Source organism: Diabrotica virgifera, chromosome 2 (genome assembly GCF_917563875.1).
Source record: "Diabrotica virgifera virgifera chromosome 2, PGI_DIABVI_V3a".
Lineage (NCBI taxonomy): Eukaryota > Metazoa > Arthropoda > Insecta > Coleoptera > Chrysomelidae > Diabrotica > Diabrotica virgifera.
Window position 1 is genome coordinate 111,326,226 of NC_065444.1, and position 72,089 is coordinate 111,398,314.

A 72,089-nucleotide genomic window follows, 5' to 3' on the forward strand; every position below is an offset into this window, starting at 1 on the left:
TCTTTTTACTATGCTGTCTTATTCTTTATAAATATTGCTGTAATAATATTGTGGCTAGACAGGTCAATTATTGTCATTGTATACCGGGAGTACCAATCAAACTGTGTTTTTTCTCACTATGTGGAATATTCTAGCATTATTCAAGCATGCAATAGCATATTGAAATTAAAACCCAACTATAGCCTCATATTTTCTTAGCATTATGTTTTTTTATTCATTCACTTATATTGGATAATGAAAAAGTTAGGTACCTACTTTTTTAACTAGTCATGTTTTTCATCAATACAGGATGTTTTTAAATAAGTATGGCAAACTTTAATGGGTAATTCTGCACGAAAAATTAATGACAGTTTCCTTCATAAACGTTTACTTTATAAACGCTTCGTTGCCGAGATAGGAGGTGTTGAAATTTTTCTTACAAACTGACGATTTCTTTATTGCTCTAAAACTGGTTGAGATATGCAAATTAAATTTTGTGGGGTTTAAGAGGTAGTTTTAACTTTAGTTAGTTAGAACATAGTCAGGTATCACTTAGATCGTGGGTTCAAACCCCACCCGGTGTCAGTTGTTGAGATATTTATTAATTTGGCTAGCCTTTAATATGGCTATGAGATTCAAGCTTAAAATGTACCTCTCTGTTACGTTGTTCTAAGATATGCAATAGGCTAATGGGCAACTGCGAGACTTGCAAGACTCTTGCTGCAAGACCAAGACCAAGACCAAGACCGGGAGCACAATGCCAAGACCAAGACCAAGACCAGGTGTACTGGGGCAAGACCCAGACCAAGACTGTCTAAGTCTCGTCTTGGTCTTGCATTTGGGCAACACTATCTCTGATGCATAAGTTAACATTGACCTTGTTACGGTTTCATAGGTTCCTAACTTTGCTCCTCGATATGTATTTTTGCTTTTCAACAGCCTGTTGAGAACATATACGGCACGGTTACCTCACCATTCTTTCACATATTTCTCCTTGGATAGTAGAGTCCCTTGTGAAAATACGTCCAAACCTTTCCACTTCTTCATATTCGATTCCTTGTGTTGTTTTCATCGTTATGTATTGACCTTGATTCAATTGTGTGTTTGACCATTCGATATATTTTGTTTTTTCTTCGTTGATATGTAATTGTTTGGTAACCGCTTTCTCTTCGAGCTTCTTGGCTGTTTCCATCAGTTCCGCTTTGCTCCTAGCCAATATTATCAGGTCGTCAGCAAATGCTAAGTTTCTGGTGCTTCTTATGATATATAAGACCTGCTTTATTAATATTTGCTTCCTGTATAACCTTTTCCAATATTATGTTAAACATTATAGATGATGATGGATTACCTTGCCGCATTCCTTCTTTGACATCAAAGCTTTCTGTTGAACTATCGCCTATTTTAACTTTATTCGCTGTTCGTTCTAGAGTTAATTTTATCATCCCAACAAGTTTTGGACAAACACCCATATCTTGCAATGCTGTGAATAGTTCTTTTCTTCTGACTTAATCGAAAGCCTGCTTAAAATCAATGAAAAGCACCATCGTGGGTTTATTATTGTATTCATGGCTTTCGGCTTGTATTTCCTAAATAAGTTTATGTAGGATGTGAAATTCTAGAAATAAAATTCGGAATATTAAAAAACTTTTCTTAAGATGTATAGTCTAGGCGCCAAATAGAGGTCACCATGTCCTTTTCAATTCTGATGGACAAACTCAACGGTTTCTTATGAATTTTTGGCTGCTGATCACGAATTTCGAGGGTGGATTTCGATCTGATTGGTCAAAAAATTGTTATAAACAATTTAATTGTTTCTAAATTGTTTATAAGGCTCTGGCTCATAAACTAAAAGAGATAAAAAAGAATGTTTCAGATAAAATTTGTTCGATAATAAAAAACAAAGGAAAAAACGTTTACTAAACTTAAATCCAGCAATTCCAAAATAAATACAATTACAAAATAAATATTTTTCGAAGCTTTATCGAACGTAACTCGCTTCTACGCATGAAAATGAGCCTTATAAGGTCTCATTTTAAAGCTTTGTTAATAAGCTTCTAAATAGAGTTTGTTAAATTACTTGATCTTCATTTGTATTACAGTTATACCCATTTGAAGTAATAATTTTCTTAAAAAAATTGTACATTAATTTGTTTATAAGGGGTTCAAGCAAATTTAAGCTATAACCATTTATACTTTAATTAACTAATTAACAATAATGATATAAGAACTTAAAAGGAACATTTTGTGCTTACGAAAATGTTTGTAAGTTAATTTTTGGCCAAGATATCGATATTTTAATAGTGCGCTCTGAGGCGCAAGATCTGCTCACCGCGTAAAGGTTCACGTGCTAACTTCTCGATGCAAATTATAATTTCTATGTATATATGTTACAGTTCAAGTTGATTATCCAGTTGGAGTTGACTCCAACTAGTTGCAGTCAACTCTAACGGCTGGTTTCAGTAAAAGTTGATTATAAATATAAAATGAAGTTTTATATTCAACAGTTACTAGTAAAAGTAGACTCCAACTAGGAAAAGTATACTCTTCCCAATGCCATTTGGTAAAAGTTGATTCTGATTCATACAAACAGCCGATTCTAGAAATTAAATGTTACTGAAAATGTTCAAATTAGTCTAGGCTGTATCGTCGCCCCCGTTAGGTAAATTACTCCGATTCGAATTTTTTGTACAAACTTACTCAAAAAGAGGTCCTTATGACAAATCTACTGGGTGCCAGGCAGTACCTTGATCGATAAATTGTTTAAACAATTTTTTTTAGATAAATTCACAAAAATAATTTTTTCACTTCGAACAATATTTTTTTAGATCATTTGGGTTATTCTGAGCAAAAAAAGGTATTTTGTGATTTTTCTCTAAAATTGATTGTTGTCGAGTTAAAATTTGAAAAATGCGAAAATAGCCATTTTCAAGGCTTAATAACTCGGTTAAAATCCATTATTATGAAAGTCAGAAAGTGACCAAACCAAAGTTTATAGCCCCCTCTACAAGATCCAGCAGAAATTTTTGTCACTATTTTATTACTAAGCTTTATCTTTAATTATTAACAATGAGTGCTAAGTGCGTATTAGGCGGCCGTTAGTGGTGAGTGCTAAAGAGATGCACCATTCCGGCCGTCCAATGGTGAATCTCACTCGCACTCACATTGACGGCCGCCTCAATACACGCTTACCGCTCATTGTTGATAATTAAAAATAATATCTTATTAATGAAATAATGACAAGAATTTCTTCAGGATCTTATAGAGGTAGCTTTAATCTTTGATTTTTTTTAGTTTCTGACTTTCATAATATATAATATCGTATGGCATTTTTGTCTTTCGGACAGTTCCGGCGCCAATTACATCTTTAACCTTGTTTCAAGTAACTAGTGTCGATGTATACTAGCCCAGGGGGACCGAGGCTTAACGTGCTCTCCGAGGCACGGTGAGACGGCTCGTGTCATTATTGGAAATGAAAATGGTTTGTCTTTGGCAGGGCTCGAACCCACGTACACTGGCGTATGAGGCCAGCAATTATGCCGTTACTCCACGGCCGCTCGCTCGATTTTCACAATAATTATCTTTAACCGAGTTATTAAACCTTAAAAATGGTTATTTTGGCGTTTTACAAAATTTAAGTCGCTAATAACTCGACAACAGTCAAATTTGTACGAAGTGAAAAAATTATTTTAACGAATTTGTTTAAAATCATTGTTTATCGCCAAACGTCACTAAAATCATCCATTATTGTACACATTTGCCTTCATTTTCGGCAGTAAAGTAACACTTTGTTGTATTGAAAGAAGAATGTTACTTTACGTGCCGCGATTATTAATCAAATTAACCGAGATTGAATGTAAGTGGTCAATGGCAGCAATCGATTATTTATTTGAGTGAAATTAAAATTTATTTACTTTAAGTATTAAAAATATTGTACAAAATTTATCTTATTATTAATAAATTTTATGTCAAAAAGTACAATTCTGTAGTGTTTCGCAATTATATTCATACAAAATAAATCAAAACTTTACAGATTTAGTAATTAGGTAGGTATACAATATGCAAAAGTCATCTGTCATTATTGTCATTACTGTCATACGAATTTTAACGACCCCCCTACAAGATACTGAAGAAATTTTTTTATTATTTTATTACTAAGCGGTTATTTTTAATTATTAACAATGAGTGCTAGGAGCGTATTGACGCAGCTATCAATGTGAGTGCGAGTGAAATGCACCATTGCACCATTTTGGCATTTAAAATTTCAAACTTCTGTCAAACCACAAAACTGTCAAAACTTTTTTTGTAATTTATTGCTCACATGCCATCACCATGACAAGGCCAAAGTTCTTCTTCTTGTGGTTCTTTCTCCTTTGGTGGAGGTTAGCGACTACACTGGCAAATTTGTCTCTGTCCAATGCGGCTCTAAACAAAGATGTTGAATCAAGGCCCGTCCAGTCTCTGATATTTGTAAGCCATGAAATCTGGCGCCTACCGGGACCCCGTTTTCCTTCAATCTTACCCTGGATGATCAGTTGCGTGAGGCGGTACTTTTTGTTTCTCATTATGTGTCCCAGGTAGCTAACTTTTCTGATTTTAATGATTTTTAGCAGCTCCCTATCTGTACCTATTCTCCTCAGAACATATTCGTTGGTGGTGTGGGTTGTCCAAGGTATTTTCAAGTCTCTTCTATAAAGCCAGAGTTTAAAGGCGTCCAACTTGTTCATCAGTGTTGTGTTGTGTCCAGGCTTCCGTTCCATACAAAAGTATTGACCACACATAGCAATGCAGAAAACGACATCTAAGGCTGATATTAATGCTACTGTTACAAAATAAGCTTTTCATTTTGATAAACCCCTGTCGGGCTACCTCTATTCTCGCTCTTGACTTCTTGTTTATAATCAAGTTGATTGTTGAACCAGCAACCAAGATATTTGTACTGGATTACGTATTCAAGCTGTTGGTGTTTCACATATTTATTGGAAGAGGTAAATTTTTGTTACTTGACATTCTTATAACTTTGGTTTTCGCAGTATTGATCTTCATCCCCATTTTTTCACAACTCTCAGTAACCCTATCCAACAGTATCTGCAGACTATGGTCCGAATCAGTCATTAATACTGTGTCATCTGCATAGCGGATATTATTTACTCTCTGACCGTTTATCCTGATTCCTTCTGAAGAGTGCGATAAAGAGTTCGCAAATATTACCTCAGAGTTGACGTTAAAATTATGGGTGATAGCACACAACCTTGTCTAACACCTCGTTGTATTTCAATTGGCCTTGACGTATTACCATTGGTTTTTATGATTGCTGTCTGATTCCAATAAATAGCCTCTATAATTTTAGAATCTCTTTTGTCGACTCCGATGTCGTTCACTCTTTCTATCAAGGTCTTGTGCTTCACCTTATCGAACGCTTTCTCAAAATCTATGAAACAGATAAAAATGTCTGCTTGCTGATCTTTGTATCTTTGTGCCTTAGTTTGAAGACAGAATATTGTTTCTCGTGTCCCCATACCTTTCCTGAAGCCATATTGTTCTTGATCGGTGACCTCATCACATTTTTTATAATATATTCTATTCTTATAAGGCGGAAGTCATGGCATAATTTGGCATTCTTCTTTTTAGGCAGTGGTATGAAGACTGATTCAAGCCATATTTTAGGGATAGTCCCTGTATTGTAAACATTATTAAATAGTCCAAGAAGGTCTAAGTTTTCCTCGTTGATTAACTTCAATAACTCAGCTGGTATTTCATCTTTTCCTACAGATTTGTTGTTTTTTAGTTGACGTCCATTAAATCCAATATTTCCTCTGTCATCCATCCTTGCTTCCGTGGTCGCTGTTTTGTGAGCATTTCAGTTGCCGTTGCAAGGGCGTGTCTGATTTCCTCCCGAAGGCGAAAGTTAAGGATGTTTAATTATATGAAAGTGTACTAAAAAACAGTGCGAAAAAGTAAAACCGATTTAAAATACATTGTTACTTCAGACACACTTTAAACCCTTCATGTACTGCTATCTATATTTACAATTTTCACACAATAAAACCTTTACATTTTACATAATATGAGATAGAGTAGATAAAAATTATTTTTGTGAATTTGGTTAACAAAAATTGGTTAAACAATTTTTCGACCGCGGTACCGCGTCACACCCTGTGTATTTGTTATAAGGATTGTTATACGGATGTATTTCTTTGAGTAAGTTTGTGCAAAAAATCGAATCAGAATAATTTACCTAACGGGGGCGACGTTACAGACTATACTAATAAGTAGTTGAAACGGTCAAAACAAAGAAACGCACACTCATCAAAAATGCACTTGAGATTCTCGTATAATCAACATTTACTGAATCGATCCAGGAAGAGTCAACTCCAACTAGTAAAAGTTGATTTAAATTTTTAAAATCAACTTTTACTGCTCGTTTCAGTTGGAGTTGACTCCAACTAGTTGGAGTCAACTCTAACTGAGAATCAACTTGAACTGTAACATATGTTAGTTATCTTCGTTTTTCATTTTTGAAGATACTAATAAAATTTTACAGGGTGTCTGCGTAACTTGGAACCATATGGGAAACTTTTTTAATATCAATTTTACGAAAAAAAGTTATTCTTTATAAAGTGTTCTGTATAGTCTAAAACCTAAGATGCAATCATCAGATATCAAATTTTGTCAACAGTATACGAGGTATGTCAAAAAATATGAATTTCGCTCAAGAGCAAACTACCTTTATATTTCAAAATATCAAAAAATTTTATTATGAAAAGTTATTTGTAATTAAAAACCATATTCAAATATGCAATAACAGCCTTCTCTCGAAAAAAAAAAAATTCTGAAGTTTTCCTAAATTACGGATTCCGAACATCATTTTTATTTATTAGACATTTTTAGGAAAAAAAGTTATTCTTCATAAAAATCTGTGCATGGTCTAAACCTTAAGATGCAACCATCAGTTATCAAAGTTTGTTAATTTTATACGAGGTGTGTCAAATAATATGAATTTAGAAAGAATTATTTCTAAATTCTTTCTAAATTCATATTATTTGACATACCTCGTATAAAATTAACAAACTTGGATAACTGATGATTTCATATTGAGGTTTAGACCATGCACAGATTTTTATGAAGAATAACTTTTTTTACTAAAATTATTAATAAAAGAGTTATTACATGGCTAATAAATAAAAATGATGTTCGGAATCGGTAATTTAGGAAAATTTCAGAATTTTTTTTTTCAAGTAGAAGGCTATTATTGCATATTTGAATATGGTTTTTAATTACAAATAACTTTCCATAATACAATTTTTTGATATTTTGAAATATAAAGGTAGTTTGCTCTTGAGCAAAATTCATATTTTTTAACATACCTACCTCGTATACTGTTGACAAAATTTGATGTCTGATGATTGCATATTAGGTTTTAGACTATGCAGAGCACTTTATAAAAAATGACTTTTTTTCGTAAAATTGATATTAAAAAAGTTTCCCATATGGTTCCAAGTTACGCAGACACCTTGTATAATATAATCCTTATAATTAAATCATCATGCTGTACCTCGTATCACCTTTCATTCTATTTACTTTGTCTTCTATTTTTTGTACTAAATGACAAAAAAAAACATTAAAAACTAATATTTCAAAAATAGTACTAAAGTAAGTTGATAATAGGTTTGTTCTAGCAAACAGTCAAACAAGTCAGAAACCGTCAGCAAACAGTTGGTCAGTGAGAGAACATAATACGGTCACCAGTGCTATCCCGCCTACTCGCGCTCGTCCGCTATTCGCTGATGGTTTTAAACCGTTTGAAACTGATGCTAGAACAAACCTATTATTTATTAATACTATTTTTACAAACTTTTTGTTTCATGCATCTGAATCGAGATATACAGGAAATCTCAGCTTTTTTACATCTGCATAAGTTCTTAGAGAGCCATTTTTACAGTTACATGGTGGTACTAAGTCTGTTCTTGTAGGCAGTAAAACTAAAACTTTCTGGGACTTCAGAGTCTAATTATCTATATGGTATAGATATAATCTATATCATATAGATATCCAGTTTTTAGTGGATAGTATCCATATAAAGTGGATCTAGTTCTTTTGCAGCATCATCAATGCACGTCAATTGTGTGTATGTCATCACAACATAAATGCTCGTTTTATACGCAATGATGATGCTGCAAAATAACTAGGTCCATTTTTATATGGATAGCACATATTGGCTCATTTGCATGCGTAGAAGCCGAGTTACGATCGATAAAGTGTCGAAAAATACTTGACTGTGAGCCGATGTTGCGCCTTATAGCGCGCCATTAAAATATCAATATCTTGACCAAAAATAAACTTACGAACATTTTCTTAAGCTCAAATTATTTCTTTTGAGTTCTTCTATCATTATTTGTAATTAAAGTATAAATGTTTACAGCTCAAATTTACTTGAAATCTTTACAAACAAATCAATGTACAATTTTTTTTAAGAAAATCATAACTGCAAACGGATATAACTTTAAAAGAAATAAAGATCAAGTAATCTAACAAACTTTGTTTGGAAGCCTATTAATGATTCTTTAAAATGAGATGCTCTAAGGCTCATTGGCATGCGTAGAAGTCGAGTTACGATCGATAAAGCTTCGAAAAATACTTCTTTTGCAATTTGCAATTTGCACTGTGCACTAATTTTACAATATCTTGAGTTATAATTGTTGGATTTAAGTTTAGTAATCGTTTTTCTTCGTTTTTTATTAACGAACAAATTTTATTTGAAACATTATGTTTTATCGCTTTTAGTTTATGATCCGGAGCCTTATAAACAATTTATAAACAATTAAACTGTTTTAACAATTTTTTGACCACTCGGATCAAAATCCACCCTCGAAATTCGTAATCAGCAGCCAAAAATCCATAAGAAACCGTTGAGTTTGTCCATCAGAATTGAAAAGGACACGGTGACCCTTCTGGCGCCTAGACTAGTAATATTATTGTTAATAAAATAGATTCCTTAAATATGGTACGCATTTAATATAAATAGATATTGAAGAATTTTAGTGAGTAACGATCTTTTAACATAGCTCTGATTAATCGAGTTTCTAACTAAGGTTGGATCGGTACTTTTAATCTTGTTATCGAAAGTTAACATCCGTTATTATACCACATAAAATATTAAATGTTTTATTTGTTTTAGATATTGGGTAGGTTCTACCTATAAAAACCAACCCGATCTATTGTTATCAATTCTTAGTTGTAATAGATCATCAGGTGAAGTGCTGTTATTTAAATTTAGTTTAACAAATATGGGTTCGGCAACAATTGGAGTTTCTGTTTTAATACTGTGCGTATTTGAATTTGGTAAGTTTTGTAGACAAAAAACTATAGCCTCAATCTTAGTTTTCTGATCTTTAGGTTACCGTGAATTTTAATAAACGATTACAAACTTGCTACTCCTAATAGCGATATTTTCCAATAATGACTGTTCTCTAGTGTTTTAAACTGACCTATTTGCCTCTTTATTATATTTCTTCGACGAGGTTATCCTTTTTCTTTAGAAAAAACTGGAAACTATAAAATAAACTCTGTATACCACTTTTGCGCTCAATCTTACATCTAAATAGTCTCTACAGGGTCCCAAAAAATAGTCCCAAAAAGATTGGTCATAAATAATACCGCAAATTCTGGGGTTAAAAATGGGTTGATTGAACCTAACTTACCTTAGTACAAATGTACACATAAAAAAATTACAGCCCTTTGAAGTTACAAAATGAAAATTAATTTTTTCCAACATATCGAAAACTATTAGAGATTTTTTAGTGAAAATGGACATGTGGCATTCTTATGACAGGAACATCTTAAAAAAAATTATAGTGAAATTTGTGCATCCCACAAAAATTTTATGGGGGTCTTTTTCCCTCCAAATTATATCCTACTACATGGATTTTATTGAAATTTTGGGAATAGTCTCTACGTGTCTCCTAATTCAAAGTCTACCCTATATACACCCCTTCTCGGGGGTGGGAAATTTTTTAGTTAAAATATCCACGGAAGTAGCTAGAGAAACTAATTCTAAGCAAAAACTGTTCTATATATATTTTTGAAAAGTCAATACTTTTTGAGTTATTCGTGGTTAAAAATGGGCCATTTTCATTGAAACGTAACATCTTTTCTAAGGTTTTTTGCGAATACCTCAAAAACTATGCATCTGACTAAAAACTATAAAAAACATTTTTGTAGCTTAGAAAAAAACAAAGAGAAAACCTTCTAGTTATAATACAAAAAGAGATATAGTAGCTGAAAAAGTTTGTTTTTTGGTACATGCTCAAATCGATGTATTTATTTAACATGAAATAACAGAGAAACGGTCATTTTAGGTGTATAATGCTACCAATACCTTTTGTAGTGCTTGAAAAGTACTTTATAATTAGCAATATTAAATGTCGATTTCGTTAAAACTAAGTTAGATATGCTGCAAAAATTATTGACGACTATTGTATTTTAAGAAAAAGTGAGAAGTAGGTATATTTAATATTTAACCCCTCATCCACTAGAATTTAAATGCATTGTTTTTCTTCTACAATAGCTTTTATGATAGTGTCATTTCTATGTTCAAAAATTTGAATGGATTAAATGAATGGTTTTGAAAAAAATTAAATTAAATTATGGACCGCTTTTTTAATTTTCTTAAAAATCTTTCTTTTCCTCCATGTAACTCGAAAATGATACCAAATTTTCGCATCTCGAAAATTTTTCGAAAAAAGATACCATACAAATGTAGGGTTTTTAGATAAACATTTTCTTTTTGTTTTTTATTACTGTATCTCTTAACATTTTCGAGTTACATGGAGAAAAAGGAGGATTTTTAAGAAAATTTAAAAATGCTCTCTAAAATTTGATCTTATATTTTTTTTTCAAAAAACATTCATTTTAAACACGTCCAACTTTTTGAACATAGAAGTGATACTATAAGGTATTGTAGAAGGAAAACGATGCATGTAAATTCTGGTGGATGAGTGGTTATAGTTATTTTCCTAACAAGTGCAGAAAGTCATACTTTTCCGCACGCGATTGCAGTTTGCCGAACGAAGCGCAGCGGAGTTCGGCAAGCAGTCGAGTGCGGAAAAGAGACTTTCTGCAAGAGTTAGGAACAATATTTTTTCTACGAGCATTTAAAAATGACCAAATCTTAATCAATTAATTGAATTAATATAAAAATACATACACAAATTAAATCTTTGACAAGGTTGTCAAAACCAAACTTTCTATTTAATTGGTTAGCATGACGACGATCTAATAACACCGAATTAAATTCAATGCGGTGCCTAAATACCTGTTATGTACAGGTTTTAATATTTTAAAGGCATAGCAACGATGTCAAACAAAGCAATTATTGTCAAGAAGCACGTCACACACTTTAAAATTTATCTTTACTTACGAATTAAAAAATAATTCAGTGATTTAGATGGCATCAAGTGACGAAGAACTACCTCCATCTATCCTCGACGTTGTCAATTATCTTAATTTGTTACCGGAAAAATCAGCAAACAGGTACAAGAAAGAATACAATATTTTTATGAGTTGGTGTAAATAAAAAAGTGTAAATAGCTTGAAAGAAGAAGTGTTTTTGGCTTATTTTATTAGTCTATCCAAAATCTGCAAACCAAACACTTTGTGGTCCCGCTATTCCATGCTCAAGTCAGTATTAAAAATTGAAAAAATGTCAATATAGGCGATTATTTTAAGTTAACAGCATATTTGAAGAAAAAAGCGTAGGATTCAGTTGTACGTTCAATATAAACATTGTAAATAATAAATAAATATAATTAAAATTACATATTTTGTATTTGATAATAATAAAATTGTTAAAAAGTTGACTTAATTCTTTGACAATGTTGTCAAAACCAAACTTTCAATATAATTAGTTAGCATGACGACGATCTTGGTTTCCATGACGGTGGATACGCGTGCGGAAAAGTAAAAACCGCGTGCGGAAAAGTAAACCGCGTGCGGAAAAGTAACACGCGTGCGGAAAAGTAAAACTTTCTAAACTAAAATGCGTGCGCGAAAGTAGACATTTTTGCACGCTCGTAGAAAAAATATATTTCTCATTTTCTCTTAAAAAACATTATAAATCAATTTTGTTGCAACATATCTCGCTTAGTTTGAACGTAATCGACATTTAATATTGCTCATTTTAAAGGTCTTTTCAAGCACTATAAAAGGTATTGGTTGCATTATACACCTAAAATTTACCGTTTCTTTATTATTTCAAGTTGAACACAGATACACCAATTTAAGCAAGCACCAAAAAGGACAAACTCTTTTCATCTAGGTACCACATCTCGTTTTGTATTACAACTACAAGATTTATGAAGGAACGAATCTCTTTGTTTTTTATGAGCTACAGAAATGTTTCATACAGTTTTTTAGTTCGATGCATATTTTTTAAGGTATTCTCAAAAAACCGTCCGAAACGGTGTCATTTTTCAGTGAAAATGGACAATTTTCAAGCACGAATAACGAATTCAACACGAAATAAACGAATAACGAAAAAAAGGTATTGAGTTTTCAAAAATAAAATTATAGAACAGTTTTTGCTTAGAATTAGGTACTCTAGCCACTTTTTTGACCACCGTGATTTTGATCAAAAAATTTTCCACCCCCTCGAAGGGGTGGTAACCACCCCCAAGATAAAATCGCCATAGTATATAGGGTAGACTTTGAATTAGGAGATAAGGGGAGGCTATTTCCAAAATTTCATTAAAATTGTATACTACATTTAGCAATGTAATTGGCCTATAATTCTGGCATTTTTTCTAATCTCTTTCTTATACAGGGTGTCCAGAAATTCTACCGACAAACGAAGACAGGAGATTCCTCAGATAAATTTAAGATGTTTTAACCCAATTCACCTAGTCCGAAAATGCTTCCTAATGGAGCTAGAGGCTCTTGGTTTTTCTTAAATAACTCCAGAACGGTTCTATTGAAAAAAACGAAAATTGGTACACCTATTTATCTTCCAGGGGTAAATCGATTCCATGCATTGCGAATATTTCTAATACCGGTCATAGGCGTACGTTTTGGGTAGAGCAACAGTCATTTTATCGCATAAATTTGTTATCTTTAATTTTTAAGCATTTTTGACTCTTTATTATTACTAAATTGTGAGGTATTCTACAACTAAAAGGTACTCTTGCTTTAAGTCGATAGGATACACCGTTTTCTAGAAAAATCGATTTGAAAATTTTTCTTTTTTTGAATTTCCAAAAAAAATTAAAAAAAAACTATTTAGAAATCCGAAAACTGGTACGTTGATTTATATTTCAGAGATGAATCGATTTCATTAATTGCGAATTTCTAGTACGGCTCATATGCATCCGTTTTTGGGTAGGTCAACGGTTATTTTATCGCATAACATTTTTGTCTTTAATTCTTAAGCATTTTTGACTATAGATTATTAAGTTATAAGGTATTTTAGTACTAAAAGTTTATCTTGATTTAAGTTGGTAATATACACAGATTTTTTTTAAAATGTTTTTCAATTTTTTTTCAGATTCAAAAAACGAAAAATTTTCAAATCGATTTTTCTAGAAAACCGTATGTCCTACCGACTTAAAGCAAGAGTACCTTTTAATACTAGAACACCTCACAATTTAATAATCCAGTATCAAAAATGCCTAAAACTTAAAGTCAAAAAAGTTATGTGATAAAATAACCCTTGCCCTACCCAAAACAGACTATGATCCTATGATCGGTACTAGAAAGTCGTAATGAATGGAATCGATTTATCCCTGGAAGATAAATATACCTACCGATTTTCTTTTATCTAAATTAAAGCGTTCTGGAGGTACTTAAGAAAAACTAATTACAAGACGCCATTTTCAAAGAGCTCTAGCTCCTTTAGGACGCACTTCCGTACTGGGTGAATTGATCTAAATTGTCTTAAAATTATCTGAATAATCTCCTGTCTTCGTTTGTCGGTAGAGTTTCTGGACACAAGAGATTTATAGCTGGAACTAAGAGTAAAGTGGGCTAAGTGCTACGTTTTCTCTACATCGTTTTATGGAATGCAAGCTTGGACCTAAAATGCGGCATCAACGAAAAAACTGAAATCCCTCGAGTTGTGGGTGTATCGGTGTATAGAAGAATTCTAAAAATATCATGGACAGAACACGTCACAAACAAAGAGGTTCTGAGAAAGATGAATAAAGAAATGGAAGTCATAAATACAATCAAGACCAGAAAATTGGAATATGTCGGACATATATTAGAAGTAGAGAGAGATACAAATTGCTCCAACTCGTTATGCAGGGAAAGGTCCAAGGAAAAAGAAGTATAGGAGAGCGTAGAATATCATGGCTACGCAACCTGAGATAATGGTACGGATGTACATCAAATATACTTTTCAGAGTGTATTATTCAGTGGCGGAGATGGCACTTGAAGCAGAAGATGTTTTAATAATTCTGTCAAAATTTCATGTGACCCTGGCACTTAATTGTTTTATAGTTTTACAGTTTATTTATTATCTTAACCACTTCTTCATAAATCAGATTTTCAAGGTACTGTTCCGTCGTATATTATATTCCTATTGTTAATTTTTTTTGTGTGCGTTAAGGTTTTTGTCAAAGTATCCTTGCCATCTTCTTATAATGTTTTGTTTCTCTTTTAGTAGTTTTTCGTCAGTGTCTTTGCATATCGTTAATTTTAGTGTAAGCGACTATGTGCTTTATTTTATTCTTTTATAGAATTTTCTTCTTTCGTGTCTATTGTTATGCTCTAGGATTTCTTGTACTTGCTTTTTCGAAAAATCTCTTTTCTTTCTTCTGCATATTCCAGTAGACTGTATTCTCTTTCGTTACAAATTTTCCTGCTATTTGTTGTGTTTCTTTGAAGTTGGTTAAGTTTAGCTTGCCTTTTTTGCTCTCCTAGAGGTCTGCATTTATCATCATACCATTCCGCATGTCGTTGCCTTTTAACATTTCTGATAATTTTCTCTGAATATTCAATTACAGTAAAACCTCCGTTAACCAAAATAACTGGGAGGGGAGGCCGTTTCGGATAACAAGATTTTCGGTTAAAAGTAACACTGTTTTTTGTATTCTTCTTGTATCAAATTAGGCACATAGTATTCTTGGTCAAACTTAGTTTTAAAAAATTCTATGAGGTGATTTCGCAATGTTTTCTTTAATATGTAAGTAAATACAGAACCAAGCAATAAAATTAAGGAAAATGAATATGGTTTTAAAATGTTTCTTTTAATCTTGTATTTTCTTTTGTGTTTTCCTTTGACAACGATGTTTTGTAGCTATATATAGCCATTTCGGTTAAACGATGTTTCGGTTAAATAGGTTTCGGTTAACGGAGGTTTTACTGTATTATTGTTTTTAATTGTCTTCAGTCCTCCCCTGTAGGATCTTTCTTTCTGTTAAGTTGAGTTCTATATGGAGAACATTTTAATATTCTTGTCTGTTTGTTGGGTTTTTGAATCCTTCAACATTCCTTTTTTAATTCGACTATTGATCCTTTTTGCGACTGTCGCGAAGTAAAAAAGAAGAGGAGAATATTAGTAATTACATTTTATAATTTTATATATATTCCTAATTAGTTGTAGTTTTTGACTGTAGTATTCTACTCCAACTATCTGCAATATTCTATAAGTACTAATAATTCACCTGAATAGTTCATTTTAAAAATCCACGAGGAAAATAAAATTCCTGTAGCTGGCTGTATACCATAAATCACAAAAAATACAAGATCCTTTGTAAAAGGTATATTTAAAAATCCACAAGGAAAAAATTTTCCTGTAGTTGGCTGTATACCATGTGATACAAAAACAATAAATGCTGTATAAAAGGTATATTTAAAAAAACCCTCAAAAGGGCCACATCAATTCACATAACTAGTTTTCGACTGGTTTACCAGTCATCATCAGTGCTTACGTGCAATGTACATGTTAGCCACCAAAATGCTATTTTACAAAAATATGTGGGTCAAAGCCCATTTCAAGTAGTCCGTTAAGGAAACATAAGTATTAAAAGCTACCTTAAGCCTTGATGTTTAAAATATAATTTAATTTGCCCTAGGTAACATCTGAAATTTGGGTGTGACTTGTTCACATGTTGGAAGTTTGACGGCAAGTGGATGATGACTGGTAAACCAGTCGAAAACTAGTTATGTGAATTGATGTGGCCCTTTTGAGGGTTTTTTTAAATATACCTTTTATACAGCATTTATTGTTTTTGTATATTTAAAAGACCCCAATAAGGGTGACATCACAAAACAAAACGTTGCAAGATGTTGCAAACATTCCTGGATATAACCCAGAGCAACACAGGACTCTAACCCACGTGGATGTGATATGCAAGGAATGAACCTCACATATTGAAAATTGAGTGTCAACTGTTGACACTAACCCACGTGGATGTGATATGCAAGGAATGAACCTCACATATTGAAAATTGAGTGTCAAAGTTGACACTCAATTTTCAATATGTGAGGTTCATTCCTTGTATATCACATCCACGTGGGTTAGAGTCCTGTGTTGCCCTGGGTTATATCCAGTAATATTTGCAACAACCTTCTGTTTTATTAAAAATATGTAGTATCATTTAAGATCTTGAAACTTTTAAAGGGTTCTTACACATAACTTTTGGTGGCTCACGCATGCATGCTATTGGCTTAACACTGATGATGGATTACTTTTTAATCCGAAAACGTTTTGTTTTGTGATGTAACCCTTATTGGGTTCTTTTAAATATACCTTTTACAAAGGATCTTGTATTTTTTGTAATTCATTCTAATTATTAAAATTCTTTGTTTTATAGCTACAGTTTTCGCTGTATCGAAATGCTGGGCATGCAAGGATCAAAGTTGTAATGATCCTTTCAATTCCAAAAACGCTCTGATCCAAAACTGCACCAATTTTAACAGCTATAGATCAACAGACGTTGAAGGAATTAATGGTGGTGGTGATAGTCTATTCAATAAATATAGTACTCTGTATAGTTCGGACACCGACTTTGTTTGCACCAAATATGTAGTGGATAGTAAGTACCCTTAGATACCTCTTAGGGCCGGTTTCACCAACAACAAATAAATCAATGAATAATTTGTCGAATAAAAATTTTTTTTTGTGTTTTGGTAAAATTTTGATAATTTAAAACTAATTTAAGAAATGTTCTTTGTTATAGACTATAACTTGGGCTTACCACCAAAAGGCACTAAGTAAAAATTTTAAATCTTGAGATAAATGGATTTAAAACTTTGAACACTAATGATAATTCATTACAGACATAATAAGCTATTTGATATACTCTTAAAATAATATTTAAATATTTAATATCTCAAATAGCTTATTAAGTCTGTATGAATTATCATCAGTGTTCAAACTTTCAAATCTATTTACCTCAAAACTTAAAATTTTTGACTTAGTGCCTTTTTTTTGTAAGCACACGATAATATTTAAAGCGAAATTATCTTGTCAATTTATTCGAAGAGTAAATACTTATTTTAAAATAGAATATTATTTGACGTTAGTGAAACGTAGAAGTAGTGTCAGTTTATTGGTCAAATAACTTTATTCATCGAATAAACTACTATTTGTCGTTGGTGAAACCGGCCATTAGATATATATTATATTTTATGGATCGATATTTGAATTAACAATAACAATATGAAACTGATTTTCATCCTATTATTTACTTCAATCACAAGAGCAAAAAATAAGTCAAAAATGAATAACCATTTTCAAAACTTAGTTTTTTCTTAGTTTTTTCAATAAAGTCTTGATAATTACATTGGTAATAATAAAATAATGACAGTTAGTTTTGCCTGGTTTGAAAGTCAAAACAACATAAATCTAAATAATTAATCGACCATCGACAAAAAGTACAAACCCAGGGTTTGTATTAAAAAAAAATGAAAGGACTCCAGGAGATGACAGAATAGTTATAGAGACCATAGAAATTGGGGGAACTTCTCTTCTAAATAAAATCCCAGACCTCTTCAATATCTGCTTATATAGTCAAAAATACCTTTTAAATTACCAATTCTTCTGCATAAAGAGGGTGACCATGAACGTGGCCATGAATTGTAGGCCAATTAAAAACAAAATTTGAACTGTATCAGCCAAGAGAAAAGGCTGGTTTTCGCTCCAACAACGACGGTTCAAGTGACCACTTATAGTCCATAAATGTTTGATTAAAATATCTATGGACTAAATAATACCCCTATTTATAACGTTTTTATACTTCCATAAAGTTTTTGGTACAGTTTGTCTAACCAAGGAACAAGTTTGAAAACCCTACAATCGCCACAATGCCATAATATGGCGATTGCAAGATTTTCAAACTTATTTCTAGATTTAACAAACTGTACCATTGAATTACCCGCACTTCTAAAAAGCACTGCAATAGTATTGAATCAATTATAGGTATAATGTCACCAAAGTTGTTTATCGCCGTACTTGAACATGCTTTAATGTCTGTGGATGGAAAAATAGAGGAATCATAGAAGAATAAAAATATCGATGGCGAGATGCTTCGTCACCTACGAGAATCGTCTGGCGAGGTACGCAGATTATATTGTCCTTATTTCAGATGACCAGAAAATTGCTAGTGATATGTTAAATGAACTCAACGACGCAGCATGTAAGGTTGGTCAGAATATTAATTACCAAAAAAGACAAAAATTATAATGAGTTTGGTTCCGAGCCACCATTTAAAGGCAGAAGATGTCTAAATTGAAGTTTTTGGCAGCTAAATATACCTCGGTCATATAATAAAAGTAAGCAGAGATAATCAAGCTGCCGATCTGATAAGGAGAATAACTCCTGGGACGGGCAGCATATGAAGGACTGGGTGCTTTTTTTAAAAGTGATGTATCTATTAGCTTAAACAGAAGTCAGTGGCTCCTGCCTGTTCCTACATATGGCGCAGATTTACTTACTCTCACAAAGACATCTGCAGGTAAATTACAAGTTATGCAACGTAAAAAGGAATGGTCATTGTTGGCCATAAGCCGGAGAGATAGGGTAAGCAACGAACAGATGCGTAGAAAAGGTAATGTAGAAGACATTGTAACACATCTAGCTACAACTAAATGAAAGTGAGCGGGATACTTCGCTAGAGCAGATAGGCGAACGACAACGACGTAAAGAGGATATTGCAAGAGTACAAGTGTCAGTCCTATCAAACCATTATCAGTGAGTCTAGTATATTAGATTAGTTTTTTTGTTGACTAGTGTAATTATTGACGGTGGCGGCAATAGCTCAGGTCTCAGGAATCAATATGATATTTCTCCCAATTTCTTGAGGAATATTTAAATTGTGAGCAATTTTGTGTCCAGAAATTCCTTTGTGGTGAGCCGCAATAATGAAATTTCGTAAATGGTTAGATAGAAATTTCCCTGGAAACGTTTTAACTAGCAAGTAAATTAAATCACTCGGCTAATTTCATAATATGCAAATTAATTGGACCACACTCTTAAAGAGACCCATAAAATCTCTTGTATAATCTGTCCTGGAAATTATATTTTCAAGTTTGTGTTGAAAAAATAATATATTATATTATTTTTTGTGTTGAAAAAATAATATAATGTATGTATTATATTATTTTTTCAACACAAACTTGAAAATAAAATTTCCAGGACAGATTATAGAAGAGATTTTATGGGTCTCTTTAAGACTGTGGTCCAATTAATTTGCACCAGACATTACTTTTCCTTTTTGTTTATTTTATAACTATTGTAGTTAATAAAATATAATAGATGTTGATTAATTGGAAAACTACATAGTATCAAATAAACTTAATCGTAAAATATTGTTCGTCCGCTATAACTTATTCCATGCGTCACGATTAATTTTCAAACAAATTAAGGGGATGGGTACGTAGATTCTGCTCCAATGCTATTCAAATGGGATTCATTTTTTTTTAATCCTGAGAAAACTGATAAGTACTTTTGAAAAATTTAAACGCAGAATGAAAGATTACGTTATTAGCGAGGGCCGAAAGTCCCTGAGAACTTCTATAGGTAATTTTTATTTTAATAAGTTGCAGGGGTGAAAAACTAAGAGAAAATTTAATGTGATTTTTAATTTCAAATATCTCATTCAAAATAAACTCTTTATTTATTCTAAGGGACTTTCGGCCCTCGGTAATAATTTAGTCTTTCATTCTGCGTTTAAATTTTTCAAAAATATTTATTGGTTTTTTCAGGATTCGAAAAAAATTAACACAAAGTGGGTGATAATATTTTCCAAATCTATCTTTGTCATACAACGCACTCAGTCGAATAAAAAATTGTCAGCATATTGTCAGTCAGACAGTGACAATTTTAAATAGGTATTTGACATGACATCGGGAATATTTTGAGATGTTGATTAAATAATATTGATAGTGTATTTGATAAATAACTGATTTAAGATGTGAACTTAATAAAAAGTTATTTATTGTTTATTATTTATGGAAGATTCAAGCAGAGAATACACCAGGATATATTCAGTGATCTAAGTATTTTGTTGTTAAAGATGTTCAAAATTGTAAGCGTTTTATAGTAACAATATATTATTAAAAAATCACTTTATCCACTTTTTCTCTCTTTTTTCGATTAATTATTAGTTTTTGTTGTACATTAGATACATTATTACAATCACTGAATACATAGTTAGTGAATAGATTATCATATTAATTAACTGAATTAATAATTAAGGCAATTAATTATACAAGTAACAGTTATCCAAGAACATTCAAAAGCCATATTTAAAGTTACTGATGACATTGTCAAGTAAAGTTTACATATCCATACCAGTGAGAATTTTACTACACGTAATTTACCGTGTAATGACATAAAAAGTAGGGAGAGCCGTAAAATATTTGCGAATTATGTACCGATGGCCTTAAGTCAAAACATAAAATGAAACGTACGTCGATGTATGTAGTATAGTATACAGTATACCAAATGTATATACACATCGACGATCGTTTCACTTTACGTTTCGACTTAATTTGTTTGACGCAGGGGAAAAGTTACAGCGGACGAACAATATCAGTAGTTACGTAATTTTTTAATTCCTTTTAGGCAAACTTGCTTCGAACTACACATTTACAGTAAGGACTTGTTCACCAAGGACCATCAATGGCCAAAACACCTGTGAAGCTGTACGACAGAGTATCGGAGCGCTTGTTGGAACAGTGTTATCGTGTCAAACCTGTGACGGCGATTTATGCAATTCTGCACCCAGGTGGAGCTTTTCAGCTTTTCTTGTGACGGTTTTTTATTTGTTTGGATCATTGCTGCGTTAGAATATTTTTATATTATATACATTCTTATACATAAAATCAACTCGGGGTACAAATAAATTAGATCAAAACTTGTAAAATATAGTATTTTATATATTAGTTTGTATATTAAGTTATTTTTTAAATAAACTTTAATAGTTTTTTGTAATGTTTAATAAATTTATATACTGGTTTATTTATCAAATGTAAGTCAAACCTAAGGATGATTTCTGGTTGTTAAAATAATTAAAACATAACTTTTTAAACATATTTTTAATTTCATACAACTACTACTCTAAGAGAAACGAAACAAAGAACTAAACCAATATACATAGGATATAGGAAATTAGAACCAATAGAGATGACAGAATGTGCATTTGCGGATGATGTGGTTATTACAGCAGGAAACGAGAAAGACCTAAGAGAAAGCTTGATAATATGGAATGAGGTATTAACAAAATACGGTATGAAATTAAATAAGAGTAAGACAAAGACAATGGTAATAGATAGAAATAGGAAAAGGATAAACATGCAAATAGATGGAGTAGAAATAGAGCAAGTCAGTAAATATCAATACCTAGGTGTAATAATTGAAGAAACCGGAAAACAAGAAATAGATATAAATTATAGGATACAAAAAACAAATAGGCTATAATATGCAATAAACAGTAAATTTGCAAATAGACGAGAAATATCAAGAAAAACGAAAATGAGTCTATACAAAACTGTGTATAGACCTGTACTCTGTACTCACATACGGATGTGAATCATGGATATTGTCAAAAAGGGATAAAAGTAAACTGCAGGCAATAGAAATGAAATATCTAAGAGGAGTAATGGGAGTGACAAGAAGAGATAGAGTTAAGAATATAAAAATAAGAGAACAATTAGAAATAGAACCATTAGAAACTTATACTTATAGAAGAAAGACAGCTGGGTTGGTGAGGACACCTTCAAAGAATGAGTGATAATATGCCTGTCAAAAGAATCTGGGAAATAGAAATATAGAAAGGAAAAAACGTGGTAGACCAAGGAAATAGTGGAATGCAGTAATAACAGATATTTTGGAAAAGAGGGGAACAACAATATTTGTTATTGTTTTTATTTATGATTCTTGTAAGCTTTGTCTATAAAATTGTTAAATTTTTCATGACAATAAAGCATATTTCTAATTCTAATTAAAACATGGAACGATGCCAAAAAACTAACAGAGAACAGAAAGATATGGAAGAAATTTGCGAAAAACAAAAGAGAATGAAAGAATCAGAAACAGATTCCTACACCTCAGAGTAGAAGGGATAAAGATTATATATACAGGGTGTTTCATTGGTAAAGTAACATACGTTAACTGTAGAAAGAGGACACTTAGGCGATCTCAAAAATACCATACTTAATGGGCCTTACTCCATTAATAACAAAGATACTGGGTGTTTTATCTATTTTGCCATTTTCTTAATTGGTTCATAACTTTTTGAACACACTGTATATTTATTTTATATTTGGCAAGCAAATATCATTTAAGGTGTACAATAAATTAATTTATTTACAATTGTAAAAAATCCAGGTCCGGCTTAAAAAATATTGGAAAAATATTCCAACCCCAAAACAACTCCCTGTACATTAAATTTTTTTAAAATGGATTTTTCAGTTGAAAAGAAGATAAAAAACTAAAAAACTAAATTCAGTGGTATACTTTGAATTTTCGGCAAAATGATTTTTCTGGTGAAATTTGGAATTTGAATTCTGAAATTAAGTGAATTGCGAGAGCTCTAAGTAGAAAAAAATTGAAATACTGCTTACAACTTGTCAACCACACTGTATATTGATTTTATATTTAACACGCGAATATTCTTTTAGGTGCCCAGTCAATTAATTTAATCACAATTATAAAAAATCCAGGTCCGGACTAAAAAATATTGTATAAAAGTTACAACCCAAAAAATCACCTTATATATTAAATTTTTTAAAATGGATTTTGCATTTGAAAAAGGATGAAAAACAAAATTAGTGGTATGCTTTGAATTTTCGGCAAAATGATTTTTCTGGTAAAAATTTTAATTTGAATTCTGAAATTATGTGAATTGCGAAGCTCAAAGTAAAATAAATTAAAATATGACTTAATTTTAATTAATACCATTATTTAATGTAAATTGGTAAAATACTAACATTTGCACACATAACAATAATTTTTGATGACCCCTCTGTGGCTCAGTGGTAAGAGCGCCTACGTTTGGATCGAAAGGTCCGAATGTTGGTGAGTTCGAATCTCACCAGGGTCAGAAATTTTTCGTTTATTATAAATTAATAAATGAAAATAGTTTCTGTCCTTGTGGGATCGATACTCACCGGAGGGACCGCAGACGTTCGGATACAATTAGCGTCTCTTTGCAAAGACAATGACGTCGACTTTGCAATGTAACAAGACACTTACTCAACACACACAGTACACAGTACACATGACGCTAGGTATCTAACTACAAAAATTTACCGTACCTACGTATAAAAAAATCATTTTTGATGGTGGTAATTTTGAATAAGTACTTTAGTTTTGAATAGTGATTATGCTGCAAATTTTCGCTGTTTTGTTATAATTTTTAGCTATTTTGTTGATTAAAATGTTCTATTCCTTATTGACCCTTTATTATTTATTCATTATTTAAAGATGAATATTCGCCAAAAACTGTTTTTCACACATAATAAAAAACACTAAAATATTCATATTTTACCAATTTAGATTAAATAATGGTATTACTTAAAATTAAGTCGCATTATAATTTTTTCTACAAGAGCTCTCGCAATTGACATAATTTCAGAATTCAAATTCAAAATTTTACCCGAAAAATCATTTTGTTGAAAATTCAAAGTATACCACTAATTTTGTTTTTCATCCTCTTTTCAAATGCGAAATTCATTTTAAAGAAAATTAATATACAAGGTGATTTTTGGGTCGGAATATTTACACAATATTTTTTAAACCGGACCTGGATTTTTTATAATTGTAAATAAATTATTGATTGGACACCTAAAATAATATTCGCGTGTTAAAATAAAATCAATATACAGTGAGGTTGACAAGTTGTAAACTGTATTCAATTTTTTTCTACTTAGAGCTCTCGCAATTCACTTAATTTCCGAATTCAAATTCAAAATTTCACCAGAAAAATTATTTTGCCGAAAATTAAAATTATACCACTGAATTTAGTTTTTCATCCTCTTTTTAACTGGAAAATCCATTTTAAAAAAATTTAATGTACAGGGTGTTGTTTTGGGGTCGGAATATTTTTCCAATATTTTTAAATCCGGATCTGGATTTTTTACAATTGTAAATAAATTAATTTATTGTACACTTTAAATGATATTTGCGTGACAAATATATAATAAATATACAGTGAGGTTAAAAAGTTATGAACCAATTAAGAAAATGGCAAAATATATAAAACACCAAGTATCTTTGTTATTAATGGAGTAAGATCCATTAAGTAGGGTATTTTTGAGATCGCCTAAGTGTCCTCTTTCTACAGTTAACGTATCTTACTTTCCCAATGAATCACCCTGTATAACTACTACTCTAATACAATATAAAAGTTGTGGATTAAAATCTATAGAAAATTCATTAATGTTCGACTGGTATTTTATTTGATAAATAATGACATGATTTCGACGTCAATTAAGTATGATATAATGCCCTAGGGCATTAAATTCAAATAACTAGTTAAATATTTTCAAGTTCACAAATAGCAACCTAAGTAAAACTATGTTTACCACAATTACGTTACGACTATTGCTGGTGAATGTACTTATTTGAAAACTAATTCTTTCAAAATTCATTTAAATTATTTGCACATAAAGAATAATTTAGTCGGATATTAAACGTTGAAGGCACCACGGGTATTATAAACTGGCACTGGGAGTGTCCAATAGCACAATCAGAGACCGATTAAGAGGCTGGATACGAAGACAGCACAAAGAATACTGGGAAGAAATTCCCACGCAAAAGCATGCTAAGAGATTTATACCTCAGACATGCGCAAAAAGAGCTGAAGAACTATTCAAAATGAACAGGAAGCAGCTCAAAATCACTACAGGTTTCTTAACTGGACACTTTCCAGTAAAAGGACACCTACACACGATAGGACTATATAACTGAGATGTCAGCTGCAGACTATGCATTAGAGAGACCGAGACAGTCGGACATTTATTGTGCGATTACGATTTATTTAAGCAATATATGGAGACTGCAAACCAAGTCCGACAGTGTATGGCACTAACCCAATGGACCTTCACAAGCTAGTGAACGGCACTGCTATATTGGATTGGGTGTCATTAGAACAAATGGAAGAAAGCACAATAAGCTGAAAAGCTGCAGTGCCACCGGAGTTCATGCACGGACGGCTTCCAGGAAAAAAAACGGGTATTATAGATAATAACGCTTTCGGTCAACGTACATATATCCCTCGGGCCAAAGGCCCTTGGTATATACACCATTGACCTCAAGCGTTATTATCCTCATAATACCCTTGGTACCTTAATAACTATTACACATCTTATGGGCATTAGGAGAGGAAATATACATTAAAATTGTCAAAAGTTACAAATTAAATGCTTTTTATTACATTTATCAGCTAAATGCGAGGTGTCTCCGCATCTATAACAAGCCCTATTTCGGTTATTTGACATTGTAGAAGTATTATTAGGAGAGCTACTATGATCTGTTATTTACTGTATTATTATCATTAAATTTACTAGTGTTTGTATTTTTATGAGAACTTTTTGCTTTCACATTTAAAATATTTATACTAGCCTGATTGTAATTATTGTTGTGAGAAAATTGATTACTATCCTTTTCTGAAGTTTCCATGCTTGCTGCAATTTCTACGGCTCGGTCCAAGTCCAATCTGTTTCTAATACACTTTCTAATATACTCATAGAAAATACACTTTCTTCAAATAAACTTTTTTATCCGATGCCTAGATTTTGTGTCATTTTGGAACTACTAAAATTTTTTATTTCATTAGTAGTTCCAAAATGACACAAAATCTAGGCATCGGATAAAAAAGTTTATTTGAAGAAAGTGTATTGTTTTGTTCTTCTTAATGGCGGTACAGGCTCGTTTTTTAATATTGTATTTAATTACAGAGTAATTTCCACATATTAATATATTTTTCAAATTGGTCTCTGTACCGCCATTCTTTATTATATTACGAATACGTGTGCCAAATATCTCGAAAAAATATTCAAAATTACAGCCGCAATCTTGGAACGCGTTTTCGCTACCTGTTGATCGCTACTGTTTCCTCTTAAGGCTCAGTTACACAACGCTAGTAACTCGTATGAGTTACTGGGACGGGTACTGGGGGGCAAGTGTTTCACAGGGATAGAGATTTTTCAATGTGTAGACGTGCCTTAGAATTGTACGTGGGCAAAGTATTGTTGGGGGAACCTACTCGTTCCAGTAAATAGGACTCGACTGGAACGACCACTCGAAGCGATTACTTTTCTGGAATATAAAACATAGATTTACAGAAGGAGAGTACTAAAAGTCAGTACTCGGTTTTAGTGACTCGTACGAGTAACTAGCGTCGCGTCGTGTAACTGACCCTTTAACCGAAAAGTTTTCTCCTTATGTAGGCGAACCGTTTACTCGTAAAAAACGGTTAGAGGCAGAATATACCGATTATTTTTTTTTTGCATTTCTATCCCACCAAACCTATATATAATTATTATTATTATACAGGGTGTTCCGAAAAGATTGGTCATGAATTATACCGCACATTCTGGGGTCAAAAATAGTTCGGTTGAACCTAACTTACCCTAGTACAAATGTGCTCATAAAAACAATTACAGCCCTTTGAAGTTACACAATTAAAATCGATTTTTTTCAATATATCGAAAACTATTAGAGATTTTTTATTAAAAATGGACATGTATCATTTATATGGCAGGAACATCTTAAAACAAAATTATAGTGAAATTTGTCCACCCCATAAAAATTTATGGGGATTTTGTTCCCTTAAAGCCCCCCCCCCTCCCAATCTTTTGTGTACCTTCCAATCAATTCATTATTGTGGTACCATTAGTTAAACACAACGTTTCGAAAACTTTTTTGCCTCTTAGTATTTTTTCGATAAGCCAGTTTTTATCGAGATGCGGATTCTTTTTTAATATATTTACATAAAAATTTTATGGGGGTTTTGTTCTCTTAAACCCCCCAAATGTTTGTGTACGTTCCAATTAAACTATTATATTGTGGTACCATTAGTTAAACACAGTGTTTTTAACACTTTTTTGCCTCTTAGTCTTTTTTTGATAAGTCACCTTTTATCGAGATGTGGCTTCTTTTTCAAAATATACCTAAAAATGTAAGTTATAAATAAATTTTCAGATTATTAACAGGTACCTATAATCATACTCAACCATATACAAAATATGTGGTGGATTCGAAAAATATTCAAAATATCTCGATAAACACTGGCTTATCAAAAAAGTACTAAGAAGCAAAAAGTTTTAAAAACATTGTGTTTAACTAATGGTGTCACAATAATAATTTAATTGGAACGTACACAAAAGTTTCGGGGGGTTTAAGAAACAAAACCCCCATAAAATTTTTATGGGGTGCACAAATTTCACTTTAATTTTTTTTTTAAGATGTTGCTGTCATAAAAATTCCACATGTCCATTTTCAATAAAAAATCTCTAAGAGTTTTCGATATATGCAAAAAACCTATTTTCATTTTGTAACTTCAAAGGGCTGTAACTTTTTTTGTGTGCACTATTGTATATAGGTAAGTGAGGTTCAATCAACCTATTTTTGACCCCAGAATCTGTGGTATAATTTATGACCAATCTTTTCGAGACACCCTGTATAATTATAATTATTATAAATTTTTCGATTCTATAAGTATATTGTTCAAAGTTCAAATGTATTATTTTTTTATTTTTACACTGTCTAATATTTCGAGGTACATCAGCAAGACTGCCAGATAATTTCCTGCCCAAAAATTTAAAAATAGTATATTAAGTATGGAGAACGGTAAGGGTTTTGTACCGATCGAAGACAATTGTTTGGAGGAGGAGCGGACCGACGACTCCAATTATTGTCTGAGATCGGTTACCCTTAACGTTCGACATGCTTATAACGTTTTTTGCACGATTGATACCATTATAAATTATAAAATTAAACATTTTCGTCATATTGACTAGTTTCATTCATTTTATCAAGATAGATACTTTGTTTGTTAGGTAGTAACTAGGGTGCATAATAACAATGGAGAATTGAGTTTTTATTTAGTTGTCAATAATTTTAAGTATATAAAACTTCATCCATTACAAGTAAAATCAAATCATTTGTTCTTAAGATACGCCAAAGGAAAATGTTTTGCTCAAGTAATAGGGAAAGGGACAATCGGGGGCTGGCCTTCTCAAATTGCCAAATTCTTAAATTTGCCTAATCCCGAGAACTATACTGGCCATTCGTTCAGGAGGACATCAGCAACGCTTTTGGCTAATAAAGGTGTTGATGTCCTCGGATTAAATCGTCATGGAGGTTGGCGTTCATCGACAGTGGCAGAAAGCTATGTAGAAGATTATCTTCAAAATAAAATAGATTTTGCCGAAAAAATATTGTGCAATACTAGTAATACTACTAATGTATGCGATTCTGCAGGAGTTTCTGTTAGAAGTGAAACCACAGCCCAAACAAGTGGGATTTCATTAAATAATTTAACAAATTGTACCATAAGTTTCAATGTTAATAAATAATTCGTTAGTTTTCTTTATTCTTTCAAAAAATAAATTAAAATTAAGAGATTTTTTAACTCGACGGTAAGTGAATTACTTACCGTCGAGTTGGAGTACTTACTGTCGAGTTGGATTACTTACCGTCGAGTTGCTAGTAAATGTCACCTACTGACGTAAAATCTGTCACGGTAAACAGTCAAAAATGATCAATCGTGCAAAAAAAATATTTTCAAATTTCTGCCATTAAGATTACCATATCACAAACGGAATTGACAACAAATTGGTCACAGCAACATCCAGTCTAAACATGTCTTTGAGTCACACTCCAGTCTTTATGAACATGTACTCTGATATAACTCAGAATCCAACTCCACCCGCTTTGTGCAATACAAAGACCAATTGGGATACTTTTCAAGAAGTATTGGATGAAGCAATAGATTTAAAAATACCATTAAAACACCTGCAACAAAACAGAACAGTGAGCTATAAAATAAATTTAATAAAGCAGCAAGGGAACTAAAAAAAAATATTACTTGAAATAAAAAATGATTCTGTACAAAGATACCTAGAAGAGCTTACACCAACAGAAGCCACCGATTAGTCACTATTGAAAGCCACAAGGAAACTGAAAAGTCCTCAGACACCAATACCACCAATAAGAAAAACAATGGCAAATGGGCAAGAAACAACATGAAGAAGGCATATGCCTTTGGTGAAGACAAGAACATGGAATCATAGACAAGTCCATAGATTAGTAAAACATATCAACAACGACTTTGAAAATAAGCGATATTGCGTTATATAAAGCGTTCGATAAAGTCTGTCACAAGGGTCTAATCTATAAACTAAAAAACCTATTGCCTCATCCGTATTATGAACTTCTAAAACCTTACTTATCTGACATTTATGGGGTACATTTACAGGGCACAAGGATTCTCCCCATATGATTTTCTGACGTTTTCGAGTAACTGCCAAATCCCCGCTTGGGCTCGTCCACCATTATGTAATATGTAGGTACATAATGCAATAAAGACTGTAGCGTTTGAAAAAACTCCAACATTAATTTAAAATCCCAATTCCCAAAAAAATGTCTATTTTCCAATTTATTTTGTGAGTTTGTATATCATTAGAGTATTTTAAAGCCGTCCCTGTATACAGTATTTAGGTATTGCACAATGGTATGCAATAGTAAGAAGTGCTGACGTTTTGATGCGTAAAAGAACCTTCTAGAATAAAGTTCCGAGTTTTGTCAAGTCAGCGCCCCTAAGGTTCAAAATCGCTTGGTACCTATGTGGTACTTTTCCCCGATCTGTGGCTTCAGACCGAAGCGCAGATCAGTCCGGTTTGATTTCTTCAAGCGTGAAGATCGCTTGCCGACTCACCCCAAAAGGGCGTGGTGCCTTTTGTTACCCGCCGGTAAAGGGTATAGTATGTCGTTCTGGAAGATCTAGTGTGAGGGCACGATGTTTTTTTTTACCCCGTAGTGAAGTTGGGTGCTCTTACACTGTGTTTGAGTTGTGACGCAGTACTATACGCCGGCGTGGTATGAAGTCCCTGTATCTTGTCCAAGTTCCTGTTTAAATGAAGTCTTCCGAGTCCCGATTGATGTCCTGATGTAGACATTTTGAGTTCCAGTCCCGTGATGTTTATCCAGTTGATTGCCCCGAAATAAAAAGGAAGCCATGAAGCCCACCTCAGGTCGATGACCCTGCTTGTTTGTAGATGAACCCCCTTTCCGTGTAGTTTGTGACGTGTGATAAAGGATTTTGTTTAAATATGGTATGATATATTTTTTTAAATTTTGCAAGGATCCCAAATGGATAAATATTTTTGTTGGTAAAGAGTTTTGAAAAATAATAGTTGTTTGTGCTTTCATGATGCAACTTGTAAATTAAAATGACAGTGACTTTGACCTTTGACAGCTGCGTCAAAATTTTGTTTTGACATACACTGTCCAACAAGTTCTTTTGTCATTCTTTTGTTATGTTAAATTGAAGATTTTTTTTGTAATGTAAAAGATTTGTAGATATTTTGTCCTGTAAAATCATTTCCTGTTAAAAGTTTTTTTTGTTTGTTTAAAAAAAAAAACACCGTAAAGTTTTAAATAAATGTTTGTGAAAGTGTATCTATCATCTCATTTCTGTAGCCTTTGGAAAAATTTTAACAGAAAACTAATGCAACTGTATGAAAGTTTTAGTTCAGAAGAAAAGAAAGAATATGGCATAGAAGCCAATAATAAGGAAAGATGTTGTCCCAATGTAACCCCAAAGAGGAATCAATGATGATTGTCCCCCCGATTGGTACCCGTAAGTAAGAAAGTATCCAGTAAGTACCCATAGGTGAAATAGAGGATTTATTTCAAACGGCGTCCCTTTTTGTTAAATAGTAGAAAGATCCTCTAGTCAGAGTAAGTACCCTTATGTATTTAGTTATGGTAGTGTAGTCATCTTAACACCCCTTCACCCTCCCTAACGAATCTACGACCTAGCTCCCGCACAACAAATGAGCTGCCGTCCCGCAACGAGGCTTTATGTGTCTGCTTCTTCTTCTTTAGCCCCATTCTTACCCCCCAGTATCTCTATAGATAGTCTTTCCTTGTTCCCATATGAGCAGACATTGTAAAACGCTTCAAATGGCGCCCAACGTGGGGCCTGTACTTTTTTTGGCCTCCCTCAGACCCCATTTGCATGTTCCCACTACCATGTCCTTTTAGCCTCCTTTCGGTCTCATTTGTACTACAACTGTTAGGCAGTGCCCGTCTTGGGTAGCCGATCTCAGTTTGTGGTGCAAGTGTTTCCGATAACATGGAAGCTCGACTCGTGTCATGTTTTGTATGCCCATTGTTACAAGTCTAGCTTGTAGACATGTTCAACTAGTAGTTAGCCTATCTACTAGTCCCCAATGTCTTTAGCCACCCCCCACTTAGTGTTACATTTGTAACGTACACCCTGAAGTTTGACCCGAGTAAATATCGCCCAAGTCTTCCCATGTAGTTTAGCCCAGATTCCTTTTGTCTTGCCCCCCCGAAACTGTTTCATGTCTTTTAGTGCCCCCGAAACTGTTTCAGTCTGTTAGTCCCCATGAAAGAGCCCATTTTTGTAGTTTTTGTTGCAGAATGTTAATAATTTTTCCAAAGAGGTGTAAGTATGTACACATTTTGTTGTGATGTTGATTTGGTCATGCTGTTGATTGTATAGGCATGTACCATTTCATACATCATAGTGTATTTAACTTGTAACCCCATATGTATACTGGTATTGTATTGTATTGTATGTATCGTAGAACAGAATTGTATGTTATTGTAGCGTACTAACTGTATTGTATTGATATTGTACCCATGATGAAAGCATTGATTTGAATTTTTTTTGAAAATATTGATGAAATATATAGACAAACAGTTGAATAAAAAAGTAACGTAAAATTTTTTTGAAAATTTTGATTAAAAGTAACGTTAAATATTTTGAATATTGAATCCAATTATGAAGTATAACAGTATGTTGTATTTTTTGCATGTATTCCTATAGATCAACAGTTTTTTTACAGAATAATCGTTTTTTGTGATTTATTGATTTGGTCATTTGATTAGATGTGTGATGTTGTTGGTATGGTCCGTGTATGAGCTTAGCCCCGTATAGTCTGTGTGAGAGTAGTCCCTTGTTTTTCCAGCGAAGCCTATCTCTGTTGGTGTATGTCATGCCACAGGTTAGTTGGAGAAGTCATCCCATTGAGAAGTCATCCCCTTGAGAAGTGGCCCCGTGAAGAAGTGAAGAGGGAAACCGTGGAGAGGCCCCCCACTTCTGTGTTTTTTTCAAGCAGCCAGGAGAAAAGCTGTCACTTTTAGATTTGAAGATAGCGTTCTCTGTCGACACTGTTTGAGAATAACTGTCTTGAAGTGTAGAAGTTAGCCCCTGAAAAAGCCCCCCTCTTGTCTGTGTTGCCCCTTGTTTTTTTTTTTTTTTTTTTGACTAATCTATCTTTGTAGGTGTCAAAAGGATGCCAGAGGTTAGTTAAAAAGAGCCCGTGAAGTAGTAGTTGAAGTCTCCCCCCCAGTGAAGTAGTTGAAGTCCCCCCGTGAATGAAGTATGTCTTTTTGTATCTGACATGTCACAAGTGTAATACTCGTGATGAAGAAAGTGTTGTTCAGCTATCTGTGAACACTTTCATTAGTAGTCGGAGCAAGAAATGTCTTATCCCGTGTGAGCTCATATAGGAACCAAATTTCAATATTGTTTGTGTTTGTAAGCCCCTGAGTATATCTAGAAGTCAAAAAGTATGTTGTTGTCTGTTTGTTTGTCTATCCCTGTTTTGTCTGGAAGTTTTAGAGCCCATTGTCTGTTGTCCCGTGTTGTCTATTAGCCCGTGTTGTCTATTAGCCCGTGTTGTCTATTAGCCCGTGTTGTCTATTAGCCCGTGTTGTCTGTTAGCCCGTGTCCGTGCTGGAGTTTGATTTTTTTTGGCGAATAGTTAGTTGACCTCTCTTCTCTTTGTTGATTGAAAGTAGGCCAAGAGCAGAAGCTGTGACAAGGCTGGTGAGGTTAGGATCTGGCCGCGTTGAGTACAGGTGAAGCTTGCTTTCGGTCGATAAATGGAAGCGGTTGTTCGTCAGAACTGTCATACTTTCCAATGTCCCTTTGGTCTTCCCCTTGCGTGTTGCTTTCATCCCCTGTTTTGAAAAAGTAGCCCCCCGTTTTGAAAAATAAAGTCCACCCCCAGTCTTGAGAAATGAAATGCCCCCAGTTTTGAAAAGTAAGTCTATCCCCAGTTTTGAAAAGTAAAGCCCAACCCCCCTGTCTTGAAAAATGAAGTCTATCCCCTGTTTCGAAAAGTGAAGTGTAGCCCTGTTTTGAAAATGAAGTCTTTCCCCAGCTTGTGATTTGAAAATGAGAGAGTTGTCTAGTGAACGTCCATGAAAGGTTCTTATGTCCTGGATTGGACTGTTGATTGAAAACGTAATGATGTAGTGTTCTCTATATCATATGTTGCGTTCATTTCCCTTAGTCTTGTTTAAAAAGTTTGATATCCTGTTTGAACCCAGTATACTAGTCTTTTTGGTCTTTTGTTGTTGTCACACATACCCCCTCCCCCTTGTTAGTCTTGTTTTGATTTTAGCCCTTGTTGTTGTCATATACCCCTTTGTCTAGCCCTGTCTTGTTTGAATGAGTTGTTGAAGTAAGTTGTTGGTGAGATTTTGTCTCACTGAGGTGTTTAGACTGGATTGTCTAAATCCTCGTTTTGCAGAACCGTTGCCGAAATGTCCCGTGAAACTCGCTAGGTGTTAGCAGAGTTTGGGCAGATGTTTATCTGTCAAACATCAACTTTTTAGTTTTTGTGAACCGCTCGCGGTTAGGCAACGAGGTGACAAGGCTGTGTCTGCCCTGGTATGTCACTTGTGTTACTGCTGTGGATGTCAGCGAGGTCCACACAGGGCACAAGTTTAGTTTCTTTCCCAAGGCACAGAAACTCTTGTCACCTACAGTTCTTAGTAGAGTCAAGAAACATTTAAGTCTACTCGACTTTAAAGAGTCTGGCGATTGATGGCACGCTAGCCCAATCCCTAACGACTTTTTTGTTTTGTTTAATCCCCACTAGCCATTATCTAAATATTTTGATATTGTTGTCCTGTCACACCTAAGATGTCCATGTTGGATTTTTTTCTGTTTGTTATCGAAAACTGGATAATCTTATCCAGGTTTCTCTTTTGCGCGGAGGCTTTGTAGCGTTTGAAAAAACTCCAACATTAATTTAAAATCCCAATTCCCAAAAAAATGTCTATTTTCCAATTTATTTTGTGAGTTTGTATATCATTAGAGTATTTTAAAGCCGTCCCTGTATACAGTATTTAGGTATTGCACAATGGTATGCAATAGTAAGAAGTGCTGACGTTTTGATGCGTAAAAGAACCTTCTAGAATAAAGTTCCGAGTTTTGTCAAGTCAGCGCCCCTAAGGTTCAAAATCGCTTGGTACCTATGTGGTACTTTTCCCCGATCTGTGGCTTCAGACCGAAGCGCAGATCAGTCCGGTTTGATTTCTTCAAGCGTGAAGATCGCTTGCCGACTCACCCCAAAAGGGCGTGGTGCCTTTTGTTACCCGCCGGTAAAGGGTATAGTATGTCGTTCTGGAAGATCTAGTGTGAGGGCACGATGTTTTTTTTTACCCCGTAGTGAAGTTGGGTGCTCTTACACTGTGTTTGAGTTGTGACGCAGTACTATACGCCGGCGTGGTATGAAGTCCCTGTATCTTGTCCAAGTTCCTGTTTAAATGAAGTCTTCCGAGTCCCGATTGATGTCCTGATGTAGACATTTTGAGTTCCAGTCCCGTGATGTTTATCCAGTTGATTGCCCCGAAATAAAAAGGAAGCCATGAAGCCCACCTCAGGTCGATGACCCTGCTTGTTTGTAGATGAACCCCCTTTCCGTGTAGTTTGTGACGTGTGATAAAGGATTTTGTTTAAATATGGTATGATATATTTTTTTAAATTTTGCAAGGATCCCAAATGGATAAATATTTTTGTTGGTAAAGAGTTTTGAAAAATAATAGTTGTTTGTGCTTTCATGATGCAACTTGTAAATTAAAATGACAGTGACTTTGACCTTTGACAGCTGCGTCAAAATTTTGTTTTGACATACACTGTCCAACAAGTTCTTTTGTCATTCTTTTGTTATGTTAAATTGAAGATTTTTTTTGTAATGTAAAAGATTTGTAGATATTTTGTCCTGTAAAATCATTTCCTGTTAAAAGTTTTTTTTGTTTGTTTAAAAAAAAAAACACCGTAAAGTTTTAAATAAATGTTTGTGAAAGTGTATCTATCATCTCATTTCTGTAGCCTTTGGAAAAATTTTAACAGAAAACTAATGCAACTGTATGAAAGTTTTAGTTCAGAAGAAAAGAAAGAATATGGCATAGAAGCCAATAATAAGGAAAGATGTTGTCCCAATGTAACCCCAAAGAGGAATCAATGATGATTGTCCCCCCGATTGGTACCCGTAAGTAAGAAAGTATCCAGTAAGTACCCATAGGTGAAATAGAGGATTTATTTCAAACGGCGTCCCTTTTTGTTAAATAGTAGAAAGATCCTCTAGTCAGAGTAAGTACCCTTATGTATTTAGTTATGGTAGTGTAGTCATCTTAACACCCCTTCACCCTCCCTAACGAATCTACGACCTAGCTCCCGCACAACAAATGAGCTGCCGTCCCGCAACGAGGCTTTATGTGTCTGCTTCTTCTTCTTTAGCCCCATTCTTACCCCCCAGTATCTCTATAGATAGTCTTTCCTTGTTCCCATATGAGCAGACATTGTAAAACGCTTCAAGACATAACTCTGATATACCTCTCTTTTCGGGTGCACCCTGTATAATTCATATATTTTTGTTAAAGTGTAGTGTTAAAGGACCTCTTGATTTTTTTTTTGGAGAATATACTTTGAATTTTAAGTGTATAGAGTCTGATGCATATAGGATGGACCGCCTTATATACATATATTGAAAGGTATTTAGATTTTGTGTGCTAAAATGCGCACTGGGCTTAATGATGTACCTCTTCAAATACATATAGGGTAAACAAGGCCATTTTTGACCCATTCGAGGAGCATATCCCACGCCCGGGGACACCTAGAAGGCTGAAAAAATAGCTATATGCTAATTTTTAGGTACAATAATTTACTAATATTTGGTAAAAATCCGCGGACTCCCCGATAAAAGTGGTGGAAAAGTAAAAATATTGTTCATTATATTCGCTTCGTGTCTGACCATGAAGGGGATACACGAAACTATGCCAGCGTCCGTGGCGGCGAAATATGACAATTTTGGCGAATTTCTGTAATGTCAGTGTCACTGCTTGTATAACAAATTTTATTAAAAATGGTAAATAAATTTTATATATTAACGTCAAAAGTATGTGTATCATATGCTTAACGTCAAACTGTGGTCGCCAAAAATGTCAGGCGATTACGCTAGGTGTAGCGTCAGTCATGCACGGCACAAATATAGTCCAGGGCAATAAGGTTTTTTCCATGACACTTGAACAGCCAGGGTACTGAAGCGTTTTTTCGACAGGTAATACCTATAAGAGCAAATTGTAACTATTTCCTTCTTAGGATCTGGCGGCCATTTTTATTTATAAACAACTAAGTGTCAAAAAATGTAATTGTTCATTTTTTTTCAAATCAATGGAAAAGAGGGAAACTTATGGTTTTTTTAGTACAAATGCCTTCGAGATTATGGAAACAGCTTTAAAATGACGTATTACAAAGTTTGATATACTCATTTATTGTTAATATAATTGCGAAAAAAGTCGGAATTGCAAAAAAATATTTTCGCAATAACTATTGTAAAAATTACTGTACAGCTTTGAAATTTTTGTCAAATAAGAGTTCTTTGGTGCTTAATATGTAGTGTGACCAACTCCTATTTAGTCAAATTCGGGACACAGCTGGAAAAAATACTTGAAATCCGGGACTTTTCAATAAAAATTGGGCCATTTTTTAATATAGGACTTTCATAATATCATCATTTTATTTATTAAACATTTTTATGTTGACAATGATATTTTTAATGGGGTTAAGCCACAATAATTAGTTGTAATGATAATGACGATAATTTAAATACAGAAACGAAAAAAAAAGTTCACAGTTTGAGCTTTTGTAGAACTATAATACCAACATTTTACCAATACGATATGCAACGTTTTGGATGTGGTATTAATATTCTTCTTCTTCTTCTTCAGCCTTCAGAAATCCAACTTTAAACATAGGCCTTCCCCAATTCAATCCAGTGCTGTCTATTTTGTGCCACATGTTTCCAGTTGTGTCCCCCAAAGTTCTTTATGTCATCAGCCCATCTCATTTGTGGCATTCCTTTGCTTCTTCTTCCTAACCACGGTCTCCATTGTTGTATTTCATGATTCCATCTTTTATCCTTCAGTCGGGCTTTGTGTCCTGTGAAGCTCTATTTTAATTTGGCAGCATGTTCTCCTGCGTCTTTTACTTTGGTTTTGTTTCTAATCCATTTTATTTGTTTTTTTATCTATAAACCTCACCCCGAGCATTAATCTTAATATTACACTCTCGATATTGTCGACTTTTTTTGTCCTACCAATTCAATTTGATATGAATTCTTAGAAGAATATTCAAAATTTCAAAATAGAATTTTACCAAAACATTAAAAATTCGGATGGCCCGGAAGCCTGGTCCGGGACGCCGGGACACGATTTCATAATTCGGGCCATGTCCCGGATTTTTCGGGCTAGTTGGTCACACTATTAATATGTGATAAACTGATAAAAATTTCAAAGCGATTTATTCAATTGTTTAAATTTTATTTAAATTGTTTTTCCCAGATAGCATTTTTTTTAAAATAACATAAGTCAGAAGAAAATGACGTTAGAACCATTCCACAGGTGTCAAATGAAAGAGCGTGAGCTATATTCTCAACTTGGTTTAAAAAAGTGAATAAAAAAATGCAATTATTAGTAATAAATAATTATGCAAAAGTATCGTAAATCTTTCCTTATAAACTTTTTATTTTGTTATATAAGAAATTCCACATATTTATTACAATTTTTTATCAATTATGATATATATAACATTACTTGGTATAGTCTGTTCGCTAAACTCAGACGCAACTTTCTAGTTATTTTAGTCGGTAATATTGACAATTTTAATAAAATTAGCAAAAAATAATTACTAAATAGTTAATAATCACTAAATAGTTAGTAATTTTGCAAATTTTTGAAAAATTGGCAAAAAACAAAAAAACTATTGACTAAAATATCTAGCCAGTTGCGTCTGAGTTTAGCGAACCGACTATAGTTGTGCACTTAAAACAGGGTAAAAAAGTTAATTTTTTTGGAAAAAGTTATTCAAAAAGTTTATAAAGAAAAATTGACGATAATTTTGCATAATTATTTATTACTAATAAATGCATTTTTATTCACTTTTTTAAACCATGTTGAAAATGTAGCTCATGCTCTTTAATTTGATACCTGTGGAATGGTTCTAAGGTCATTGTTTTCTGACTTACGTTATTGCAAACAAATGCTCTCTGGGATAAACAATTTTAATAAAATTTATACAATTCAATGAATCGCTTTAAAATTTTTATCACATATGAAGCACCAAACAACCCTCATTTGACAAAAATTTCAAAGCTGTAGACTAATTTTTACAACAATTATTGAGAAATTTTTTTTTGCAATTCCGACTTTTCTTCGTAATTATTTTAACAATAAATGAGTACATCAAACTTTATAATACGTCATTTTAAAGCTTTTTCATAATCTCGAAGATATTTGTACTAAAAAAATCATAAGTTTCATTGTTTTTCGTTGATTTGAAAAAAGGGAAAATGCCATATTTTGACATTTAATTGTTTATAAATAAAAATGGCCGCCAGATCCTACGCAGGAAACAGTTATAATTTGTTCCTATAGGTATAAACTGTCAAAAAACGCTTCAGTACCCTGGCTGCTGAAGTGTTACGAACAGGATATATTTTTGTTTTATTACCCTGGCCTAATAGCATGATATTCTGGTGTATCTTCAATATACCTCGCTATGCGTTTTATTTGTTAAAATACAAAAAATACATTATGAGTATATTATTTCGGGTGCTAAATACCTGAATATATGTATATGAAAAGCAATGTAGAAATATTTCCGCTTCCATAATAATTATATTAGGTCAAAAGTTATTGAAAACTATTTGTATAATACCTGCTGATATCTGTATTGAAAACAACTGCTTAAACTATTATGTACATTCCAACAATTGTTGAAAATTAGTAAATTTCCAAGGTAGTATCATGTTTGCTATGAAAAGTTACCGAAAGGTTATGTATTAAAATTGATTAAAATTTTTGATATAATTATATATATAGTCCATTCTCTCACGGCAAAATCTCCGAATTTTAAACAACTGCTTGGATTGACATGAAAGGACCCCGCACACTCCTTATGGAAAAGTGGTACCGGTCAAATTTAACGAAACTTTGGTCAATGATAGTCCTCAGTGAGTAGATTAATAAAGTCCATGGCACCTAGGTATGATAAGCTATTATTCTTAAGCTACAGCCTTCTGAATTTCTTAAATTGAGGTATTCGGTTTACGTTAAGTGCACTAGTTCACGGTCTAGTCTAGTGAATGACAATATCTACTACTAAAAGAAGACAGACTCATTTTCTTCATCCATATTTGTTTCCATGTTTCCATATGAATTCGTGGTAAAAAATAGATATATCCCTATACAGTGGAACCTCGATAAGTCGGATTAATTGGGACCGCGGCCTATCCGGGTTATCGAAAATCCAGGTTAGCAGGAGAATATGGTAAAAATTAATAAAATACAGTGTAGTTAGAGATAAACTCCAGTTTAGTTGCCAAACGGCAACTTGAGTTGCTAAAAGGCAACAAATTTGAATAAAACCAGAAGTAAATTTTGTCGGTTAATAAATTTCTCTCGAATGATATTCGACAAGACTATTTCACGAGACAATTAATGCGCCATATCAACGAAACATAATCTTTATTTATTTGTTAACAATATTAAATGTACAATTATTATAAGCTATAGTAGTTTGTCCATTATTTTCTACCAAAGCATGATTATGTGTATTATTGACCTGTAGCATCCGGGAACTCGAAAGTCCAGCTTCATTTGTTCTGAGATTTTAGATCAACTTCTGGTGGTGACTAGAATCCCACTGCAGATATGGTTTTAGAGAGCTTGCATTTGAGTGGCCCGTTAATTTAATTAACACCTGTTCAGAAACACCTTGCTTGAACAAGACTGACACAGCTGAAAATCGATGAGAATGGTTTGTTATTTCATGTTTTTTGCGTCTATTCCAATTTTTTCAGCTGACATTTTTGTCCACTTAGATACGGTGTTGATTCCAAGTGGACAGTTTTTGAACCAAGATCCATCCTTCCAGTTGGGGTGAACGGTAAGAAAGAGTGTGTCTGATAAAATCTTTGGTCCCCTTATTTCCATTAATTTCAAAAATAATCTAACTGGGCATGAATTTTTGTTTGATGCATTTTTATCAGCCATTTATCATGCATTTGAAAAAATGCAGTTGTATTCAATTCGGCCCGTAAATTCTCCCATAACGTCAAATTCCTTCTGGAAAAAGTGAATCTTGCAATTTATGGTCTCATTGCCTCTCCAAGCAAGTTCAAATGAGCAAAGGTGAAAAAACTTTATGCTCCATCGGGGGTTCCCTCGTCGTAGATTTGGACGATTTTTAATAGTTCTTCGGTGGATAATACTTTTGAACTGAGTTTTCTTTTTTCTTGAACACTTTGAAGCTGCCTCCGCTTGGTATCTCCGGCCAGTCTTGCACATTTGAAAGATATATCTGTAGAAGGGTCGATTTTTATGCACTCCGTAAAATATTTTTCTTGTACCATTTTTGCCTTCGTATTCCACATTGACTTTACAGACGACTCTGTATAGTCTTCGTCATTGCCTTTTATCATGTTAAAGACAAAATCCTCGTGAATTTTTGCTATTTCCGTTATAACTTATAACTTTTCTTAAAACATTAGTCAAAATTTAAAAACTTTGCATTATTTTATCAGGTTATACGTATTTTAGATAAGCACTGATGATGATCGGTCATCCGATCGAAAACTAGGTCTGTGATGTAGCCCTTTTTAGGGATGTTAAAAATATACCATTTATAAAGGATTTTCGTCGTTTTTTGTAATATATGGTATACAGCCAACTACAGGAAAACCGTTTCCTTGTGGAAGTTCCGTTATAGTAGTACATCTTTCAAGCGTAAAAGTTCTCAACCGTAGTAATTCCGAAAATTGGGTCCAAATAGAGCTTCTGGAACTCTGCGTGTTTAATGGGACATTTTTCGAAAACAATTTTTTGATTTCTTTACCTGACTGGCATCCAAATCTTGATTTTTCGTCTGGATTCATTATAGTCTAAGAGCTGGGAGCGGATTTTGTGCGTGATAAGTAATATGGAAAAACTATACGGGGATATATTGAATTAGTTGTGTACATGACTTTCCCCAACGGCCGGAAACCAGATTGTGGGACGAGGGTAGTTATAAGGGGTCAAAATCCCGGTTTTTATTATTTTTTTGTGACGCTCATGATCGAGGTAGTGCACCAAAATTTGGGAATAAGTAGGGCATGACGTAACTAACTAAAATCCCTAGGGGCGGAACGCTGCGTGGCCGACAAAGGGTGGGGGTAGGGGTAAATATAAAAAATATCAGAGGTTTTTTGCGACGTTCCTGATTGAGATAGTGCACCAAAATTTGGGAATAAGTAGACCATGACATAACTAAGTAAAATCCCCAGAGCCGGAAACCAGATTGGGGGACGAGGGTAGTTATAGGGGGTCAAAATCGCGGTTTTTATTATTTTTTTGACGCTCATAATCGAGATAGCGCACCAAAATTTGGGAATAAGTAGGTCATGACGTAACTAAGTAAAATCTCCTGGGGTGAAACGCTGCGTGGCCGACAAAGGGGTGGGGCAGGGGTGAATATAAAAAATATAAGGGGTTCATTGCGACGTTCCTGATTGAGATAGTGCACCAAAATTTGGGAATAAGTAGACCATGACATAACTAAGTAAAATCCCCAGAGACGGAAACCAGAGTGGGGGACGAGGGTAGTTATAATTGGTAAAATTAGAGGTTTTCATTATTTTTTTTGTGACGCTCATGATGGAAATAGTGCACCAAAATTTTGGAGTAAGTAGGCCATGACGTAACTAAGTAAATTCTCCAGGGGCGGAACGCTGCTTGGGGTACAAAGGGGTGGTAGGCAGGGGTGACTATAAAAATATAAGGGGTTTTTTGCCGTTCGTGATCGAGATAGTGCACCAAAATTTGGGAATAAATAGATCATGGCATTACTAAGTAAAATCTCCAGGTACAGTAAGCTGCGTGGAGGCCAAATGTTGTGCTGCGTCACAAAAAAATAGTACAAACTGCGACTTTGACCCCTTAAAACTACCCTCATCCCCAACTCTGGTTTTAGCTGCTGGAGATTTTGCTAAGTTACGGCATGATCTACTTACTCCCAAATTTTGGTTCACTATCTCGATCACGAACGTCACAAAATATCCCTTATAATTTTTATATTCATCCCTACCCCACCCCTTTGTCGGCCATGCAGTGTGCCACCCCTGGAGATTTTACTTAGTTACGTCATGACCTACTTATTCCCAAATTTTGGTACAGTATCTCGATCATGAGCGTTACAAAAAAAAATAATATAAACCGCCATTTTGACCCCTTAAAACTACCTTCGTCCCCCACACTGGTTTCCGGCCGTTAGGGAAAGTCATGTACACAACTAATTCAACATATCCCCGTATAGTTTTTCCATATTACTTATCACGCATAAAATCCGCTTCTATCTCTCCGACTATTATATCTGTTCAAAATTGATTACGCCTCAATGACGTTTGTCACACTGACAACAATAGAATTACCAGACACCTTTGTGACGGATCTGTCATAATTGTGTCGCTGAGAAATCACGGGCAGGAAGGAGTTTTGTCAGTAGGAAACGTGGCGTTGCTGTGACGTTTTATCAGTTAAAAAAGTCTAGTGAAATAGTCGACAAAGTACTTACTTTTTGAGTTATTTGCGAGAAACCGTCTATCTTCTTCTTATGGTGCCTATCCGTTACGGATGTTGGACACTAACATGGCTATTCTGACTTTGTTGACTGCTGCCCTGAAAAGTCCGGTAGTGGTTAAGTTAAACCATTTTCGCAGGTTATGCAGCCAGGATATCCTTCTTCGTCCTGGACCTCTTTTCCCATGCACTTTACCTTGAAGTATGGTCCGAAGTAGGTCATATCGTTGTTCATTGCGCATTACATGGCCCGTGTATGCCCGCATTACGATGGCAAACCGTCTATAAACGTGGTTTTTTTCCCGCCTTGTGGTGCAAGTCCCCGCACTGTTGTCCCCCACAGTGCGGGGACCTGACTACGTAGACTGATATAACTACGTGACTACTTGCCTGATGTAAAATCAGGGAAAGTTTAAATACCACATATTATTATTTTATATTAAAAATTGAAACCTTATTACATGTAAAGGGTTTTCACCCATATATTTTGATGACTCAAGCATGTAACCTGTAAGCAGTACTGATGATAAAATTATAAAAAATAATTAGAAAACGTTCTGTGATGTAGTTCGAAAGGGTATTTTTTAAGATAAATCTACCTTCTATCTCTCTCTTCTGTCGTTTCCCCATTACTGAGGATCGTGATTTCTTCCAATATTCCTAACAATGTTTCTCCATATTGGTTTCTATATTCAGCTGCTCTAAGAGCTTCGCAGAATGAGTTTCCAGCTGAATGCTTTATTTGGTCAGACCATCTAGTTGGTGATCGTCCTCTTGATCTTCTCCCCGTAACGTTTCCAGAACAATCTCTCCAAACTGTCGTCACCTCTGCGAACCACGTGACCAAAGAATTGCAGAATTCGTTGCAGACATATTGTGGACAGCCCTTTTTTAATATTGATTTGGTTTAGAATGGAAACGTTTGTCCTACGAGCTGTCCAAGGTATGCGCAGCATTCTTCTCCAGCACCACATCTCAAAGGCATCAATTTTTTGGCGCTCGCATGCGCGAAGAGTCCAAGTCTCTGCTCCGTATAGAAATATTGAGAATACAAGGGCATTCATCAGTCTCATCTTGATATTTTGGGAGATAGATCTTTTTTCCAAACTTTAATTAGGCGACTCATTGCATTTTTTGCCATACCAATACGTCTCCGAACTTCTGCTTCACAGTTACCATCGTTAGTTATACTAGACCTAGACCCGAGATAGACAAATATGTTTACTATCTGGTATTCCTGTAATATGTTAGTCAGTTGAATAGTGTCAAATCTGTCGACCACCATTATTTTTGTCTTAGCGTTATTGATTTTTAGACCAACTTTATTGCTTTTGTACTCAACTCTTCGCAGAAGATCAAACATTTCTTGCTTATTTGCTGCTATAAGTGTAGTGTCATCAGCAAATCTTAAATTAGAGATTTTCCTACCAGCTACTGTTACTCCACCGGCCCATCCTTCTAAAACCATCCTCATGACATGTTCACCATAAATGTTAAATAAGTCAGGTGACAACACGCATCCTGATCTAACACCTCTCTCGGTTTTGAATTGGTTTGAGAACTTCTGATCTAGTCATACTGTCGCTATATTAGACTGGTACAGATTTTTAATGTCACCAAGTGCATTGGTGCGACCATTTCTATTAAAATTGACCACAGATTTATCCAGCTTACACAATCAAATGCCTTTTGGTAGTCAACGAAGCATATAATCATAGGTACATGAAATTCTCTAGACTTTTCAATGAGTTGTCTCAGGTTCAGGATTTGTTCCCTTGTACCTTTACCCTTTACAAACCCCGCTTGTTCCTGAAGTATTTGGTAATGTAGATAGGTTTTTAATCTGTTTTTGATGATATGTAACAAGATTTTATAGCATGTGTTATTAGTGACAGTGTGCGGTAGTTTTCACATCTGGTAGTAGTTCCTTTTTTGTGTAGTGGGATATAAATTGAGGTACACCAATCAGATGGCCATTTTCCTGAATTCCAAACAGCGACACAGATAGAATGGATGATATGTAATCCTTTGTCACCTAGTAACTGTAGTATTTCACATGGTATTGAATCAATGCCTGGGGATTTATTTCTCTTTAGTGATTTAATTGCATCTTTGACTTCAGCGAGTAAGACAGTAAGTTCTCTAGGGTAGTCAGAAGGCCACTGATTTTCTGCTGATACGTCGTTATTTTTATATAGCTCGCCACAGTAGTTTCGCCATGTTTCCAATATTTCATCAGTATCGGTCTTTAAATTACCTTCCTTATCTTTTACAGACCACGTTTGACGTTTATATTCTCTGGTAAGGAGTTTGACCTTCTGAAATAAGTCCCTCGGTTCATTTCGACAGCCATGTTCATCTATCTCTGCATATTTGAAAGATATAATCAGCTTTATCTTTTTTTTTTTTTTTTTTTTTTTTTTTTTTTTTGTTATCAGCATCAACCACTTTGGGTTATTAGCTGTACTGTCATTGATACATGGTTACTTAAATCTAATAGCATTTTGATTAGGTATTACATAAGTTCACATTTAGGTAACAATATCATAATTTACAAATTAAGAATGGGGTTTATAAAATGTTAACAATGGTTATAGTTTGTTTAAAACATTAATGTCTTTCAAATAATTAAACAAATGCGTAAGCTTACAGTGTGATCTAAGGCTGCTTTTATATTGAGAGGTATGGAGTGTTTTTGTCTTTCATTAAGATATTTAGGACACTCTATTAATATATGTGTTACATTGATGTCGCAATTACACAGGTCACAAATAGGGCGATTTGACTTGGAGATTAGGTAGCTGTGAGTAAGTCTGCTATGCCCTATGCGTAAACGATTTAGCTTCACAAACAGCTGGCGATTTAGGTCTATCTCACACCAAGGTTCAATTGAGGGCTTTATTGTGTGTAGAGATGATTGTGAAAGATTCCATTCGTTTTCCCATTTGTTTAACACTTTTTCTTTAAGGAATGGTTTGTAATCGGAAACAGGCACTAAGTTCACTAACACTGAAGACGCACTGTGTATTGCTTCTCTGGCATGGAAATCTGCTTTTTCGTTTCCTTGAAGTCCAATGTGTGATGGAACCCATATAAAGCTTACTTGCTGCATCGTGTTCTTCAGTAAATGTAATTGTTCTTTTATTAAAATGCTTATAGGATTACTTGTATATAACTGTTCTATCGTATGTAATGCACTGAGAGAGTCGGTAATTATGACAGATTTTGGAATTTTTTGAGTACGAATGTGAATGAGGGCTTGCAGAATTGAATATAGTTCTCCAGAGTAAATACTGCAAGTGGAAGATAATTTAAATTGTAATATAGTGTTTGAATCTACAACTGCCGATCCCACACCATCAGCAGTCTTAGATGAATCTGTATAAATATAACAATGATCTCGAAAAGAAGCAAGTATGTTGAGAAAAGATTGATTAATTGTTGCATGGGGGGTATCAAGCTTATTGTATTTAGAAAGAGTTAGATCACATATTGCAGGAGGAAAGGTCCAGGGCGGAGGAGTAACTGTATTTGTCTGATTAAAAAATTGTGGGAATTGAATATTATTGAGAGAGAGATATTTTCTGATTCTCTCGTAAAAGGGGGGGTTAGTTCTTTTTTTATTTACATAAGTTTCTTTGAAACGTTCTGCAATAGTGTGGTGGAAAGTGGGATGCGATTCTATTGCATATATGGATGATGCGTAGACTAATGACAAGTACATTCTTCGGAAATTTAAAGGTGGTTCTCCGGTTAAACATTGTAAACTATTAATGGGGCTAGTACAGAATGCTCCTGTGGCTATTCTTAATGCTGTATTTTGTATGACTTCTAGTTGAGCAAGAAGTGTCTTCTTTGCAGATGAGTATACAATTGATCCATAATCGAGTTTGGATCGTACTAGAGATTTGTAAATAAGAATCAAACTTTTACAATCTGAACCCCAATTACGATTGCACAGTGTACGCATTAAATTGAGACCAGATTGACAGGATTGTTTAATGTGCATAATGTGGTACTTCCAAGATAGTTTTTTATCAAAGATCATTCCTAGAAATTTTAAGTGTTCCACATAAGTTAAGTTGTTTCCATATAACTGAAGATCTGGAGTTGTAGACTGCCGTTTTTTTGAAAATAAAATACATTTAGTTTTGGTTGTAGAGAATTGCAATCCTACAGCTTTCGACCAGTTTTCAAGGTGATTTAATGCACATTGTAAATTTTTCTGTATAGAAAGAATATTTTTTCCTCTTGAATATATGACTAAATCGTCAGCGTATAATCTCCCTTTAACAAGTTGTGGAAAGTTTTCTAAGATTTTGTTTATTGCTACTAAGAATAGTGTTGAACTAATAACAGATCCTTGAGGTGTTCCATTTGTTTGGTCTTTAGTGCTGGATAGTGTACCATTTATCTTAACCTTAAATTGTCTCTTACTAAGAAAATTTTGAATGAAATATAGCATGTTACCTTTGACGCCCCACTGACTTAGTGTGTTAAGAATGTCGTATCTCCAAGCTATGTCAAACGCTTTTGTTATATCGAAAAAAACCGCAAGACATTCCTGTCCAATTGCAAACGATTCATTTATCTCGGATTCTAGGTCAATTAAATTATCTATAGTGGATCTGTTCCTGCGAAAGCCGCTTTGTTCATTGATTATTAATTTATTATTTTCCAAAAACCACCTTAGTCTATTATTCACCATTTTTTCCAAGATTTTACACATTGTGTTGGTAAGCGAAATTGGCCTATAGGATTCGGGATCAGTTCGTGGTTTATTTGGTTTTAGTAATGGAAATATTATCGCCTGCGTCCATTTTGTGGGAAACTCATTATTATTCCAAATTCTGTTGTATAGGTTAAGAAGATATTGCTCTCCATTATCTGGTAGATTTTGTAAGAAACTAACAGGAATATCGTCTGGTCCTGGCGCCGATTTTTTGCTGGTACTTAAAGAGTGATTAAGCTCTTCCATGGTAAATGCTATATTAAGAGGATTATCTTCAATGCAATTAAAATCTATTAATTTATTTTCCGAAATCATCTTGGTATTGATAAATTCTTTAGAAAAGTTGTTATTGCTGGAGTTCATTTCAAATTGTTTTGCTAATAAATCTGCTATTTCGTTATTAGATGTTACTATCTGTTTGTTATTGCATAGAAATGGAATCTTTTTATAGGTATTACTTCCAGATATTTTTCTAACTTTTTCCCATACGGTGCTTATAGGCATAGTGGAATTAATAGAGGACATAAATTCTTGCCAAGATTTTTTTCTGTTCTTTTTAGTTATATATCTAGCTTGAGCCGGTAACTTCTTATATTCTATAGTATTTTCAAGTGTTTTGTGACGTTTCAATTTGTTAAAGGATTTTTTATATTTCTTTATTATATCAGTACACTCTGCGTTCCACCATGGTAATGAATTTCTTTTATGTAGAGTTTGTGTTTTACCTATATGATTTTCACCGGCAAGATGGATTAATGATATAAACGAATTCAAAAGTTCATCTATATGATGATTTTCGGTGACTTCTTTTAAGGTATGGCAGTTCTGTTGAATATACTTTTTGAATAAATACCAATCGGCATTCTTTAGATTCCATTTTGGAATTGGGGTTGTATTAGTATCTTCATAATTACTGTTAAAAGAGACTTTAATAGGATAATGATCACTTCCAAATAAAAACGGAATTACATCCCATGAAAATTTTGCTGAGAGTACAGGATCACATAATGACAGGTCGATAGCTGATGAAGTACCTGTATGAATATTATATCTTGTTGATTGTCCATAATTCAGTACGTTTAGGTTTTTTGAGGTAATTATGTTTTCTAAAATTTTGCCCTTGGAATTTATTCCAAGAGATCCCCATATTGGATTATGGCTGTTAAAATCACCAACGATTATTCTGGGAGTGGGAATCTGATCTAATACATCTGAAATATCTGCTTCTGTGATAGGTAAGTCAGGTGGAATATAAATATTACATATATTAATTTTTTGTGGAAAGGACACTGATACTCCTATTACTTCTAAATTACTATTGATTACTAATGCTTCTGATTCATATTTTTTGTTAACATACGTAACAACTCCTCCACTAGCGATATTTGCGTTGTCTCGGTTTTTATGGAAACAAGAATAATTCTTCATGTCATAACTATGATATCCTTTAAAGTTTGTTTCTTGTAAACATATTATTGATGGTGAGATTATTGAACATAAATGTTTAAGCATTTCTAAACGGGGATAAAACCCGTTAACATTCCATTGTAGTATCGGTTCGAAGATTTTAGTTTATTTCTGGAGCTGAATTTGTCGAACAATCACTATCTTGATAAGCGGGATCGTCTAGCATTTTTTCGATTTTGTTTATTAATTTAGTGCATTTGGTTTTCATGCTTTTTTCTGTAAAATATGGCTTAATTGTTGTTAACATGTAAATAAAGTTGGGTATATCCGTTGTGTATGTTTGTAATAAACTAATGGGATCAGTCGAGCTAGTATAATTTTCAAAAAAGTCAAGTGTTTGTTCATATGTTAAGTTAAAATTATTTGACGTATCGTGAAATACTGTTTTTGTTGGCATCATTATTTCCTGAATTGATCTGGTAGATTCAGTTTGCTTTTTTTGTTTCTTTTTGGTTTGTGTTGGTACTTTAAATTCTTTATTTAATTCTTCAGTGGGAGATGGAGTAGTATTAATTTCCGAAATTGTTCTCTTATTGGTCGTTGACTGATCCTTAGATATACAATTAGTTTCCATAATTAATACGGGGGGCATTAAATTAGTATCTGTTTGTTGGTTAAGTGAAGGTTCGGCATTAGAATTACTGACTGGATGATTTGGTTCCATTTCTAGGGGTGATGGAATAGACTTGGGGGATTCTTGTGGTTGCTGTTGTATTGGTTGTTGTTGTATTGGTTGTTGTTGTATTGGTTGTTGTTGTTGTATTGGTTGTTGTTGTATTGGTTGTTGTTGCATTGGTTGTTGTTGTATTGGTTGTTGTTGTATTGGTTGTTGTTGTATTGGTTGTTGCGGTTGGTGTTGGATATGAGAGGAATCGTTTTGTTGATTATGATTTGAACAATTTGCTGCAATGTGACCTGTGTTCTTACAGATAAAACATGAAGGTTTATCTAAACTTAAATATATGCGATACGAAGTTTGATCATATGTCATTAAGAAAGAAGAGGGAAGGTCTATATCTGCAAGTGGTTGAATATAAGTTTGTCTTCTAAAACTGAGGACGTGTTGAAATTCTGGAAGTTGACTACCGATTCTAAGGAAGGTTAAAGGTGACATTAATTTAAGACCGAATTTGGTTAACTCATTCTCTATTAGAATATGTGGAATAGAAGGGCAAACACCCGATAGTAACAGTCTTTCGTTTGGAGTTATCAATTTTCGTGCTTTTAGATTTTCGCCTTTAATTGTTATTTCTGCTGGAGGGGACATAAATTTTTCCACCAGGGATTCGCTGGAGAGATAAATACATATTCTGTTATTTGATAGCCTTGATGAAAATAAAATATTCCGTGGATGAACAACTTCACCAAGTGCTATTAAGTACTCTTCTATTTTAGCATCAGGTAGCGAATTAAATAAAATTGCTTGCAGCTTTGAAGGAAATTGAATTGAAGAAGCATTGTTAAGCACAGTTGAATATGAGGTTTTGTTTTGAGGTTGTTGATGATCTTCAGTCATGATTGTTGACAAATTAGTTAGGTCGGATCTGGTATAATTTGGTATACTCATTAGTAATTATGAACCAGTTTCAGAACCAGAACTAGTTCCGAGAACTGGCCTTTCGGCCGTCACTTAACCTTACAAACGGTATGCTTTGTAATGTTTTGAATAAATAAATAATAAAAACTCACTGGTTTATTCCGTAAGGTAACTTCACTATATACTATTACTTTTTGCTTATTTTCAAGTTTATTTGGATATAAACTACTTGAAAAAAGATGATTTTTTGGGACTGAAATGTAAACACAGTTTGTGTTACCATGTTCAGGACCGGACTCCAGCTTTATCTTTGCGGCACTGTTTTCTGATTTCTCTCGATAACGCTCTGTATTCATCGTTTGTTCCGTATCTCGTTTTATGTTCTTTTCTGCGTTGAATTACTGTCCACGTATTATCGGATATTCATGGCTTACGGCACGTGGAAACCGCTGCCTCACAGTCTTTTGCAGCCTTGATTACCTTATCTTTGAGATAGATTCAAGTGCTCTCAGGGTCACTATCTACTTGGTCTAAAGAAAGAGCATCTTCTATGTTTTGTTGGAAGTCATTGATTTTTGATGGATTCAGAGACATGACTTTTCTCTGGGGTCTTCATTTGGGGACTTTAAAACGAAGTCGAACGTTGTATAAAAGATTTTTATTAATTTTATGTGATTAATGGTGTACACTCGACCATAGAAAATTCTTTTGTCGTGTGCATTTTGGACGGAATAATCTTTTAGAAGAAATAAATATATATCTATAACTATAATATATCTTACCTTGTTTGCAGTGATATTCTATGTCTTCTTTCTGTACGTCTCGTGCGTCCATGAAAATATCCACGTCCATTTTTTCCGTCCACGATCCGCGCTACTCGATGCACACAAACCCGAAACTCGCGTTAAGAAATCCCGCCGAAAATCCAATTTTCACGGAGACCAATTCATTCTTCCATGTATCCATACCATCACAAAACAGCTTCTATCAGTAAATCCTGTAACTGTTTAAAAGCAAAATTTTGATTGCAGCAAGTTGAAGTCTTGTTCTAGTGTCTATGATACGATAATAATTAGAAAATGACTTTTTTTATAGATTAAAAAAAAATCAACCCGAATTATTTCAGATTTTTTTGGATAATTCTAAACAAAAAAGGTATTTTGTAATGTTTCTATTAATTTAATCGTGTTTTAATTTGTAATCAATTTAAAACTAAAACAGAACGAAAGATGACGATTTTTAAAGCTCAAAAACATAATTAAAAAAATATAATTTGTGAAATTATAAAGTTACCTAAATTCAATTTGAAACCTTATTCTACCAATTCTTAATAAGTATTTTGGACCTATTTTATATTATAACATTAATTTTTAGTTGTTAATGCAGCGCGTTCCCATAAGGAGCCATCCTGATTATCAATTAAAAAAATATATTTTAGAATAAAACATGGCAACAATTCTTATCAGCACCTGATGTAATGGGCTCATGAGTTAGTCGGCTTTATTGATCCAGAAACTGCAAGTGATCCCATTTAAATATCATAATATGCTATATACATTACACTCAGACATTTAATTTCTGGAGTTTTTAACTGATAAATATAATATAAATATAAATAAATAGGTTTTATTATTATAATGTATTTTAGTAATTATTTCAGTTCTTTATCACGTTATGATTGAATGTATGGTATTTGCAATGCCAATGTAAAAGAATTGCCAAGGCCAATGTTAAAAAACGTAACAAGAATTATCTATGTTTTGTATCTCCATCACAAATATACTCTTACCTTTACGCGCTAGAAGAAGAAACGGCTGATAAAAGGGTACGGTTGAACGTTGAACGGAACTGTTGAACGTAGGGTTGAACAATATCAAATAACTCTGTAATCAAAAATAAAATATTAAAGTTTAAAATTAGTTCCATTTAAAAATCAAAAAGAAAGTTTTTTGTATTTACAAGCTCGCATCAGTCTACGTGGCTATTTGCGAAAAAAAAAACATATTTTTTTATGGATGCTATACAATGTGCCACTTTTCTCAGTACTTACATACATTCAAAACGAAACATTTCTCACGCCGTGAGAAAAGTCGGCCATTGCAGTGAGAAATAATTTAGCTCATTGGTTCCCCGAAGGTTTTCCATACATATGATAGCCGTTTCCATGGTAACATGCACAATACAAACACAATTATTTGTGTCAAACAAAATGTGTTGAAGTAAAACCGACCAAGAATTACCTTTTAAAACTGTTCAAATATAACTGTGAATTATAATTTTAAATAAATAAAGTATAGAAAAATATTAAGAATATTAAATACCTACATATGTGTATAATGTATTTTATTTCAATTTAGGCATATAATATACGACACGTTTATGTTTATCCGTAAGCAAGAGCCGATAAACATAGCAGAGGAAGACCACCAACACGATGGCAAGACGACTTATGAAAGACAACAAAAAACTGGATACATAAAGCACAAGATAGAACACTTTGGAGACAAACAGGGGAGGCCTATGTCCAGCAGTGGATCGAGAGAGGCTGATGATGATGTACAACCCGTGAGAAAATTACATATTTCTCCCTCGCTTGATTTACGGCATTCGCTTCGTGCCTCGGCTCGTGCCAATAAACTTCTGCGCTCGTGAGAAATATGTCTTTTTTCTCACTTGTACAGTACACTATAACATCCATATAATAGTATAACGATTAAATTCTGTACTGCTTTTAAATATTGAATAATCACTTTGGCATCGCCATTTAAGAATTGTTCTTTCAAATTCTCCGCGATTCAGGGTTCATCATTCTAGGTATCAACACTCCGGTTGGGTATCTCGTGTCATCAGACGTCCATGCGTCAACCACCATAACCAAGGCGCAGTCAGGTGATGATCACCTGAGAAAAACGAATGGTGGAACTATCAGACCACGGTTGAAATGTAAAGTATCATTTTCAGAATCCAAAAAGACTTTTAATTTTAACAAAATGAGAAAAGTGCTCTGCATAAGAGATTTGAAGTTAGAGTTAAGTGTTAGATTGGCTAGGTGCTAGGTTTTATCGACTTTATTTTATAGAATGGAAGCTTGGACCTTAAATGCAGCATCAATGAAAAACTAAAATCACTCGAGTGGTGAGTGTAAAGTATTCTAAAAATATCGTGGACGGAACACGTCATAAACAAAGAGGTTCTGAGAAAGATTAATAAAGAAACGGAAATCTTAAATACCAACAAAACAAGGAAATTAGAATATCTCGGACATACTATATATAGAGAGAATTACAACTTGCTCCATTGATTATGCAGGGAAATATTCAAGGAATAGGAGGCATATGGAGATGCAGAATATCGTGGCTGCGTAACAGCCGTCTCTAAAGTCCGAATAGCTATGATAATAATAATATCGTATGGCATTTTTGCCGGAGAGATCCTTTCGGATTGTTGCGGCGTTAATTACATCTTTAACCCTGTTTCAAGTAACTAGTTTCGATGTACACTAGCCCAGGGGGACCGACGCACAATATATAGTCCAAAATCCCGAAAAGCTGGCCAAAAGTAAAAAAAAAATTCGACATTTAGGGAATGTTATTATATTTGATAAAAGAGAATTAAATTCCCTATTCAGTGTTGGCAACCGTAGAACTATATCTTATAAATCTGAATTTCCAGTTCTGTTCAAATTTGAGCTTCGCACGGAACAAACGCGCAGTTAAGAATAACGAATATTTTGTACGCAAAGTCTTGTGCGTCTATCTCGAAAACGAAGTGAGCAAATTCAATCCTGCAAAATAGAGGCTATTCGTGACGACATTTTTAATAGCCGATAATATCTAAATATTTGTATATTTGTTACATTTAGGAGATTTTAAGGTGAAATTAAGTAATAAGAAAGTATATACTTTGAAAAAATTAAATTTTCGGATAGCCAAATAGCCAAAGAGTTATGTATTCCATCAAATTACAAGCTGTTACTACAATCATCTTTTAGCTTATATTTCTCTCTTTAAGATATAAAAAAAAATTGGCTGCCACTATCTGCTGCTTTGGTTTTGCGAGAATTTTTTGTACAAGCGATGTGCGCTATGAGTTTCAATATGAATCGTTAACAAAGCAGAATAAACAGATCATGCCGAGGCATTCAGGTAGTTGTTATGACTGTAGATCTTTAGTTATTTCAGTACCGTAGGGTAAAATCGTAGATAAAAGGGTCAGATACAGTGTTGTTTAAAAATAAATTAAAAATTAGTTTTGACTTTCATATGATTCAAAATCGAATTTAACGTTGGAATAAAAAATTGACGGATTTCATCCGCCATTTTTTTTTTGAAATTTCAATTTTGGATTCGTAATTAGCAACATCACAAACCCTCGGATATCAAATTTTGACGATATTAAATAGATTTAAAATATTTAAACCCACCATATTACTTTCGCCATGATGTTTTTAGCAGTTTAGACTTTAAGTTCGTAATTCTTCTTCTTCTTAAGGTGCCGAGACCGCTTGTCGATCGTTGGCTCTCATGTTGCGCAGCACATTAACAATCATTGTCTTATTTACAGCCGCACGAAATAGTTCAGTGCTAGTTTTCCCAAACCATTGGCGTAGGTTTTTAAGCCAAGAAGTTGTACGGCGGCCCACACTTCTTTTTCCCATTATTTTACCTTGCATGACAAGGTGAAGTATGTCATATTTTTTTGGGTGACGCATTATATGACCAAAGTATTCCAATTTGCGCCTTTTAACCGTGTTCACTACTTCGCAACTTTTATTCAAACGTTGCAAAACCCTTTCGTTTGTGACTCTTTCTACCCAACTGATCTTCAGAATACGGCGGTAGACCCACATTTCAAATGCTTCTAGGTTTTTTAAAAGCGATTCTGTCAGTGTCCATGCTTCAACCCCGTAAAGTAGTTCTGGGAATATATAACATCGGGCCATTCTTATGCGAAGTTCCAAATTTAGATCATGACTGCACAGGATTTTCTTAAATTTCATAAAACTTGTTCTTGCTTTGGCAATTCTACTTTTTATTTCTGTGCTAGGGTTCCAGCTTTCATTAATATGAGTACCCAGATATACAAGATTACTTACTCGTTCAATTGAGTCATTACCGATTGTTACGTTATAGTTATTATTATTTACGGCTGCCTGTTTACTAATATCCATAAACTTAGTTTTTCTTGCGTTGAGTTTGAGTCCATATATCGCGCAGAATGCCACCATTCGATTTAATAACGCTTGAAGATGTTCAATTGATCCAGTCAGCAACAAGGTGTCATCTGCGTATCTGATATTGTTCATAAGCATACCATTAATGAGTATTCCCTCTTTTGCGTTTTCCAAGACTTCATTTAAGATTGTTTCAGCGTAAAGATTAAACAACATTGGTGACAATATACAGCTTTGTCGAACTCCGCGCTTGATTTTTACTTCTTCAGAGCACTGATTCGCAACCCTAATACATGCAGCCTGGCCCCAATACAAATTTGAGATTATTCTAATGTCCCTACCCTCCAGACCGGTAGTTTTGAGAATATGTAGCATTTTTTCATGGCGAACTTTATCAAAGGCCTTTTCAAAATCAATCGCGCACATAAAAACGTCATGATTTACATCTCTGCATCTTTGAATTAAAACTTGGGTTGCGAATAGTGCATCACGCGTTCCAAGGCCACAGCGAAAACCGAATTGAGTACTTGAGATTCTTTCCTCAATGTTTCTATTTGTTCTTTGATGAATGATTCTAAGAAACGTTTTCAATACATGACTCATTAGGCTGATGGTGCGATAGTCGCTGCATTTTGTGGCTCTGTGTTTTTTGGTAGTACAACAAATGAGGATTTAAGCCAATCTTTAGGAATTTTTCCGCTTTCATAGATTAAGTTGAACAATTTCGTAAGTATCTTAATGCCCTCGACACCTAAAAGCTTTAGTGTTTCTATGTAAATCCCATCTGGTCCGATCGCCTTCCCGTTTTTTGCGTTCTTTATAGCGTATTCGTAATTAGCGACCTCAAAAACCACTGGATGCCAAATTTCATGCAAATCAAAGAACGCTTTCATATTTTAGTCATCTTTTCGGGTTTTTGGACCACTGTGCGACGGCTTAAGGCTGATTTATGTTACACCGGGACGTGGACGGCACGGCGCGCAGAACAATAGAAATCGCACGTCTTGGCACTTCCTGGTCTGGCCCCGTTCCTTCGTAAGATAAATCAGCCAATGCTTTTCATATCGGACGATCTTTCAACGTGCCCCGTCCCGTCCACGTCCCCGTTGTAACATAAATCCGGCTTTAACGTACTCTGCGAGGCACGGTGGACAGCTCCTCATTTTTAGAAATGAAAATGAATTGTCTGTACCGGGGCTCGAACCCGTGCGCTCTGGCTTATGAGGCCAGTATCATGCCGCTGCGCTACGGCTGTTCACAATAGCTATGATGATTGCCAGGGCTCCGTCGCGGAGATGGCACTTGAAGAAGAAGATGAGGAAAAAAAGAAGGAGAGTCTATCACCTAAAGATCAGACTTTGTAATGGCAACCAAGGCATTTTCGATTATTTCAAAATTCGTAGAAGTATTGATAGGCTGAAATAGGGGTCGGTTTGACAGTTTTGAATTTTGTGCTTTATATGGCTTAGACATATCTGGGGGTAAGTTTTCTTTTATTTGCGATCTCTATATGTTGGCGGATTGTGAGCTGTTGGAAGAAGAAGCTGTAGTGCTGTAGTTGGCAAGAGATATGTTACCTAATTGTGTATTGCTTACTGTAAGTATTATATTCAAAGGTGGAGAAAATTAGAGTGCATTGTTAATCGAGAGAAATAAGATTTTTCTCGTGACATATCCCCCTCCAGGCCGAAACCAAATTTTTTGAGTAGTATGGACATCTATATTAATAACCTATATGTTTCCTGCAGCCGATTTTAATGGATTACATAGTTATAAACAAATGAAAATTACACAGTCTATTACTAAAAAGTGAAGCATCTAAACTTTGAGAATAAAAATCTCATAAATCATATATAAACTTCAATATGGTGTTCACTGAATATGTCTACCCTTATTTTTTGCTTAAAAATTGCAAAATAAGTCATAAATTTTGAGATTTTTTTAAATGTTCATAACTTATGTAAAAATTAAGTTAGAACCTTCTTATTACACGGAATGCTGAGACTTCTTTTGCTTAAATTATTTTTTAAAATTCAAAGCAATTGGTCAAATAGTTTAAAAGTTATTTAATTTGTTTATCCAAAATTAATTTTAAAACACTGTAAGTCAGAAAATGATGAGGTTACAGTAATACTTTGGACAGTTTTTGAAAGAAAAACATTTACACTATTAAATTATTTAAAAAAAAAATTACACAAAGTAAGTTTAAACAGTGTAAACATTATTTTGCAAAAACATGTCGATTTTTTGCTTATTTATAAACAATTAGAATAATTTTTTAACCGTTACCCGTAGAAAACTTATTTTTTCATATTTACAAAGACTGAATTTTTATACACATTTAGAAAGAAAATCAATTGTGCTAGGACAATTAGAGACGAAGTTAGCCCCCCCTTTCTTTAATTCGCAAGTTCTTGTAAAATAATTTTGCAATATTTAGAATGATTTTTTGTAATTTTTTTTAATAAATTAATAGTGTAAATCTTCTTCTTTCATGAACTATCCAAAGTATTACTGTAACTTCATCAGTTTCTGACTTATAGTATTGCAAAAAAAATTAATTTGGGATAAAAAAATTAAATAACTTTTAAAATATTTGACCGATTGATTTGAAATGTAGTGTATGATTTAAGCACTAGAAGTCTCAGAATTCCGTGTAATAAGAATAGACGGAGAGCTAGAGGCGAGAAATCATCGTCATAAGTAATATGGAGTTTGGCATGTGAAATGTGTCTATTGTATATTGATAACTATGACCCCTTTCAGGCTGAAACCTCAGTGGATGCAGGAAGTAGCAATAAGGGATAAAAGGGGAAAGTTGGTGCAGTCACTAAATGTTTTCACCTTCTATTATGTTAAACCTCCATCGATTTGCATGAAAATTGGTGAGTAGTTAGAGCATAACTCAAGAAACAAAACTGATATGGTGCCAACGTGCGCTTTTACCCTGGGGGTGGATGCCACCCCTTCTCGGTGGTGAAAACTATTTTATTAAAAATAACCCCACTAATCGATAGAGGGACAAATTTTAAGCAAAATTTGTTACTTCTAATTATTAAAATAAATCAATACTTTTTGAGTTATTAAAGATCAAAGATTTGAATTTTTCGTGAAATAAATGCATGATCTAAAGCGGTTTTCCGTGAATAATTCAAAAACTGTAAGTGTTATCAAAATAGTTATGATTACCAAAATTGAAGATAATAAGAAATAAAAGAGATTTATTATTCGAAAAACCTTTAAGAATTAATAAAAAGTGAGTTATAGGTGATGGAATGTATATTTTTTTCGGCTGGTAACCAAATCCAAGTATTCAAGCTCCAATAACGGGAAAACGGTGCATTTTGTAAAATATATTTACTGAACACTTGTCAAAGTACTCAAGAATACCTATCAAGTGAGCTCCAGATGAAGTTTATAACATCAAAGCTAAGCAAGTGATGATGAAAATAAGAGAACCCTTTCGAGTTTTCAGGAAAAAGTGAAAATTAAAACATACGCTCTTTATATATTTATTTTGAAATTTGTTTGAAACAGAATAATTTTTAAAGGAATTTCGGGAATGAAGTTAGGATTATAATTTATTATCAAGTTCGTTTTATTACAATTTAAATATAACAATTTAAAAATGCGAGCATTATTATAAAGGAAACTTTGTTTTTTATGTATTTAAATTCCTAATATGGAAAATTGCTATTATGAGGAGTTGTCTACAATTAAAAATTATGTTTAATGTGCAATTATATCCTACTCTTTAAATATTGTGAGCTATAAAGGCAGTTTACTGAGCGAATTTCTTGAGCAAAATTCATATTTTTTACACATCGACTAAAATCGATACATTTTTATATAATCTTATGTTTATGATTGCATCTTGGATTTTAGACCGTGCAGATCTTTTTATGAAGAATAATTTTTGTTCGTAAAATTAATAATAAAAGAGTTATAAATGAAAATGATGATTGGTAGGTATCTCTAATTTGAGAAAAAAATTAAATATTTTCTTTTTATTAGAAGAATGTAGATAATAGTTACATTATTATAATAATTATTAATTATTTAATTATAATAATAACAACTATTGCATATATTAGAACACAGTTTTTAATTCCACACAATTTTTCGTAGTAACAATAATTTAAACAGTGTGAAAAAAAGGTACTTTAATCTTGAGCGAAATTCATATTTTTTTAAAATACCTCCTATAATATAGATAAAATTTGCTATCTGATGATTGAATCGTAGGTTTTAGACGATGCAGAACTTTTTATGAATTATAACTTTATTTCATAAAATTAAAAATAAAAAAGTGTCCCGTAATATATGTGTCCAACTTAAGTAGACACACTGTATATAATACAATATAATATACATAATACATAAATCATTGGGTAGACAGCACCAAAAAATTTGTAACCTGCCATTTAACATTACTTACATTAAAAAGTAATATTTATTTATTTGATATTTCAATTCTTTTACAGTTTATATGAAGTAATATATTTTTGAAATAATATGAAATTTTCATTAACATTTTTACGTACAGTGTCTCCATTGTAGAATTATCTCGCTATCTAAAATTGCTAAAAAATCATAAATTGCTGTCCCGAGGTGCAATTTGTCTTTGAGTCGGTTATCTCGAAGATGGTTTGAGATATCGAAATGCCGTTTTCAGATTTGGATTCATAGTCTAAGAGCTAGTGAACCCTCCGACTAACGGTCGTCCTGTAAGGCAAGAAATTTTTCTAGTGATAATTAATAGCACACCAATGCTAAAAACCATGACCTGGCAGGCCTCAGTGGTGCACGTGTATCTACCAGGTGAATCTAAAAGTGCAAATTTAGGGGGTAAAATAAACTATCTCCTGTAAGGTTTAAATTTAAGTATGTGTTTGAGTAAGTCATTCAGAAGAAATGTGTACAATGACACGCGATTCTGAAGAGCATAAGACCTTGCCAGGCGAGGGGAAAGATTAGGGGTTTTTCCTAAAATTATCCTTTTTGCATCAAACAAATTTTTTTTAGGTTTTTTGAATCATTTCAAACAGAAAACGTCTTTAGTAATTTTTCTCTTAAGTTAATAGTTTTTGTTATATGAGCGATTGAAAATTTTGAAAATTGCGAAATCGGCAATTTTTAACCCTAAATCGGACATTTATCTAAAAATTTCAATGTTGCCAAGATACGTAGATATTCTTTAAACATTGATTGATGAAATCCCGAAGAGTTTTTTGCAATAAAATATCGAAAACCCCTTTGTTTTTTTAATTGCTAATCAAGCAGGTGCGACACTGTAGTGTGAGGACGTTTGAGTTTGCATAAATTCATTATCTCGAGAATGGGCAAATTTCAAGAGAAATCCTCAGACAGGTCGATTTTTAATTTTAAATTAGGACTTTTTGGCATATATATATAATACTAGTGACGTCATCCATCTGAGCGTGATGACGTAATCGATGATTTTTTTAAATAAGAGTAGGGGTTGTGTGATAGCTCATTTGAAAGGTTATTGAATTTTATGAAAGAAGTGAAAGAAGTATATTAAAGTGTGTAAATGTATTTTAATTTCCTTAGCTAAGCGCTTTCGACATAAAAGTCATCTTCAGAGCTAATGCTACAATAAAAAGTTAAAACAATAAGTAAAAAGATGTTCTAAGTACAAAGTTTTTTAACTTACGTCAATATATAAAAAGTACCGGCTACTTAGGAATGTATTTTCTTGCATCGCATTAAGAAATTTGTAATTCAGGTCCACTGTACAACTCCGGCTGATGAAAGCTAGTTTTAATTTTTAGTTTTTCTATGGTAAAACAATAAAAACAACCACTGGGACGATACATACATATAAAATTTTTTTCATGGTAAAGGTTTTACCCAACCCTTTTGAAGTGATATGAGCTGGTGACTGACTGACAGTGGTTGATTGTACGTTGGATTTTAAATGTTTCATCTGTCCGGTGTTGACATCTGACAGCTGACATTACAAATGAAAGAAATTTTTAAATAATTAGTTTTAAAAAGAATAATTGAAAAAATTGATGAACAAAAATTGTACTTTAGATGTCTGTACAATACAATAATAATAATTTAATTGTCTAAAATTATCTACCAAACTGAGGGCCTGGTGGCTCAAGACATAATATATACAATGTGTCATGGCAAAGGGAAGAAGATATTTTGTTTATAATAAAAAAGAAGATATGAATAAATTTCAATTTGTTAATTCTGAATGATATTGTTTATTCAAAATTTTCTTTCATCCCTAATATGAAGTATTTAGATCTTAATTGTTTCTTGTTAACAACTTTTTTAGTTGAGCATAAAAGTTTTCGAGATGAGATTGCCCTGTTGTATGAATATTATAATAGTATAATATTTTGCATATTATGTAGAATTATGCAGGTTTTGGTAAAATTGATGACCAAGATCATTTGAATGATGAAAACCTGCATAATTCTACATAATATGCAAAATATTATACTATTATAATATTCATACAACAGGGCAATCTCATCTCGAAAACTTTTATGCTCAACTACAAAAGTTGTTAACAAGAAACAATTAAGATCTAAATACTTCATATTAGGGATGAAAGAAAATTTTGAATAAACAATATCATTCAGAATTAACAAATTGAATTTTATTCATATCTTCTTTTTTATTATAAACAAAATATCTTCTTCCCTTTGTCATGACACATTGTATATATTATGTCTTGAGCTACCAGGCCCTCAGTTTGGTAGATAATTTTAGACAATTAAATTATTATTGTATTGTACAGACATCTAAGGTACAATTTTTGTTCATCAATTTTTTCAATTATTTTTTTAAAACTAATTATTTAAAAATTTCTTTCATTTGTAATGTCAGCTGTCAGATGTCAACACCGGACAGATGAAGCATTTAAAATCCAACGTACAATCAACCACTGTCAGTCAGCCACCAGCTCATATCACTTCAAAATGGTTGGGTAAAACCTTTACCATGAAAAAATTTTTATATGTATGTATCGTCCCAGTGGTTGATTTTATTGTTTTACCATAGAAAAACTAAAAATTAAAACTAGCTTTCATCAGCCGGAGTTGTAGAGTGGACCTGAATTACAAATTTCTTAATGCGATGCAAGAAAATGCATTCCTAAGTAGCCGGTACTTTTTATATATTGACGTAAGTTAAAAAACTTTGTACTTAGAACATCTTTTTACTTACTGTTTTAACTTTTTATTGTAGCATTAGCTCTGAAGATGACTTTTATGTCGAAAGCGCTTAGCACATTTACACACTTTAATATACTTTTTTCACTTCTTTCATTCATTTCAAGTGTGTACAAAACCTATCAGTCTTTCAACATTGAATTTTATATTCACTTATATAAACATTAATATAATTATTTATACAGGGTGTACAAAAAAATTTTTTTTATTAAATTAACTTTGATTAAATTTGACAAATAGAAGAAAAATTTTTTTTGTACACCCTGTTTAACTAATTATGTTAGTGTTTATATTACTGAATAGAGAATTAAATAACCTTTCAAATGAGCTATCACACAACCCCTACTCTCATTTAAAAAAATCATCCATTACGTCATCACGCTCAGATGGATGACGTCACTAGTATTATATATATATGCCAAAAAGTCCTAATTTAAAAATAAAAATCGACCTGTCTGAGGATTTCTCTTAAAATTTGCCCATTCTCGAGATAATGAATTTATGCAAACTCAAACGTCCTCACTTATACTACAGTGTCGCACCTGCTTGATTAGCAATTAAAAAAACAAAGGGGTTTTCGATATTTTATTGCAAAAAACTCTTCAGGATTTCATCAATCAATGTTTAAAGAATATCTACGTATCTTGGCAACATTGAAATTTTTAGATAAATGTCCGATTTAGGGTTAAAAATGGCTGATTTCGCAATTTTCAAAATTTTCAATCGCTCATATAACAAAAACTGTTAACTTCAGAGAAAAATCACTAAAGACGTTTTCTATTTGAAATGATTCAAAACACCTAAAAAAATTGTTCGATGCAAAAAGCATAATTTTAGGAAAAACCCCTAATCTTTCCCCTCGCCTGGCAAGGTCTTAAGCTCTTCAGAATCGCCTGTCATTGTACACATTTCTTCTAAATGACTTAATCAAACACATACTTAAATTTAAACCTTACAGGGGAAAGTTTATTTTACCCCCTAAATTTGCACTTTTCGATTCACCTGGTAGATACACGTGCACCGCTGAGGCCTACCAGGTCATGGTTTTTAGCCTTGGTGTGCTATGAATTATCACTAGAAAAATTTTTAGCCTTACAGGACGACCGTTAGTCGGAGGGTTCAATAGCTCTTAGACTATCAGGAGACAAAACTACATTGACATCGGTACATAAGCTCCAGATATTGCAGGGGTGGCAACGCAGGAACGAAAGAACGGACTTTGCGAATTTATAAACTAAATCAAAATTTTCGTTTAAAATACTATTTATTTTTCACTTTCGCTGTCACATTCACTAAAATCGCTATCATAATTATTTTCATCACTTTCGCTATTATGAATGTCATTATCAGCTTGCTCATCATCCATCTCATCGTCTGTTTAATTCTCAAAAATAATATATCTAACAATCTCTGGCATTTGAAGCTCTTCAAACCATTTGAATTTATATGTGTTATCTTCAGCAAGTTCCCAACCATTTTGTTCAATAACCAGATCTGTTGGATTTTTTTTATAGGCGTTCAACCTGTAACGTTACAAACGTCACATCTTTGATATTTTATTTTTAAATAATTATTTTATCTTATTTTATTTAATATTTCATTAATCATTATCTTCTTCTATTTGGTTTACCCATTTTCCCCTTTAATAAAAATCGGTTGGCGCTCGTTCTGTAATAGGCAACCCTATTTACATTGTATCATCTCTTGTGTTCCATGTTCGTGATTTCAAATTTCGTCCAAGGTTCGTTGTCATGTCATTTTAATGACAATGACAACCCCCATATCTCATTCTCAAAATGGAGGTGGAAATGTTTTAAAAAGCAAAGCAGCTTCAAAAATAAATCATTTTATTTCAACAAATCATCTTCCTCTTGGGGTGAGCTACAAATAGTTTTTTTTTAATAATTTCTTACAGTCATTATATTCCATCCATTCCATTCCTTCTTATAACATTTTTTATAAATATCTAACCTAACTTCCAATGTCAGACCATGTGTTCTAATATTTTAGTTTCAAATCTTTTTAATTTACATGTGTTTGATTTCTATATTTCTTTTCATCTATTAATATGCACGTTTGGTAATCAGAATTTTAACTATTCTCATCTAAATTCTATGTAATTTACCCTTGCCAATTACTATTTCTGAATACTATTTGGCAAAGGTATATTTTGGTTTTTCTTCTTGATGATTGATATGTGTCTCTGTTTTATAATTTTTGGGAATAAAGATCACAGTCCTCCCTCCGGGAGCTTCAAGCCATCCACACCGGTGATGGAACTAGGGCTATACCACAACAATGGACCATGAAATCTAGGCTGCAACACTGAACATCTTTTGCTGCACTGACCTAGGGCCTCAACATCTGCCCAGGTCAAGAGAAGTCCACAGCAGTACCATACGACATCAAGAAGATACCATCAGCTACCAAAAGCCATAAGTATAATCCAGAATTGTTAGTTTTTGGCAAGAATTTGAATACATTTGTTAATGCAATTTAATAAGTCATTTTATGTATTATATCTTTATGAACAATAAACATGATTAGTTAAAAACTATGTTTTGTTTGCTTCCATTCCAATTTTCATAGTTCATATCTGAGGTTAGGACAAGACGAACACACACCTGAGTGACTGAGCTAAGCTAAGGGTGTAACGATGGCTATCTTGGTTAGTTGAGGTAATATTTTCGAATATTATTTCAATTAGCTGGGTAGTCCATCGCTTACTCGTTTCAAACCAAATACTTGTAATGCATCGTGCTCGTAAAAGATGTTGATATAGCTCAGATTGAGATGGTGGTAAAGCTGATGCATCAAAATTTTTCAGATATTTTTTAAAAAATGTTTCATTTACGTCTTTCAGCTTATATCGACGATTGAATATTGTAAGCCGTATGTCATTGACTTTTCTTTGGAGAATTCTTTTTGTAATCCCTGTACCGTATATGTGACAAATATATGTTTCTAGAATTTCAAAAACTGTCTCTTCGTCAAAATCGATATCTCCAAGAGCATAAAATGCTTCCTTATATTGCTCAAATGATTTCATAATATTGAATGGTCTCTTTTTCCCTTTCTATGAAAACATGTGGTCACAGCCAGTTAGAGCGTGGAAACCAGCTAAAGCTTTGCATATTGAATCTCCAAAATGTTCGTAAATTTGACAGATATCAATATAATGTTTTTTTCCTGCGGTTCCAGACGGTATCCAAATGTGTAAATTACTGTTCAAGTGATGCATATTACTTAACATAATAACCAGAATATCTGTATTTGAGCACTTTATGATTACATTGGCATCTTTCTGTAGTTGACATACGTGGTAAATTATTTTAGTGTCTGCCTCCTCATGGGCTGGACAACTAAAATATGGAGGTTCGTCTTTCTGCACTTCTCCATTTTTACTAACGAAGAACTTTTGACACTCAACAAAATTAACATATATTATTTTACCTTGCAGAAAAGGTGCTATTTCGTTATCAGCCCAATAAGTAAGAAAAAATCTAACCAAAGCCTCTTTGAATTTGTTATTTCTTAACTCTTTAATAAAATTGACTGGTCTCTTTTGATTGGGTCCTGATATACAGAAAACGTGATCGGCTTCTTTGTTACCTCTTGTAGATCTTTCATAGTCTTTAATTGACGGTTGGAAATATTGATCAAATATCAAATGTATTTCAGTTGCGTTGGTATTTTTATAGTATTTATATAGTACTTTTGTAATATAATTTGCGTTAAAAAGGCACGTTATCTTGTTTATTCACCGGTTGTGTTCCCTTGCCCCCCAGTTTTTTTGGTCCAGAACCGCCCTTGTATAAACTGAATATGTACAGAAACAGAGGGTGTCCAATAATGGTCACATTTGACATAATATTCAAATACATTTTTGCTATATTTTACATAAATGTCTTATTTTATATAAACAATTATAAAAACTTATATAAATAATACAATAATTATGCTCCAAATTTTTGGAGCATAAACTTTGAAAAATGTTTGTAGCATAATGTTTAATGGTATCAACTTTTCCGGGAGCTCATTTGATACATATTTCTAAGTACTTTGACAAGTGTTCAGTAAATATATTTTATAAAATGCACCGTTTTCTCGTTATTTTAGCTTTAATATATAGATTTGGGTACTAGCCGAAAAAAAAATATAAATTCCATCACCTATAACTCACTTTTTATTAATTCTCAAAGGTTTTTCGAATAAGAAATCTATTTTATTTTTTATTATCAATTCTGGTAATTCATTCTGGTAATTATTCAATTTTGGTAATCATAACTATTTTGATAAAACTTACAGTTTTTGAATTATTTACGAAAAACCGTTTTACATCATGCATTTATTTCACGAAAAATTCAAATCTTTGATCTTTAATAACTCAAAAAGTATTGATTTATTTTAATAATTAGAGGTAATAAATTTTGCTTAAAATTTGTCCCTCTATCGATTAGTGGGGTTATTTTTAATAAAATAGTTTTCACCTCTGAGAAGGGGTGGCATCCACCCCAGGGTAAAAGCGCACGTTGGCACCATATCAGTTTTATGTCTTGAGGTATGCTCTAACTACTCACCAATTTTCATGTAAATCGATGGACGTTTAACAAAATAGGAGGTGAAAACCTTTAATGACTGCGTTAACTTTCCCCTTTCATCCCTTATTGCTACTCCCTGTATCCACTGAGGTGTCAGCCTGAAAGGGGTCATAATTATCAACATACAATAGATACATTTCACATGCCAAACTCCATATTACTTATGACGATGATTTCTCGCCTCTAGCTCTTAGACTAGAAGGTTCTAAGTTAATTTTTACATAAGTTATGAATATGTATATAAACTCAAAAGTTATGATTTATTTTGCAGTTTTCTAAGCAACCAATAAGGATAGACATGTTCAGTGAACGCCATATTGAAGTTTTGTTGAAGTAAAACTTGTTTACCTTTTTGAAACGACAAAAGCGAAAAACCGTTCTTTGATCTTCATTTGTTTATCATCAAAATCAGCTGCAGGAAACATATAGGTTATTATTATAGATGTCCATACTGCTCAATAAATTTAGTTTCGGCTTGGAGGAGGTTGTGTCACCAACAGATATTTTTTCCGTTATTTCTCTGAACTAGTGCATTGTGTTCTGCTTGCTTGTATTCAAAACAATAGGGAACTTGCGTAAAATTTTAAATTCGAAAAAAATGTTATAAATCACAAAAGAACCTAATTTAGAACATGTATCAAAGATCAAAAAGTTGTTTTTGTGTTCCGTTTGTCCCCTAAAGACGATTCTAAATTCAAATTAAAGCAGCTAGCCCAAAACGAGTCGTGACGTCATATGATTATATTATGTTTACATTTTGCACCAACAAAGTAACCAAAAATGGTATATAATTTTAAATTAGACATTATAAACGTCAGTAGAAAATACAGTTATATGACGTCCAAGTATTTTTGATCGTTTAAACTATTCATAGAAAACTTGTACTTTTACAAAATGGTTTTATTTTTCATAGTAAACCTCCTTTCCTTTCCTTTCCTTCAAAAAGTGTATCAAACTCCAATCTCAACAACCTGGTATATATTATTACAATGACATAAGATAAATGTCATTAGAATATAAATATTTTTCCCTTATTCGGCGACGATGAGCCGGCCATATATAAATATCCAAGTAAGTGGAGGTCAATAAATTAAAGAAGGAGAAGAAGAATATACCTTAATATAATCTTAAACATAACTATATAATAAAACTATGTAACGTCACTGGTGGTTTGAACTATTTTATTTTACAGAAGAGTAAGTAAATTTGTATTTCTAAGTTATTATGAGTTTTTGAAGCGTGAAATTTTGGAAATCTCACTTTTAAACAAAACTGAACATTATTATGTAATAAAAAATATGCAAGTTGCCTATTATGGCTGTCTAATGTTAAAACTAGCCTGTTTAGTAATTCATCTTTTCATATTTCAATAAGTTCAGGAATGTACACCTGGTTCCAAAAAAAACTGATACGACTCTTGAAGCGTATTTTGTAGAAAATTGAGCAGTGTATTTTGCAGGATAAATACTTAATATTTACATACTGTCAATGTCACTGCCAAATCTTAAAATTTGTCAGATAGCTTATTCTGTTCCACGGTTATTAGACTTTATTATTAATACTTTCTCCGCAACTGAGGGTATCTTATCAACTGTATTGTTTTTAAACAATAGATGATAAAATAAAAATATTGACAGTTCAAAAATATGAACATTACTGCATTGTGTGTGGCCTAAGTTTGGGCTGAAAACTGAAATGTATTACATTTTTACAAAATTTTGGAATATGTTTAATTACGTAGACCAATTTTAACAGTTGTTTTCAATACAGATTTCAATCCTCTACAAATAGTTTCTAATGTCTTTTGATGTCAAATAATTAGGGAAGCTGGAATTCAACAGTTTAGAATTTTACATTGAGTTAAGGCAAAATTGTGACGCATGTCAAAATTCTCAATGTATTTTAATTCTATTCATTTTTTTTTCGAATCTTGAGAAAACTCATAAATATTTTTGAAAAATTTAAACTCAGAATGAGAGACTACATTATTACCGTGGGCTGAAAGTCCCTGAAAACTTCTATAATGTTTATTTTAATAAGTTACAGGGCTGAATTGAAAATTAATTTGTTTTGTTGTATAATCCACGTTTACAATAATTATGTGACCTATTTGATGTAAAAACTATCATTTATATACTATTTATAAAATACAGGAATTCAAAATAAATAAACATTTAGACCTTAATAATTATAGTCCTGTCGCCAGGGGGGGTACAACGGCCTCGTTAATTCAGATGGACTTACCCAAGTTTTTTTTATGTATTTTGACCCGTAGAACACGAATTTTTTGGGTAACAGTTGATCCGGATGTCGATAAGATTGTTATAGACCAAGAACTTGAGGAATCAAATAACAGCGATTTTTGGCAAAACAAAACAATATTTTGTATTTTTTGGGTCATTTTAAGCAAAAAATATTTCTACAAGTTTTTTCGTAGGATGCACAGTTTTCGAGATAAACGCGGTTGAACTTTCAAAAAATCGAAAAACTGCAATTTTTAAACCCGAATAACTTTTGATTAAAAAATAAAATAGCAATTCTGCTTAGCGCCTTTGAAAGTTCAAGTCAAATTATGTCGGTTTTGATTATTTGCATTGCTAAAAATTTATTGTGTTATTGTTAAACAAAGCTACAAACAACTAGTGCGTGAGTGATGTTTCTATGATTTCTCATTTAAAATCGAACGAGTAGGTAGAATAGGTACTAGTGCAATCAAGACTATTTCTACGTTACATGCGTTAAAACGCATGTAAAAGCACGGGAAACCCTACGTGTTTATAGCTTTGTTAAACAATAAAAAAATAAATTTTTACCAATGCAAATAATCAAAACCGATATAATTTGACTTAAACTTTAAACTTTAAACTTTTAAAACTTTTTAAAACTTTTTAATCAAAAGTTATTCGGGTTCAAAAATTGCAATTTTTCGATTTTTTTAAAGTTCAACCGCGTTTATCTCGAAAACTGTGCATCCTACGAAAAAACTTGTAGAAATATTTTTTACTTAAAATGGCCCACAAAATACAAAATATTGTTTTGTTTTGCCAAAAATCGCTGTTATTTGATTCCTCAAGTTCTTGGTATATAACAATCTTATCGACATCCGGATCAACTGTTACCCAAAAAATTCGTGTTCTACGGGTCAAAATACATAAAAAAAACTTGAGTAAGTCCATCTGAATTAACGAGGCCGTTGTACCCCCCCTGGCGACAGGACTATAGTACAATTTATGAATTAACATAATATGTAATCAGTTGTTTGTTGTTTGTTTATTTTATTATTTGTCTGTCATAATAAATATAATGTCAGATCAATCAAATACACTGCTCAACATGATCAAATCTTACTAAGAGTCGTATCAGTTTTTTTAGGAACCGGCTGTACATATGTATGTATTTACCGGAGAAGAAATGTACACAACAGGTGAATCAGAATGATATTGATTTTTGTTGATGTTATTAATAGTATGATGTAAATTAAATACTCACAAATTGTATATGATGTACTATTTTAACACTGATTAACTAAAAATAGCTGCTAAAATATTTAGATTTTTAAGAGGCACTTTTGAAATGCGAAAAACATTTTGACAGTATTTTGACGTATTTTCAGAGAAAATTTTGAAAGTTTGATTTACATTGAAAAATAGATGGAGATGCAGGCAGTAGAATTATAGGCCTGAATCCCGTGTACCAAAAAAAAAAAAAGATTATTAATAGCAAGCTGAAAATTTGATAATAGCTTAACGGTGTCTAGTTGGACAATCTTTGATGTACGGGAA

General features: G+C 33.1%; 1 protein-coding gene across 1 annotated transcript; it reads left to right on the forward strand.

The window, feature by feature from the left end:
* The first annotated feature begins 9,069 nt into the window (after positions 1-9,069).
* LOC114329687 (uncharacterized) lies at positions 9,070-21,504 on the forward strand. The gene is made up of 3 exons (XM_028278873.2): positions 9,070-9,318; positions 16,786-17,007; positions 21,039-21,504. The coding sequence occupies exons 1-3, from the start codon at positions 9,264-9,266 to the stop codon at positions 21,260-21,262; spliced, it is 501 nt and encodes a 166-aa protein (XP_028134674.1). The 5' UTR covers positions 9,070-9,263; the 3' UTR covers positions 21,263-21,504.
* The last annotated feature ends 50,585 nt before the right edge of the window (positions 21,505-72,089 follow it).

What these genes read in the sequence shown, in the direction of transcription:
- LOC114329687 (XM_028278873.2), top strand. Translation starts at nt 9,264, where the DNA reads ATGGGTTCGGCAACAATTGGAGTTTCTGTTTTAATACTGTGCGTATTT. An exon ending in ACTGTGCGTATTTGAATTTG is followed by an intron (nt 9,319 to 16,785) that starts GTAAGTTTTGTA and finishes TTTGTTTTATAG; the next exon opens with CTACAGTTTTCGCTGTATCG. An exon ending in CACCAAATATGTAGTGGATA is followed by an intron (nt 17,008 to 21,038) that starts GTAAGTACCCTT and finishes AATTCCTTTTAG; the next exon opens with GCAAACTTGCTTCGAACTAC.